A 72,089-nucleotide genomic window follows, 5' to 3' on the forward strand; every position below is an offset into this window, starting at 1 on the left:
TTTCGCGAACAACAGAAACCTTGGCCCGTTTCATCACCGGCCCCCGAGGGGCATCGATACCCCCAACTATCATGTTGATTATATGCTGGGGTTCTACTGGCTCGGCCCTTTGATGAGCCTCCCTTTCCTTGTAGTGACTTTTGGCTCGTTCATTCAGCAGTTATCTGAGATGACCATTCTTCAGTAATCGGGCTACCTCCTCTCTCAGCTGGCGACAATCCTCGGTTCTGTGACCATGGGTTCCATGGTATTCACACACCATGCTCGGGTCCCATTGGCCCGGATTCGACCTTAGAGGTCTCGGCCATCTTACATCCGGGACACGACCGATGGCCGAGATGAGACCCGAGGTACTGACGTTGAAGTTGTACTCCGATATCTTTGGTGAGTCCTTGTTGCCGGCAGAGCTTCCAGAATCGCTCCTGAATGAGAGACCCCGACTGTTCGACAGGCGCTCGGCCCGTTTATTACCCCGACCGGAGAAACGGCTTGGGCTAACCCTAGATTTATCCGGCCTAAAGCTTTGCTTCTCCAAATAGGAGTATGGCCGATACCTTTCCCTCGACGATTCAGCCTTCGTTTCGTAACCCTTCCTTGGCCTCTCAAAACTTTTGTTCACATTTATTGGCCCCGGGGGAAGCTCGAATTGATCATCCTCCACCTGAATCTTCGACTCGTATCGGTTATGGACATCAGCCCATGTCACAGCCTCGTACTCCAACAAGCTTTCCTTTAATTTGAACGAAGCCGTTGAGCTCTGAACATTGAGCCCCTTTGTGAAAGCTTGTGTAGCCCATTCTTCTCGAACCGGGGGGAATTCCATCCATTCCCTTTGGAATCGGTTGACGAATTCACGCAGTAACTCGTCGTCTCTTTGGGTTATACGGAAAATGTCGGCCTTACGGGCCTGCACCTTTTTGGCACCGGCGTGAGCTTTGATGAAGGCATCGGCTAGCATTTCGAAAGAGGTGATCGAATGCTCAGGTAGATGGTCGTACCATGTCAACGCTCCTTTTGACAAAGTTTCCCCGAACTTTTCCAGCAATACCGATTCAATCTCGTCCTCCTCCATATCATTGCCTTTTATGGTGCATGTGTATGAGGTCACGTGTTCATGTGGGTCCGTTGTGCTGTTATACTTCTGGATATCCGGAATTTTAAACCTCTTCGGGATTAATTTCGGGGCCGCACTCGGAGGAAAAGGCCTTTGGACGTACCTCTTCGAATCCGACCCTTTCAGTAAAGGTGGAGCCCTCAGGATTTGATCCACCCAAGAGTTGTATGTTTCGACCCTCTTTTCGGTCGAGTCTACCCGCTTTGCCAAAGTTTCGAGCATTTGTAGAACCTCGGTGGAGGAGCCAGCTCCGGATCCGTTGCTCTCAATAACCCGTGCCTCATCCCTTCTGGGTTTAGCAACACCGCTTATCTTCTTCGGGGTCGTTGTATCCCCTCAGGTTTGCAACTGGGCGATTGTGATCCCTTGTTCGGCAATCGCTGTTCTCTGTTCCTGCAACATTTCAAAGATTAAACGTAAGTCAATATTGTCATTAGGTGTACCCGGTTCTTTCCGGCCCTGTGCCCGGGACAAAGTAACAGAATTGTGGGTATTTAGAGGATCAGTGGCCGGTAAAGTGGCATTCTCCTGGTCCACGGTGTTTTGACGGTTGAGGCCCTCCCTCGAATAAACGGGGTTTAGGGTCAGCATGGTTCGGCAATCCTCGTGGCCTGCTGCCTTCATTTTCGGCCACGATCTCGTTGTTATTGACGTGACCAGATTGCCCACTGTCAGCCAATTAGTCCGTTTTTTCAGAGACGAACAGAAGGTGTTTTTTTATTTAGATGGGTGAGGTAGAGATCAAGATAAAAGACCACTATTATCCTAGCCCCACGGTGGGTGTCAAACTGTTTACCCCGGTTTTGGATAATCAATCAAAATTGTAGGTCAGGTATAGGATATGTGGTTATATCTTGAACTTGTTTGATAGAGAGAAGAAGTATATGAATACGCTATAAAAGAACAACTGATAATCAATGGTTTGCTATAGATTCGTGTATCTACTAATGCATAAGCGTTATTTGACTTAAGAAATGTAAGAAATAAGCACAACAAATGTGGATCGAATCTGATGTTCGAGAGGGAGATTTATATATATTTTGCTATTACAAGAGTTCTTGATATCAAGGAGCCAACCTCTCAAGAGGAGGACAATGTCCCTTATTTATAGTAGCCCCCCATGGGCTTCACACAACATGAATAACAAAATAATAATGAAAAAGCTCCGAGTTGGGTTAGGTTGGGTTAGGTTGGGTTAGGTTGACCGTACGATTTGACACCCGTACGATTGGCAGTTAAACATAGCAGGACGCCATTGACGCGTGGCAACCGCGCAACGGATCTCCCGGACCACCGGCCACGAACAAACGGACATACGGCCTCGAACAACCCGTTCATGAAAGGATCGGACCAAATGATGCCCTTCCTTTGCTTCGGTCCAAGCATTCCCCCGGTTCAGAACGGGGGCCTTCATACACGCTCTTGTTCCGTTCTTCCCTCGTCCTTTGGTCTCACCGGTTTAACATATACCCGATTTTTACCGTATACAGATGTATAAGTGGAGTATTACCACCTATTCCCCGCAACAATAACTCCCTTTTTCAAAAATAAATTAATTGGCTTCACTTTCACCGTTTGGTTCCTTTCAAAGGACTCATTTGTCATGCCGAGATAGAATACCATACTCTAACAAAACCTCAAATTAATTTGTAGACATCAAAATTTTGTGGGACTCTACAAGACGAGTCCAATCTCTGTTAGAGTTTTTGGTGGCTACTCTACCCTAAATCCTAGCCCACGCCTATATAAAGGGACACATATTCTCTTGAAAAGGGATCTCGAATACCCTCATAAACTCATGGGTATTCACAAAGAGATCAAGACATCAAATATTGTCATGAAATACCAAAGTGTTGTATGACGTTCTTGGTGATCAAATATATCTCAAGGAAGTCCAAATCATCCTACGTTCGAGAAATACGCTACTAACAACCCTCGAATTATGGAGAAATATTAGGAGAGAAGAATCAAGGGAATAAATAGATTTGTACCTGCACTGTTTATCAATAAAATATTCCTGTTTCTTTATATTTTGTTTGTGGTTGCAGTTTACATTCCGCATATCAAAATTTGTTACAAACAAATTGGCACGCCCAATAGGACCAATTCTGCCCTTCATCTCTTCTCTCACAAATCAAATCCGCAGTAAAAGATGGAAGCTCCATTGTAATGGATACTTCAAGTCTCGTCTTCGAGTTTCGACAAGACTACACCCCGACAAACCTTGAAGTAAGGGGCATTTGTAGACATCGAAATTTTGTGGGACTCTAGAAGACGAGTCCAATCTCTGTTAGGGTTCTTAGAGGCTACTCTACCCTAAACCCTAGCCCACGCCTATATAAAGGGACACATATTCTCTTGAAAATGCATCTCGAAAATCCCACAAATCCTTGGGATATTTACAAAGAGATCGAGGCATTAAATACTGTGTCAGACATTCGTAGAGATCAAATACATCATAAGGAGATCAATCTACGTTCGAGAAATACGCTACTAACAGCCCTCGAATTATGGAGAAATATTAGGAGAGAAGAATCAAGCGAATAAACAGATTTGTACCCGCATTTTTTATCAATAAAATATTCTTGTTTTTTTATATTTTGTTTGTGATTGCAGTTTACTTTCCGCATATCAAAATTCGTTACAAACACAATCATTGAAAGCTTCTAATACATTTCTATGGACAATATTTGCTAAACGTGAATGAAACTAAATACAGAGAAGTAGGAGTTATTATAGGTATATCTTAGAATGAGGTGATAGAAGAGATAACAAAAACGGATGGCTATTTTTTTTCAACCAAATATCGCAAAAATAACTATATATACCTCATTCACAAACTAGTTAAGAGAACGAATATATACCTTAATTTACTTTTGGCTTCCATAAAAAGAAAAGATGAAATAGAACAAAAAAAAAAGAAAATATAAAAACCACCAGGGATCATGTGAAGGAGATAACATGAGAGATGGGGTGTGCTACACCTTATCTTGTTGATATTTCTTTTTCTTTATATGATTGCATGCTTTCACTGCATCTCTTGACTCTCATTCTCCTCTTAAAAGAAGTTGTAAAATAAGCATTTCTGACCTTTTCATGAAAAGGTTACCTTTGCTTCAAAGTAATCTTACTCTCTACATATATATATGTGTGGGGATATCACTTCTCATATTTAATTTCCATGTGGGCTCCTTCAAAACCCATTTTGACTTACCCACATCAAATTATTTGAAACTAGTTTATCACCTTCTATTCTTTTGTCGCTACAATCATCGAATTAAGTGAAAACAATAATGATTGGTTTTATAATTAATCATTGCTACACAATTGTAACACCAATATAAGCTTTGCGTTTCTGGGGAAATGTAGCTGTCTCTAAATCTCCACATCCGAACAATGTATTCTCCCCTTTAAGCGTCATAAATTACTACTGGCTTATTTGTGCAGAAAGGAAAATAAAGTATGTTATAAAGTACAATTATTAGTTGGCCATTTGAGAGACAAAAACTTGTTAATTTAATTAATTGGATATTTGAGAATCAAAAACTTGTTAATTTAATTAATTTGAAGAGTTATTTTATCTTTAGTTGTGAGTTTTGATTAAATTTTGATATAATCATTAGAGCGGTTTGGCTCTCAACATGCCACAAGAGAGTGAAGTCACTCTCCATATCTTGATAGGAACAGGTTATTCTTCATTATAGTTGATTCTCTCTCACTTGAAGACATCTGAATAATATCTTTCTATTTGCTATGGAGCCCCTTGTCTTCAACAACATAGATGTATGTTTTGTATAGGATTAGAATGACCGCTTCTTGTAGAATATTCTCCAAATTCAATCAACACCTGCTTCAAAAATCCAAGAACCAATCCTTGTTGACTTTGGATTCCAATCTCGGGTCTCCAATTCTTTTCTCCTATTTCAAAGCTAATTCCATATGTTCAATTATCGTAATATTTTCATGTCTTAAACTTGTATTCCTTGTAGAATTTAATTAAGCCTTAATGCCAATTTTTCAAGGATTTATTTTTGCTCCTGGAACAATTTTTTCCTGTTTGGACCAAACACTCTTTAGTTCTTCTGCAAAGGACCTGATTTTTCTAGTATTTGTGTACCAGTTCATTTAGGAGACCTGTTAAGGATCCGATTTGTATAAATTTTTTCATTCTTTTTTATAATTAACTATAAATAACATATTGTTTTTGAATCATCAAAATTTCATAAGATCTTGAATTAATATTTAAATCAAAGCAGCTCAATAAATTCCCTCTTTTTTGATGATGACAGACTCATAGTAGCTTCATAACTCTCCATGTGCACTCTAGCAGCTTCATAGCTCTTTCATGTGCACTCTAGCAGCTTCATAGCTCTTTTATGTGTACTCAGGTGCTTCTTCCGTCTAAGGAACAACTTCTATGTGGAAAATTCCCCATTAGAACCAGCTTCATTGATTCATCTTTCGACTTAGAAAGATGTGATCTCACTTAAGTATGTGTAGGGCCTTACTGTCCATTCATTACAGCCCTTTAGATGGTTAGGTGTAGGGCCTTACTGTCCAAACTATCAGGCCAGTAAAGAGTTGGTCATTTACTCAATTTCACTTATTTTGTGCTATTTTATAGGCCTCTTCAGTGACACTTGGTAAAGAAAAATAAGGGATCTATCTACTCCAAACTATCAAGCCTAGTTCAATTCCTTTAAGCAGAAATAAAATTTTCAGTTTTGTTTCTTTCAATTGTAATTGTCTGAAATCAGTTTCATATTTAACTAATACTTCTAATGATGTAAGCCTATGACACAATCCTTTGAGCTATTTTACTTTCAGTAATATAAGAATTATTTTTTCTATTTCTAATTCATCTTCATTTCATTTTTTTTATTATTTATATTTATGCTCAAGCAACATAAGTTAAACTTCCTTTTTACTCCAACAATATTTCCTCCAGAGATGTTTTTGAACTGGTTCATATAGATACTTATTGCGGTATAATATCTTTATATTATTTGATATTATTTGGTAACATATTTGTAGGGAGATAATTACCATATATTAGTTAGTTTCCTTGTTTCACTAATTACCATCTATTAGTTAGTTTCCTTGTTTCACTAGGATCTTAGTTTCCTTGTTTCACTAGGGTTCAAGATTGTATCCTATATATATTCTCTCTTGGTGAATGAATGGAACAAGTCAAGATTATATAGTTTCTACATGGTATCAGGCCACACGTTTTTTTTTCTTCTCTTCATCGTAAATTTCCATGGCCGGTGACGCCGTACCTCCTCCACCACCACCCAAAATTGAGTCCAATTCTCCCTATTTTCTCAGTCCTCAAGACCGACCCGGGGACTATATCACGCCTACTCATTTCAAGGGCGCATCAAATAACGCTGCCGTCGGTCAGCACTTTACTTCCGATCAATGGAAGGCTATTACGGGATTTTTTGGTAATGCTACAATTCCCGGAAATTGCTTGAATGGTAAGTTTGATGTTTTTTCTTGGATTATTGACACTGGTGCTACTCATCATGTTACCGGTGAGAAATCTTGGTTGTTTGATGTCCATACTGTTGATTGTCCTATTGGTTTGCCTAATGGTGAAAAGGTGCTTGCTTCTTTGGAAGGTTTTGTTCGACTGTCAGATAAAATCACCTTACATCATGTCCTTTATGTGCCTTATTTACGTTGCAACTTACTCTCCGTCCCCCAACTTACTGATAATTTACATACTATTGTCTCTTTTAATTCTTATATGTGTGCTATTCATGACCCACTGAAGGATCTGATTGGAACGGGAGTTAGGAGGGACGGACTATACTATTTTGGCAAACCGGACGTGGTGCAACATGTGTCTACTGTCGTGGCAACGTCCGCATTGGATTGTGGCATCGACGATTGGGGCATCCTTCCGAGAGAGTAGTTAAGTTGCTTCCTCATGTCAGTAGTGATAAGAGTAGTTTAGCAAAGGATTGTGAAGTGTGTTTACGTGCTAAGCATCCTAGAGACAAATTTCCTTTATGTGATAATAATGCATCTAGAATATTTGAGAAAATACATTGTGATTTGTGGGGCCCATATCGCCATGTTTCGTCGTGTGGAGCTCGTTATTTTTTAACAATTGTTGATGATTTTTTCCGAGCTGTTTGGATTTACTTGTTGGTTGATAAAACGGAAGTTTTTCCGATGTTTATGGCTTTTGTTGCTATGGTTGATCGACAATTTAATCAAACAATTAAAGTTGTACAAAGTGATAATGGTACAAATTTAATTGTTTGATCGATTATTTTTCCGCCACTGGTATTTTGTTTCAAACCTCTTGTGTGGGTACTCCGCAACAGAATGGGAGGGTAGAGAGGAAGCATAAACCTGTGTTGAATGTTGCGAGGGCTCTCAGATTTCAGGCCAATTTGCCTATTTTTTTCTAGGGTGAATGTGTTCTTGCTGCATCTCATCTCATAAATCGTACCCCCACACCCAAATTGGAAAATAAAACACCTTTTGAAATTTTATTCAATAAACCTCTTTCTTTTGATGATATTCGTACTTTTGGGTGTTTGTGCTTTGCTCATAATCAAAAAACTCAGAGTGACAAATTTGCTAGTCGGAGCAGAAAGTGTTTGTTTGTGGGATATCCATTTGGTAAGAAGGGGTGGCGGTTGTTTGATCTTGATACAAAGGAATTTTTTGTCTCTCGTGATGTAAAGTTTGTGGAGGATGTGTTTCCTTTTGCTTGTCCGGAAGATGTTAATATTTCGTCTAGTTTTTTTGATGAGGGTGCTGAAATTGATCGTGATTTTATAGTGTACGGGAATGAATTAGGGGGCGAAGTTGATAGTTTGGAGGCTGCCGAGCAGCAGCCGCAAACCACTGCCCAACCAGCGCCTGCTGGCAGCCAGGCTGAGCTGCAGCCAGCGGCCACTGTCCAGCCCGCTGGGAACCCAGCGCCAGCTGGCAGCGAGGGGGGGCAGCAACACCATACCCCAGTCATGAATGTGGAAGGTGGCTTGGGGCGTGGTTTTCGGGAGAAATTTCCCTCTGTTGTGCTTCGTGATTATGTGACACACTCAGTTTTTGCTAATAGTCCATCCCCTATAACTCTTGTTAACAATCAATCCTCAGGTACACCCTATCCTTTGGCACACTATATTAATTGTGATAATTTTTATGTAAATTATCGTAAGTTTCTTGCAGCTATTATTTCGGGTAGGGATCCTAAGACCTTCAAAGAAGCCATGAAACACGAAGGTTGGAGACATTCAATGAAATAAGAGATACGTGCATTGGAAGACAATGGTACATGGACTTTGGAACATCTTCCTCCGGGTAAGAAAGCACTTGGTAATCAGTGGGTGTACAAGATCAAGTTTTTGTTAAATGGAGATGTGGAACGGCTCAAATCGCGCTTGGTTGTGTTGGGAAATCATCAACAAGTGGGGATTGACTACAATGAAACTTTTGCTCCGGTCGCCAAGATGACTACTGTTCGAGCCTTCCTAGCCATTGCAGCATTCAAAAATTGGGAACTTCACCAAATGGATGTTCATAATGCCTTTTTACATGGTGACCTTGATGAGGAGGTGTATATGAAGCTCCCTCCCGGGTTTGAAAGTCCAGATCCTACGTTGGTGTGTCGTTTGCGCAAATCGCTGTATGGGTTGAAACAGGCCCCTAGATGTTGGTTTGCAAAATTGGTGACTGCTTTGAAAGGGTACGGTTTCCTTCAATCTTATTCTGATTATTCTCTTTTTACATTTACTAGAGGGAATATTCAGATTAATATCTTGGTTTATGTTGATGATCTTATTATTTCTGGGAATGATTCCGCTGCACTTGCAACTTTCAAAGCCTATTTGAGTGATTGTTTCAAAATGAAAGACCTTGGGTCTCTCAACTATTTTTTGGGTATTGAAGTAGCTCGTAGTTCATCAAGGTTGTTTTTGTGTCAACACAAGTATACTCTTGATATTATCTCTGAAGCATGATTGTCAGGTGCAAAGCCAAATGGGTTGCCTATTGAGCAAAATCCTAAACTTGGCCTTGCAAATGGAGATTTGTTGTCGGATCCGGAGGTCTACCGTACATTAGTCGGGCGTTTGATTTATTTGGGGGTCACTCGACCAGACTTGGCATATTCTGTTCATATTTTGTCTCAATTCATGCAAGAACCCCGGATTGAACATTGGGAAGCGGCCTTACGAGTGGTCCGTTATTGGAAAGGCACACCAGGACAGGGTATTTTGTTACGTGCCGACAGTGAGTTGACTTTGCAGGGATGGTGTGATTCTGATTGGGCGGCTTTTCCGCTTACTCGTCATTCGTTGACAGGTTGGCTAGTATTTCTAGGTCAATCTCCCATCTCTTGGAAGACAAAGAAGTAGCACACAGTTTCTAGATCTTCTGCAGAGGCTGAATATAGGTCCATGGCTGCGGTCACTTGTGAGTTGAAGTGGCTGAGAGGTCTGTTGTTGAGTTTAGGTATACAACATCCCAAGGCGATCAAATTGTTTTGTGATAGTCAGTCCGCTTTGCACATCGCAAAAAATCTGGTTTTCCATGAACGAACAAAGCACATTGAGGTAGATTGTCACTTTGTTCGTGATGCAATTAATGAAGGTTTGATTTCTCCGTCACACGTTTCAACATATTCACAATTGGCAGACATTTTTACCAAAGCTATCGGCAAAACTAAGTTTGACTTCTTGCTTTCCAAGTTGGGCATTTTTTATTCCCATGCTCCAACTTGAGGGGGGGGGGGGGGGGGGGTATTGCGGTATAATATCTTTATATTATTTGATATTATTTGGTAGCATATTTGTAGGGAGATAATTACCATATATTAGTTAGTTTCCTTGTTTCACTAGGATCTTAGTTTCCTTGTTTCACTAGGGTTCAAGATTGTATCCTATATATATTCTCTTGGTGAATGAATGGAACAAGTCAAGATTGTATAGTTTCTACAATACTTGAGGGCCTACAAAATATCTATACATCAACGTTGTAAATATCTTCTCACGATTATTGATGACTACAGTAAGGGTCCATGAATTGTTTTCCTTAATACAAAGTCAAATGATTTCGTTATACTTATGCAGTTTTTAGCCACGATAGAAAGGCGGTTCGGGAAGAGAGTCAAGATAATAAGTCTAATAATTCCTTAGAAACAATGTTCCGACCTAAGAGTTCCTTTCTTTCAAAGGGATTATACATCAATGTTACATCCCGTATTTTCGTACGTTAGGTTGCGCCATAAGCTAGTCGACATAAGCTCGAAGGACAAGATTATTTTTGACGTTATGAGTATTTATGATATGTTTAACAAGTGATAAGTAAGTGTCGTGAAGGTTAGAGGTTAAATGAAGAATATAAGTTTTATCGATGTAATACCCCGGGCTTTCAGACTATGGCTTGAATCACTCGACGTATGTAAGTAGACGCGAGCCCTGGAGAATTTTGGTCATATTCAAGTATGCAAACAAAGAGCTCGGTGTATAAAAAGATGAAGTTTCAAAATAATATTGTATGTGTGCCGAAAGAGGCTATGGATTAGGACTATATCACATGAGTACGATATTGAATATATGAAGTGTGTTATCAAAAATGATAACTAGTTAAGTAAATTGAGATCAAGAAATTAATTATGTGTGTAATTGACTAAATGTTGAAATAATATTGTATGTGTGCCGAAAGAGGCTATGGATTAGGACTATATCACATGAGTACGATATTGAATATATGAAGTGTGTTATCAAAAATGATAACTAGTTAAGTAAATTGAGATCAAGAAATTAATTATGTGTGTAATTGACTAAATGTTGAATTGTAGTGGAGGTAGAGAATTAATGTGTGACCTCTCCTCCATGTGGCAGTAGCTAACGAAGATGATGGCACTATATTTTCATAGGAGAATGTGATGAGTCAAATGCACTTGAAATGCATAATGACACGTGGAAACAAAAGGGGCTTGTCAATATTTGGACTATCAATTTTCTTTACAAAGTTACATGTTGGAAGAATTAAACATATAGCATAAAACCATTTTGATCATACCAGATCCAAGACTTACAAAAAAGTTCGGCATGACTTGGATAATTAATTAGTTAAATTTCTGGGTTTGAAAAAAAAAAAGCTTCGTCTACAAGGAGCGGTGTGCCGCCGAGGACTTTTCGAGAGGGAACGAAGGGATCACTTTGCTAATTTCAAGAATTTATAAGGGCTTTCCCAAGAGTTATGGAAGCTTTAAGAAAGGCAATAAAACTACAATTTATTATCTACAACTTTCTGCAGGCTTGTATGAGCATCTAAGGTATGTATTTGATAGGAACTTACAAATCGACGATCAGAAGTCAAACATGAATTGTTGTAGTTTACTAGGCTGTATTGAAGTGGCGTGAATGATGTTTCAATGGTTAAAATCGGTGGACTTGATTTGGTTGTTGTTGTTCTTGTTGTTTTGAACTTGAGGGTAGTAGAAGAAATGGGGGAGATGTTGTATGATTCATTATAGAACGAGTTTGTTGTCGCTCAATATACATGATATACCAAGTGTTTCTGTAGCATAATGAGAGTGTTGTCGGTATTATATGTTGAGGCGCTAGACCATCTGCGTCGGTTGGATTGTCAAGCAGACCGACAAAGGTATGTTGTTAAGGCAATTCTTTCTTTGTTTTGGCATGAATCCAACCGAAACGAAACATAAACGAGCATCCCAACATAACGACTCTACTCATGTTAGTTATAGTGTTCATGCCCTTTCCTTCTATTGTAATGTTATTGAATCATATTATCCTAGTTCTTGAGTTCTTATTGAGATTCATGATGAATAGTGGCTACATAACGTTATTCGGAGGTTTACTGACCTTACGTCACTCCAATGCTCTCAGTATAATATATATATATATATATATAATATGAATTCACACCCCGATCGATAATTGAATGGTACGACACCTAGTGTGCGCTATATATATATATATATATATGTATGTATGTATTGCCACCACTGGTCAGTTGGGTACGATATGATGATGATTATGCCCACAGAGGTTGGTACGATATGATATTACACCCACAGAGGCTGGTACATTATATATATATATATATATATATATATATATATATATATATATATATATATATATATATATACTCCCTTCACTTATCTCTTTACATTGATTTTTCATATATGCTCTCCTTGCCTTACATACTCGGTATGTTCATTCGTACTAACGTCCCTTTTATCGAGGAATGCTGCATTTAAGTCCTATAGATCTAGGTAGATAGACAAACGGACCTCCCCAATAGGTTGCCCTGCTCAGTGATTCGTTGGCCTGCTCCATCCCTTCGAGGTTGCCATATGGTGTGGGTATGCAATGGTACATATATATATATATATATATATATTGAGTATGGCGGGGCCCAGTCCTGACGTTATGACACTCATGATACTCTTAGAGGCTTGTAAATGTAAGTCTTGTGTATAGTAGTGTTGTGTGGACTCGTCGACCTATGTTTTGCTGTACAATTTCCATGGTGGTCTCATCGGCCCATAGATCTATATATATATATGCATGCTTATGTCCTGAGTGATGTTCATTGGTGGGCTCTCATTACTATTCTGCTTGCATATGGTGGCCTTGTCGGCCCTTATTGTTATTAGGTTGGATTTTTAAGTACTATAGGTTAGTGCTCGGCAAGTATGGCTCGGATGCCGATCCCGACCCTCTGGTTTGGGGTGTGAAAAAATTGGTATCAGATCAGATCTGTCCTAGGGATGTCTACAAGCCATGTCTAGTAAAGTCTTGTTTATGGGTGTGTAGTGCACCACACTTATATTTTTGTTTTTAAAATGAAAACCACCAAACAAGTTTGGCAGTGCTTTATTAAAATAGAAAGTTTTATGTACAAGAAAGGAAAAAGAAAACAAATAAATAAAAATCAGAAAAACAGAAATAAAAGTGTAAACTACATCCAAAGACTGTATAGAAGCTTGTCTACTGTAGATCCTCTGGCCTTGACATGACGCCATCTCAAACACCTACAAGCTCTCAATAGGTGCTATGGCTCAAAGTCTAATGAATAAAGATTCAGGCTTCCAGGATGGAGTAGGATTCTTCTATTATTTCTTCAGATCCAGCTGTTATCTCCTTGACATTATGTTGCACTTTGTTTTCCATTGTCCCTAATTTCTTAAATGAATATATCTTTAGAAGTATTACAAAAGAATGAGCACGTACACATGCTAATACCACTCTTGTAATCCTGCCAAAACATTTTTATTCAAGTATATGTTGTTACTCATGGCATGTGTAAATCTAGCCTTATTGCTGCTACTGAGCTCCAATGTTGCTGTTAATCTCTAGGGATGTGATGGTCCTTAGCTTGCCTGATTCTCATGTATGGTATATGTGCCTTCTCTATGTTCAGAATTTGCCTTGCTTTCATAGGAAGTGAATTGAAACTATCAAACAGATGAACACCTGCAAAATCAAAAACATAGTTAGTTAAAAAATTAGCCAGGCCATTTCCTTCTCTCAGAACATACTCCACCCTCACTTCCTTATCCCTCCTCAGTCTTGAGGTATCATTTATAATCATTGATATACTCTATGGAGCCTCCCACTGTCCTGTTAAAATCATTTTCATAGTCATAGAGTCTGTTTCCATCACTACTGGTAACAAGCTATGTGCAACACAATACTTGAGACCCTCCTGCAGTGCCATTGCTTCAGCCACCAAATTTGAACCATCTGAGATTCTTCTTGCTGCTGTAAACTGTAAATCACCTGCTGCATTTCTAATACAAAAGGCCACAGAACTTGGTCCAGGATTTCCTCCAGAAGCCCCATCAGAATTACATTTGAACCACCCTTGGCATAGGAAATTCTCATTTTACTATCTTGCTCACAATTCTTGGCCTGTATGCTTCAAAAACTCGTAGGATTTGAGGTATGCATCTTGGTAGGCTGTGCTTCCATGGAAACCTCAGTCTACACATTTGATATATGATCATGTTGATCTCATAAATCACTTTGTTGATGGACATCTTCCTCCCAAGTAGAACTATATTCATCCACCTCCATATCTGCCACATGGTAACCATTGGAATAGCTCTAAATATAGTTCTGAACTTTGAGGGGCAATTTGCTTTCCACCAGACCTAAAGAACTTGCTTGACTTGTTGAAATTGTGTTGTGATGCCAACAACAGTTTTAACATGTGTCCAAACTTTTGTAGCAACATTTCCTGTAACAAACAAATGATCCACAGTTTCATATTGTCTATGATCACAACAATAACATCTTGCCTCAGTATCTATCCCAATCCTTCTTACTACCTTTCCAACTGGTATTTTAAACTTCCACAGCCTCCATAAAAAGAAGGATATCTTAAATGGTACTCCTGATATCCATATGTTCTTAAAGACATCTAATTTGGATGCTTTTCTCTATAGAAGTTCCCATGCAGTACCTACTATGAATTTGCCTGAAGCTGTCATCATCCATCTTGGTCTGTCTCACTCTCTTGTTGGTTCATGAAAGTGCAATTCCTTTAATGTATGATCTACAATGTCCATGGGGAATAATTGCTGCAATCTTCCTATGTTCCAACCATCCTGCAACAATAGTTCTTTTACATCTTGAACACCCTCACCTATCACAAAATCACCAGGAACAATGTGATATAGAGCCCCTAACTTTATCCAGTTGTCAAACCATACATTTGCAGTTCCACTCCTTGGTTCCCACCATATTTCATGTTCTATATTATCTCTAGCCTCTAGCATTACCTTCCACACTTGAGAACCTCCCTTCCACTGCACATTCCGAGGACTGTGCCTTTTGCAGTATTTGATCCACATGTAGTTTCCCATAGAGTATTTGTTGTCCTAAATTTCCACCAAAGTTTTGCACATAAGGCTTTAGATACATCAAACAAAGATCTAAAGCCCACTCGTCCTTCCTCTTTTGGCATACACAAGTTCAACCATGATGACCAATGTCTTCTTCTGCCTTCCTCACTATTGTTCCAAAAGAATCTTGCAAATATTTTATGCAGATCATTGATAACATATTTTGGAGGTTTGATAGCTGACAACAGATGTATTGGCATGCTCATTAAAACATTAGTGATCAAAACAGCTTTTCCTCCAAATGATAGTAATCTTTCTTTCCAAGTCTGCAGCTTATTCTTAACTTTCTTGATCAAATCATTATAATCAGCTTTCCTCTTTCTTGAGTGTGTAACAGGACAAACCAAGTATGTAAAAGGAAAAATGCCTCTTGAAAAACCAGTAATGTTTTCCACTTACTGTATCAACACATTAGACACTTTACTGTAGACATAGAAAGAGCTCTTGCCTTTGTTGATAAGTTGGCCTGATGCCTGCTCATAGTCATGTAATACCTCCATAATCAGCTCCAAAGACCTAGGATCAGCAAATGTAAAAATTATTGTGTCATCTGCATATGCCAGATGATTCAGATTTGCACTCCATTTGGGCATTCCATAGCTTCTAAAATCATTGTTCTCAAATACAGAGTTCAATGCTATAGATAAAACTTCAGCAGATAAGATGAACAAAGCAGGAGAGAGTGGATCTCCTTGTTTTACACCCCTAGTGGAGTGGAAGAAACCAGAAGCTTGGCCATTAAGAAGTATGGAATACTAGTTATTTGCTATCAACCTCCATATCATGTGTATGAAAACTTCTGCAAATCCCATCTTCCTTAAAACTTTGATTAAGTAATTCCATGACACTATATCATATGCTTTTGCCATGTCAAGCTTAAGCACTACATTAGCTAGTTTTCCCCTTAGTCTAATGTCAGTTACAACTTCTTGAGTTTGAAGGACATTTTCAATGATACATTTTCCCTTAACAAAACCAGATTGGTTAGGAGATATCAGAGATGGTAAAAGACCTTCAAGCTTATCCTAAACCATTCTAGAAATAACCTTGTTGATAAAGTTACTGAGACTGATTGGTCTTATATCAACAAAAGTCTCAATGTTATTCTTCTTTGGTAATAGTACCAGGTTGGTGTGTGTTATTTATTTGGGAAGAGTCTGCCCATCAAAGAAAGCTTTGACAACATTGTATACATCAGCACCTACAATGTCCCAACACACCTGATAAAATATACCAATCATAACATCTGGACCACTAGCACTACTGTAGATAATTCAAAAACTGCCTTCTTTACCTCCTCCAAGGTTGGCATGCTTGCTAGGAACATGTTGTAGCAAATCAAAGTCTAATGGATCAACATCTTGAGAAAACTACTGCTGATAAATCTACAAGCTTCTTCTGCCAAAAGTGAATCCCCTTCTATCTATACCCCTTGCTGATTCTAAATTCTTTTGATATGCAACCTTTTTCTCCTACCATTCACAATACTATGGAAATACCTTGTATTCTTGTCTCATTTAGCAAAACTTGTCATATGTGACTTTTGTCTCTAAAATCTTCCTCATAGTGAACATACTTCTTCAATTCTGATTGTGCTTGTTGTAGCACCATCCTATTCATAGGAGAAGGATCCTCTTCAAATAATTGTTCTTTATTCTCACAACCTCTTCCCTTACTGCTAACTGCTTGAAAATATCACCAAAAGTTGCCTTACTCCATGCAGATAATGCAGTTTTCAGGTTCTTCAACTTTAACTTAAAGTTGATAAAATCATCACCTTGAAAATCCGTACTCCATGCTTGATTAACCACCTCTAAGAATGATTCATGTACTGTCCAGAACTTTAGAAATCTCAAAGGCTTCCTTATGTGATGTGAGATTTCCCCACAAGTAAGTAATAAAGGGGCATGGTCTGAGCCAGTTCTGGATAAATGTTCCACTTCCATATGTTCAAACCAATCCTGCAATTTGGAATTTGCAATCATTCTATCCAACCTCTTAAAAATACAATCACTACCAGCCCTCCCATTCCACCAAGTAAACAGACCCCTTGTAATTGATGTCAAATAGCTCACATGAGTTAATGCAAAATCTTCATATTCATCTGGAAAGACAGGTAAACCACCAATCTTCTCATCTTCATTCATAATAACATTGAAGTCACCCCTTACTAGCCAAGCCAAGTCCATGTGATCAACTAAATTATATATACTATCCCATAAACTGATTCTTTCCAGATGATCACACTTTGCATATACCATTATTACCATCAGTGACTTATTCTGCTCTTGGAAAAATAGCTTTACAGTTATTTGTTGTTCTAAATCCTGCATGATCTCCACATCCACATTATCATTGACAAAGAACCATATTTTACCGTTGCAATTGTAATTGGCATATCTCATGCCTAACTTCCTTCTAAATCTCTGAATAAAGTGTTGAAAAGGCTCCATTAAAGCTATAATGGAAAATTTATGATGTATGTGCAGCATTTGGACTCTGTGAAAAGCTTGTTGTGTGTTCACATACCTGATATTCCAAAAGAGTGTCTTCATCATCATTTTAAAATATGCTTACAACTTCTCTTTGGTACTACTCTGATAGGAATATTATCTGTAATTACTTATTTCTTTCCCTTCTTGTTATCTTTCTGCCTAGATTTTGGAGAGATGCCAACTTCTTTTACCAAATTTCCAAGAACCTGCTCCACTGAATCCTCTTCTTTATTTTCTTTGAATCTACTTCTGCCCTCATCATGTTCCTCCTCAGCTCCAATATTAATATTATAAGAGTTCACATCATGCAAATCCTTCAAAGGAGATTGTTTTCTTTGGTTGACCAGTTGCTGCACATTGTCCTTTTCCACTTGTATAACTGCCAACTCATTCATCACCTCCCTCTCAAGAGGAAATGAACCAATGCCATTGTCATTAATTGAGATACTCAAGTTTCCATCCTTCATATTATTACCAGAAGATAACTTAACCTCCTGATGTTGAGCCTGAGACACAATTGGAGTACTTAATATATGATCTTCTTAACTCTCTGCAACCACCAAATCTACCTTGGCATTTGCAAACCTGTCAGCACCATCAGTATGCTTTCCTTCCTCACATGAGGCTAAATCCTGTAAAGCATCAATGTTCTCCCCTAGCTTCATCTTCTTATGTGCATCATCACCATCTTGAACCCTTTCATCAGTTTGAATATCTTCCATCATAAATTCTGAGACAAGTCCATCCTTGGTAACAATATGGCTTGTAGATTTATCCACTGCATTTTATTTTGTAAGGTCCTTACACCTTTCAAATCTGCCCTCTAAATATTTGTCAGCAACATCTACCTCAACAACAATGGCAACTTCATCAACCCTTTCTCCCACACTTTTATGCTCATCCTTTGTTGTCTCAGCTGATTGTTCTACATTTAGATCCATTTTTCCTTCTATATCTTTGAAGTTATCTTCCCTATCATTGACTGCCACACAAGATGTCACTATTGTGGATTCCAAACTCTCAACATGCTCCACCATACCTTTCTTACCAGATGATTCAGTAGCTTCTTCATTGTCATTTACTATCTCCTTGACTAACACATTAGTATCATCTGCACCCTTGTCCTCTTCATCATTATTGACTTCTTCTTCTGTGATTTTCTCTAGCACATCAAAATTGTTGTCTGTTGAAACTCCATCTTCAGGTGCAAGAACATTCTTTTTCCTAGCATCAACAATATCCTTACTTATCCTGTTACCTTTGTCATTAATTCCAGGATAAGTAACCACTTTCCCACTCGATAGAACCTTAGGCACATATGTCTGCACAGGATATCTCTATCCTTGATATCTCTTCTTCCTTGATTAGAGGTTGTAGCCACGTTTGACACATCCTCTTTCTCTTGCTCCTTCTCCCCTTCCTTTGCATTCTCCTTTGTGTCTGCCACCAATTCAGGATGCAAGACACAACATTCCTCATTTGTATGGCCTCGCAACATGCATTCTGTGCAATACTTTGGTAAATGATCATACTGAATTCTCACTTTCACCGCCCTAATCTCCTTAGTTCTGCTCATCTTTAATTTCCATCATAACAAACTTAGGAAGATTAGATAACAAATCTAGTTGAACCTTAAGCCTTACACAGTTAGGTCTAGTTTTTTTTTTATGGTGGCCATGTCAAGCAATAAGGGTTTTCCAACTGCAGATGCCAAAGTAAACAAGGATTCTTTGACAAAATATGTGGGAAGCAGATTTGGAAAAGAAATCCAGGCCATGGCTATTGAAGTTTCTTCCTCAACCTTAAAATTAGAATCATAAATTAAGGGCCACATTTGATACGTAAAACCATCCTTGGATTTCAGCCAAAAAGCACTCTTTGAAGATATAGTAATGAAATCCTCCATTAGAGAACATCTTATCAAGGTACCTAATTTTTGACCTCCAGTAATATATTTTAATCACTCAGAGTCCCCGGGTAATAAATAAATGAGCTGAGCATTTCTGAAGCCTTAAATGATTTTTTATGAATTGTCCAGGTCAATATTTCTTTCCCTTAAATTAATAAAAGAGACTTTCATGCATCATAAATTTATTTAGAAATTAATGAGTATTTTCATGATATTTTATAAGACTTTGTTAAATTTAATTTAATAAAGAGGAAGAAGAAGAAGGGTTTTCATTTAGTTAATTATTTAAAATTATCAAATTTTTTGCAAATAATTCATTCTCTTTTAATATTTGAAAGTTTGAGTAATTTAAATAATTTACGTAATTAACCATTTAACCCTTCAAATTTCTGATTTTTATATAATCTGCAGGATTTATCAAAAATAGGCATAATTTCCCATAAATGTTTCAATTAGGTTAATTAATTAATTAAGTGGTAATTACTGCAAAATTGATCCCTTTTTATAAATATATTTTGTCTTGGCCATAATTAAATTAGCCAGCTCATGATTTACAGAAATTAGAGTTATTTTGCAAAATAAGTCTATTAATGTTTTATTTCAAATAACTAGTTTAATTTAATTTCAAAATTGCTAATTATATAATTTAATGTTTTATATGAAATAATTATGCTGGTTCATTAATTAAGGCCATTTTAGGCCCATAAATAATTTGACCGACTCTTCTTTGATTATTTTAATAAAATAATTACTGCCTAATTTTTCCCACAATTAAAACTTTTTCCAATTTTAATGTTTTCTCTAATCACTTGCTTTATGTATTAGATATACATATGTGTTGACACTTAATTTTGTCCCTCCTTTATTTCAATTCATTTTCTTGAGCTTCTAAATTATTAATAAACTAAATATCTTATTCTTCACTGTTACTTTATTACTATTGCTACTAGTATATTATTATTATTATTATTTTTTTCTCCAGATTTTGTTTGATTGATGTGATCCATTACAGTTATTGATCTCCAAATAATAGTTGAATGCCCCATACAACAATATGCTCTCCCAAAAACAACAACATACCCAATGTAATCCCACAGGTTACTAGTATATTATTATTGTTAAGTGTTGTTACTTTATTAATACCTCGTACATTGCTACTTACTTATTACATATTAATCATAAAACTGACCTAGATAATACTTCTACTTTATTATTACATTACCTATATATTTATAGTTTCTCTATTATTAGTAAATTTATAAGATTAAATTATAGCTTATTACTATTAATTACCAATTGCATGATTAATCCATATATTTCCCAAGTTATTGATATAAAGAAGCTCAAAGAATGAATGAGGATAAGAGGAAAGGGACCAATTAATTTGATCCAAAGCAGCCAAATATGAAGCCCATTCCGTCGGGCCCAATCTACAGCCAACTTGGCAATTCATACGGCCCAACTCATAATATCTTTTATCCCTTTTCCCTAAAACTAGTTTCTATCTCTAACAGTCACACACCCCTACTTGTCCCTATTTTCTATTCTACACAAAATTCCAACCTCACTCAACCATGGCAGACCATCACCATGCTATTTGGTGCAAGTATTATCTCTTTCTACCTTTGTCTGGGCGTATTTTAATGTCTTTATCTTGTTTCATGTTTGAATAGTACATCAAATCTCAAAGCCAGAGTCTCGGTCTCTCCATTTCGGGCAAGATCTGAATCAAATCATGTGAAAGAAATTTCAACGTTCGTATTTCAAGCTCTATCTTAACCGAATTTGAAATCGAAAGTGAAATCCCGCCTAAATCACAAACCCTAGTTTTCTACTCCTATAAATACATCTTTAACTCTTCAGCCAAAAGGGGAACGATGGAAAACTCTCTCATTTAAGCTATTTTCTACTGTTTTTTTCAAAGAAAACTTTAGCATTTTGTTGTCCCTCATCTCTGTTCGTTTCTGTTTTGTCAAAGGAGAGTAGATCTGAGACCTCAAATCCCTTGTTCATTGCACCACAAAAAGGTTAGATCTTAACCTGATTTTATTTTCACCAGGTTACTATATTTTTGGTGTGTTAGCAGTCATGTATTTATGTTATGCTAAATAGGACGTTAAAAGGGTATATTCATTTAGTTTTCTGCGTTTTAAGAGAAAATATGTTCCAGATTTTTCTTTTTTATTTAGTGCCTATATTAGTTAAGTTTGAGTCTTTAATGCTTCTAAGAAACATGTCATATTAAGATTATTCTCCATATCTTGTTGTACTGAAATGAGCCGTAAGATTATGTTGAAGTTATATGACTTAAATCTCTCTTTGTGTTGGTTTATGTTTATTATTTCGCACGATAAAACTCGCGCCAATGTTCTTTCTCCATTAATCAAATCTCTGATAGCATGTTAAAACAATGTGTAAAAGTCCTTTTTTTTCCTTCAAAAAGAAGCTTGAGTTATGATTTTTCTTAATGAAATCTATTGACTGTGGATACCTTCGCCCTAGTTGATATCATAAGTATATTTAGTATGTTACAAATACATGATTCCGAATAGGAAGATTGTTTTATCATATCTTAAGGTTTATTTTAGTTGTGTTGAATCTGTGACAAATCATATAATTCTAGTACTTTTTTAAAATTATGTACATAGTTATGTTTCAAGATATTTGTAAGTGTGCTGGGAGTTCTATAAATAAGCTACAAATATATGCAAGTTCAATGATTTGTTTAAACCTTCGTATGTAAAGCCGATATGTTTTTTTTTTGTATTTCTTTATCTGTTAGCTTTGTTACATAAATCAGAATTGAGTTTTTCTATTTTTCTAATTCCCATTCCCTTCTTTTCTTTTGACATGTACACCGAAGCCGAAGAATTTCACTTGAGACTCAACGACGCCGACATCGCGAGGAGTCTTAATACAGGACTCCATGTATTTGCTAAGTCAGGAATCTGCATGTACGGTCTTCAATCACTCTTATCTCTCGCTCTCTCTCGAAACTCATACAAACAAAAACCCGAAGAGAAGCGAGAGGAAATGAAAAACATTCGGCTATACTTTTCCTTTAGTTACTTATTATGGATATTACACTTAATTCCTTTTTTTAGTTGTTACCATGAATGATTGTTTGTTTTGGTGATTTGTTTAAAGTTTGAAGCATTCTGAAGTTAGTTGATCTTGATCTAGACACATATGAAAACATCTAATTATTAATCAAGTCATTTGTCACATAGCATCATCACACCTGATTTTACAAAGTATTTACTCATTCTATCATATGGAACATAGTATTTAGATATAAAGTTTTTAAATCCATATCTAATCTGGACTGGGAATGGATGTTTCTAAAATAACGAGGTTTAAAGTTTCACTTCTATAATCCTGAGGTTTTCAAAAAGAAATATCTTACACTTTTTTTTCTATGCCAAAAAGGAGCTACAAGCTAAAAGTTTGAAACTTTTGAAAGCATTATTTGGTTTCTTTACCTAAAAATATTTTCTTTCCTTTTAAGTTTTGATGTGAATCATTTTTGGTCAGATTCACTATTTCTCACTTTCCAAGTTCAAACACTACCTCTTTTATTCTTTAGTCTATTTTAATCAATTTTCTACGAGAGCATAAAAAAGAGTAGCCATTTAACTTTCAAAAAATGAACAGGATAACTTCTTAAGTTAATGTATTATTTTGTCTTTATTCGTATCCTTAATACCCTTTTTGTTTTTTTAATAATAAATGACACCCACGATAATCATTTTTTACTAGCCTTAATTAAATAATTAAGTACGGACAGTTAACCATTTTTAATTGATCTTACAGGGTTCCTAATACCTTCCCTTTAGATTAATTGAACCTTTACCTAGAATCTCATAAGTTTAGTAGACTATAAATAGAGTTAACTTTAAACAATGATTTTAATTAACTTTAGGTATCCTAATTCACCATAATAATTAAGTGGCGACTCCTTAAACTTTAATTAATCCCAAAATTACCGGAATGTTGTAAACCAGTTTGACCTTGGTTAAAATGGGGTATAACAATATGTATACACCATGTGTGTGTGTATATATATATATATATATACACACACACAAGGCCCCATTTAATTTAAGTTCGTATTTGGACCAAGTACAGCCCAATCCAGGTTGTGACCCGGCCCAAATCCCTTTTAATTCAAATTATCAGCATACCCAACCCCACCCCTCATTTTCATTTTTTATTTTTCAACACTCGCCCCCTTATCCCGCTTCTCTCTCTCTCTCTCTCTCTTTCTTAATACTTCCACAAAACCCTAGCAGCCGCCTCAAATCTCTTCACCTCTCTCATGCCAAAAATGGCATGGTTGCAGACCTGGGCTGACATGCATAGTAGTTGCGTGCCTATGGTGGTGAAAGTGATAAAGTTTACTCAATTTTTGTACTCACTCTTACCCGAATATGGTAAAAACTTAACTTTACTATGTTGTTTCCATTTTTTTTTTGTCAAAATCGTTTTTATTTGCTGCTTTTAAGATTATTTTCACTGGTATTTTGCTATTGGTCCATATTCATTGGGCCAGATCGACCCAAGAGGGCCAGATCTGACCATGTATTTGCTCATTTCTGATCTAGATAGTTGATTTGTTGGCTAATCTGTTAGATTGTAAGGAAAAGGATTTTGTCCCACACTAAGTCTTTTTTGGGAGAGAAAAAAATTCAAAAAATTGGAAAAATAGCAAGTAAAATATATATAGAGAAGAATTTTAGAAAAAGGATGTGAAAAACTTAGATTTTTCAAAAAGACTTCCTAGTAAAAGAATTTTGAAAACCTAAACTAAGGAGTTGGTTTTTTTAGTCGAAATATTTGGTCCTTATTGCTTTCTTTCTTCGTATGTGGCTGAGTTTGCTGATTTGGAAGCACAGAGGCTCTCAAATCCATTCTTCTCTTGGCTGCGCATTTAAAAGGTAAATCTTGATTTACTTTATTTCATTTTTGTATTTGGCACTTAATATTCTGCCTAGTTTGAATATATTTGTAGGTTGATTATGCTTATATATCCATGTCTTGTTGGGTTCTGTGCTTAATGTGTGATCCATTTGGTAAAAATATAATAAGAATAGATGAAAATGTCATGGTGAAGTCATTTAAAAAGAAGGAACTGTTGAATTGTTCTGGTCTTTTCTATTCATATGGTCTTGAGACTTATAGAGTTGTAAGTGAGGTTTGTGCATGTCCTTTTTTCCTTTCCCTTTCCTTTTCTCTTGAATGTTGCTGGTTTGCTGAGAATGATCTTAAGTGGATTAAATGTGATAAGTTCAGCTTAGCTTTAAAAAGAAAAAAAAAAGGATAAGGGAGGTGAAACAGTCGATGTGTAATACAGTTGAAAATGGTTAAATTGCTGGTAGTGTGTGCTTGTGATTACAATTAAATATCCCTATTTTTACTAGTCAGTCATGAATTATCCTATTTGTGAAGTGAAGTCTGTTGGCAAAAAATCTTAACTAGGTTGTTAGAATTTGATCAATTATTTCTGGATGTAGCTTCTGATGTGCTGACCTTTTAGCCATAAAAATTACTTAAAATAAAATATTACAGCAAGATAATTATTTTTACTTCGAGTACTAAAATTTGTGGCAATAATTGGCTTAATAGATATAGTTACTTGTCATGACAGAAATTTATTGTTATGATAAAATTTCATAGCTAATAATTAGTATTATTTAGCACGAATTGAATTTTGTTGTAGCAATACTAATCTTTTAGCCAAATTAAATAATTTTATTCCCTACACTTGTAGTTACCATAAAAATAATATGAATACAATCATAATAAACACATTAAATTAAATGGCTGCAGAAATATACTTGTAGCTTAGAATTTTCAATGTTTCTATTAGCTTTTTCATTCACCATTCTTCAGAAGTTACATATATAATACATGCACATTTTGTTACCATTTTCAAAAAATTATACCTTCACATTACACAAGGAAGAAAATAATACATTGTCTTTTTAAATGAAAAGATGTTAATACATGGCAAAATGAATTACAACAATCACCAAAAATCAATGTCATTACCAAAATTATCACCATATATACCTGCACATTACATAAGGAAGCACAAAATACATTGTTAAAATGACAAAATGCCAACACGCGATGACATGAATAACTAGCCTCACCAAAAATCAATATCATTATCAAGACTCAAACGTCATTCAATTGCAACAAACAGATAATGTCAGACTGGCTATTACTTTAGTCTATTGATCTGACAAAAAAATCTACAGAGTTTCCCCTGTAACTGAATAATCCATGAACATACACCCGGTAGAAAATAACATTTCAACTCAATCCAATCAAAATTATCAACTCAACATTACTGAATATTAACTCATATTCAATCAGAATAACTCAATATAATAAAGAAATAAACATCATCCCTCAAGAAATAAGTTAACTTGTTAACATCAATTTAGTATAAGCCATATCCATATAAGATTTTTAAATGTTCACAATAACAAATCTTCATCATCGGGTTCAGGCTCCGATTCGATGTCGTCAATAATATCATCAGCTAAAGCAACATCAGTGCTGATAACATCAAGATCATTTCTTCCCCAGTTTATAAAGTCTTCATCTTCCTCAAATGTACACAAGAAATCATTACAAGCATTTTGTTGAAAAGTATCTTCACCTACAGTAGCTCCAGTAAAATAAGTAGAATGACCACTCAAGACAATTGACCAATTTGGATGAAGATTATCCTTGACATAAAAAACTTGTTCTGCTTGAGATGCAAGCACAAATGGTTCATTTGTTGCTAGTTTTCGCTTAGTATTGACACTAACAACGCCATGTTTATCTATCTTCACTCCTCTTCCTATGTGATCAACGTCCCACCAGTCACATTTAAACAAAACAACCCGCTTACTTTTGAAGTATTGAAGTTGTCACGACCCAGCAAGGGGCCGCGACGGGTACCCGGGGCTAACCACCGAGCATCGCTCGCTCTGTCGCTCATTTTACTCATTTAATGCTCTTTTTATCATCTTTATACTCATAGCGGAGGAAAATCATATTTTGTATGGAAACATAAAATACTTTCATGTACATGTGCCCTTAGGCTATCAAAATAATATAGATATGTATACAGTAGTGATCTCGTGAGACCATCTAACCCGCATTGCGTATCTACGAGCCTCTACTGGAGTGCTGAACATAGGGACGGGACAAGACCCCGTAGTGCCCAAAAAAATACATATACCTGGCTATATATATACACAAAAGAATAATCATAAGCACCTCCGGGACAATGGAGGGCTCCCAATCAGCTGACAGCTACTACGGATCTGGATCGAGCTCTCCTCCCTGTCTACTCATGGGCATGAACACAGCGTCCAAAGAAAATGGACGTCAATACGAATATTGTACTGAGTATGAGAGGCATAAACAATGATGTAAGACAATGATATAAAGAAGATACTCATATGGAACATCAGAATCTAACTGCCAAGTATAAGAAAACAAAAAATGTTGTCTTACTCATGCTCATCATCATATCATATCATATATGCATCATGTATAAAATGCCTGTCCATATCGGATCGGTGTGATAATCATAACATGAGCCTGCGTCCAGGCCTCCCGCGTCCGGGGTAACATCTCATGCCGCCCACTAGTGGTGTCTGCCCATGCCATTTGGCCATGGTGTATCATATAGCTGCCCGCCTTGGCGGTGACTGCTAGGTCAAATAGGCGCGGTGTAATAGTAATATCATCATATGCTCATCACAATGTGCTTAGCTTATCATAATACATACATAAGGCTCAAGATCAGCCATACTCTAGCGGGGTGACGTAAGGTCGTGATCCCCCGATTGCATTATGGAACAATCATTGGCATCCTGTCTCACCTCGAAGGAATTAGCATATGAGGTGAGTGTAAGCGATAAATAACGTCATTAGACTTTCTATACTTTAAATCATTACCTTGTGTAGCTAACTACAGACATAGGCTCGTGGATAAGAAAGTAGTTACACTATAGGATTCATGCCATTAGAAAGAAGGGACTAGCCTCACATACCTTTCTCGTTTAAGCAATCTAGCGTTCGTTTATTCTCTTTCAATGTCACGCCTCTACCTTCAAAAGACGATTCGTACTAACGTTAGTTAATCAACTATAGAACGCACTACTATTTCTAGAGACAATTGGGCAGCACTTCCTTTGTTTATACTACTTTTACCATATTTCATATCAACTTCCAACACCCACAACAACAATTACAATATAGCAATCAACAATCTTCATTCATATACAATGACCACGATCCACCATTTCTCTTCATTTTTCCCACATTTATGGTTTTGGGTTCGCTATCATATTTTCTCATGTATCACACTTTTCTCATGGCCTACATGTCATTTATAACGTATTCATACTCACAACACACTAACATTCATGATTCAATTCAACTACCATTCACTCATGACACTATTCACTCATTTATGACCCATTTGCTATGCTTTTCTACAATTCGGGTATCTTAACCTTCCAATACCTTAAACAACATGAAATGGTCATGAAACTTACCTTAGATGATAGTTGAACAAGATTTGAATGAATTTACTCCTCTAGCACCAAAACCCTACTTCACTCCTTTTGGGTTTTCTTGAGAAGGATGAACTTTAGTGTGATTCTCACACTTGATTTCGGGGGTCTCATGTAATTGATCACCAATCTCCCTTTAGTTCTAGTAATTGAAGAGTAGAGAGTATTCTAGGAGTTTCTAGAGAGGAATATCGTGAAGATGAAATGATTTGAATGAGCTTGGGTCTCTTTTTAATGACTTAAAATCTATTCCGGAATGAACAGTGACTGAGGTGTACAGTGGTCGTAAAACCCACTTTACGGGTCGTATTATGGTTTATGGTCCGTCCTTCGCGACCGTATTTAAGCATATCAAAACCAGAAAGGCATGTTGGAGATCATGGCAATTTACGACTCAGTTTATGGGCCGTATTTCGATTTACGATCCGTATTCCAAGTCGTTTTTAACCATTTGAAGCATTTGACAGAAAGTTGAAATTTTTGAAAGGTTGGAGGACGATACCAGTTTACGGTCCGTAAATCACTTTACGGGCCGTATTCCACTTTACGACCAACTGGGTCAAAGTGCAAACCTGCAACTTTTCATTGTACGTTCGCGGGGAAATTTCCGAGGTGTAACAGAAGTTCTACTATTTCAGTTAGAACACCATAGTAATTAATATTTTGACCATTCGCTGCTCCTCTTACTAAAACGCCACTATTTTGCTTCACCCTATTTTCCTCAAGTAGTTTAGTGTGAAACCTGAAACGATTTATTTCATAACCCTTGAATCTTTGAACTCCATTAAAAGGACCTCTAGCCACAGAATACAATTCACAACTTGCAAGTGAATTCCCTTCTCTACGCATTTGTACAATCTATACAAAAAATAAATGAATAAATAAGTATTACAAATTGAATTCGGCACCTATTCTTTGAGTGTTTAGTAGCTGGAGCTATCTGGAAGAAATTCATGGCATGGGTATCCGAAGAAGTTTATGGGGATGGAGGGAAGAGCTGCAATGGGCTGAAAGGCATCACATGGGAAGGAACAAAGCTAGTCAACTTTATAGAGTCTCACTAGCAGTTGCAACTTACTATGTATGGCAAGAGAGGATTGGTCGATTTTTCGGAAGCAACAGAGAGCAATTGAAAGCATGGTAAGAAGGATTATTTAGGAAATCTCTCATTTAAATGTCAAACTAGCTACTTATGTCCATCACTTTGATGTATATCCTAGTTGACTAAGTAGATCAGCTGAAAGAGTAGAAAGACCTTGGGTCCTGAGGTTTCATATGTTGCACTAAGTTCAGGACTTTGTCCAGAAAGGTATTTACCAAAAAAAAAAAAAAAATGAATTCAAAGTAACAATAAAAACTTACTCGATTGGAAAACCAATCATCGAAGTTCATGTCCCGATTATTCTGCTCATGGATTTATTAGTTACTTTGATTTATTGGCTGATTTAAAAAAGAATTGTAACTTCGATGTTTTTGAGGGAGATAAGTTCTTTTATCTGAGAGGTGATAGAGTTGTTAGTGATTACGAAGGGTTAGTCGAATATCGTGATGATTCAGATGTTAGGAACATGCTAGTTAGTTATAAAAGGCATAAGGAGAAGTCTATTGAGATTTATGCGCTATCAAAAGATTGTGATATTTTTATGAGTGCCGAAGAAAATAGTTCTAGAGAAAATGCATCAGAAGAGGTAAATGAAGCAGTTGTGGAAGAGCTCGAATTAGCAAATTCAACAGGAACCTTTTATTTTTTATTGATTTTTTTTTGCTTCTATCAATATTTTTACTTGACGTTATCTATATAATCTTCAATTTTAGCCTCAAACGCTGTGAAAAGAAAAAATAGAGGGCCTACCCGATGCATAAAAATAATCAACTTACAGGAGGGTGAAAAATTGCCTGTAGAACTTGATGATGATGATCAAGCTATTGGCAAGAATGCAACTCAATTTACTTGGTTTTTGGGGCAAACAGTTAGAAATCGAATTTGTTGCCCCTTAAAAGTAAGTGGTTGGAAAGAGATTGAGGAAGAAAAGATCGACCATATGTGGGACATCATCTTGGTAAGAAATAAAATTTATATTTCTTCTTTAATTTTTTATGGTTGATAGTTGTTAGAACATGCCCCTTATTAGTTGCCATGTTCGTTGTTGTTGAATGTTTTACTGATTCAACAATGAAAATGGTATTTTCTATATCCTCATGTGTGGTGAGAAGTAGAATTGCAAAAACAACGTTCATCCATGTTATCCAAAGTGAGTATCTTTCGGGCATATTTGATGCATTCGTCAACATGCTGTGATGGATCTTCAGCAACTATGAAATGAATATACAGTAAGATGAATAGATTGGCAGCAACCAATGAGGAAAAAAAGTGAAATATAGATGATTTGAATTTTCTCCATGGGTTACTATTTACTCCCTCTGTCCCTAAATACCTGTCATGTTTCATTTCTCGAGAGCCAACCATGAATGTTGACCAACATTTTAACATAGCAACTGTTCTTCAAGATAACTATTCTGCCTGCTTTAGTCTATATGGTGTTCCCAGAGATTACTAAAATTGTATTTTTTTTTTTATAGGAAAAATTTAATTTCGATGTTTCTGAGGGAAGAAAAGGCGCAATTCTTGGTCAGATGAGTGACATCTACAGAGGTTATAGGCACAAGATTAAAAGCAGGTATTTCGATTCGAAGGCAACTTATCAACTTCGCTTGCGAAACAAACCTAAACTTGTTAACGCTGATGAATGGAAATATTTGGTCAACCTTTGGAGTGATGCTGACTTTCAGGTATTTGAATTAATTAGTTTACTGTTTTTTAAATTATTTTGTGGTATAGAAACTAATATTAATTATTGTTTGTTTATCAACTTTTGTTCAGAAAAAAAGCATGCAAAACAAGACGAATAGATCGAAACGTTCATTGCCTCCATATATTGGAGCTAAAAGCTATGCGAGACTTAGACACGAAATGGTACACATATAATATTTAAAACAAAGTTAGAAAAATCATATTTCATTATCGAAATTTAACTAATGATAATGATTATTATTTTCACAGGCGGAGAAAAAAGATGGAAAAACTCCTTCTCGTGTTGAAGTTTTCATGGAATCTTGCAAGAGAAAAACAGGAAAACAAGTTGATGCTTTTCAACAAGATGCTATTGTAATTTCAACGTGTTGGCTTTCCTCTTTATCTCCTTAAAATATATATTTGCATAGATGTTTGATTGACTTTTTTTTATTGTAGGATCAATTTGTCCAATTTAAAAAGCAGCAAGAAAAAGGAGAAAATTCTTTAAAGGGAAAATACATAAACCCCCCCCCCCCCCCCCAACGTATAGCCAGATTAATTATGATGCACCCAACCTTTGCGGGCGACCTATTACCCCCCGGCCTTATTTTTTCTGTATTTTTGTACTTTTTTTCGGCTGACATGGCACAAAAAAATTTAATACCCAGTTGCACATGGGAGAGTGTTGCACACTCTCCCCCACATCGGCGCTACATCAGTGCCACCTCGATGCCACGTCACTAAACCCTTCTTCTTCTTCTTCTTCTTCTTCTTCTTCTTCTTCTTCTTCTTCTTCTTCTTCTTCTTCATTCCACCCACCATTAATTTTATCCTCTTCACCACTAACCCCCAACTTTAATTCACAGAGCAATTATTATTTTCCAGACACAGTGCTAGTCCAAGAAATCATATGACATGCCGAAGTTATACAAATACAAAGACAAGATTGACAACAAAGAAATTAAACAAAACTTCAAAGTAAAAATGCTCTATAAGATGTGCACTTTAATGTTCCCTATTAGTTCAATCAATGCATAAACCACAACATAGTACTGCTTAAAAGCGTTAATTGCATCAAATTCACAGCAGCTTTCCCATCAGATTTTACTTGCAAACCAATTTTGACTAACAAATCACCAACATACAAAAATTTCAGATTCAAAATTGGTAACCCAACCCCAACCCATTTCTTGGTTAAATACCTGGTTGATTCTCTCGGATTCTCCGAAAAAGAAGCAATGTTGGCATCTTCCAAAGTAACTTCATGTAAAACCTTAAAGAATCCTGATTTAGTCATCGATTTCTTGAAACAAACTGGTTTAGACAGGACCCAGATGAAAAACATGGTTTCTACTGTACCCAAATTGCTATTCTCTGATGTTTCCAAGACCTTAAAACCCAAATTCCAGTACCTTATGGATCTCAGGCTATCTGGGTCCGACCTGGTGAATGTAATTGCTAAAGATTCACAAATTATAGAAAGAGGTTTAGATACTCAAATGAGACCTACCATTGATTTGCTTAGGAGAACTTTGGGTAGTGATGATAATATAGTAAAGGCTATAAATAGATTTCCTTGGTTGCTTACTTTTGGTGGTCAGCATATTATGGAGACTAATCTATTGTTGTTGAAAAACTCTGGTGTTCCTGATGTGAGAATAAAAAAACTATTGCTTAGAATTCCTAGATGTATTGCACAAAAGCCTCAGTGGTTTAAGGGTTTGTTGCATAGGGTAGAGAACGAATTTCGAGGACAAAATTAATGGTGGGTGGAATGATGAAGAAGAAGAAGAAGGAAGAGGAGGGTTTAGTGACGTGGCGCCGATGTGGCGAAGAGTGTGCAACACTCTCCCCTGTGCAACTAGGTATTAAATTTTTTTGTGCCATGTCAGCCGAAAAAAAGTACAAAAATACAGAAAAAATAAGGCCAGGGGGATAATAGATCGCCCGCAAAGGTTGGGTGCGTCATAATTAATCTGGCTATACGTTGGCGGGGGGTGGTTTATGTATTTTCCCTTCTTTAAATGATGATGATATCTTCGAAAAAGTACTTGGGGCAGGAAAAAATGGACATCTTCGTGCATATGGCCCAGGAAAAAATATTAGTGAATATTTCGCGGGTAGACCAACGAAGGTACAACTCATAAAGCAATTAGAATCAACAAGAAAAGAATTGAACGAGCGTGTGGAAGAAGTTAAAAGGGAAGCTAAGGAGAAAATAAGGGAAGCCAAGGAGCAAATTGAAGAAATGAAGAAAGAAACGGATAATAGGATAGCAAAGTTGGAGAAACAATGGGCAGCAAAATTTCAAATGTTGGTTGCAGCTCAAGGCCGACAATCAAATGATGCAAATCTAACCGTAAGTAGCTTATTTTTATATTTTAATATTACTAATCCAATAAATATGTGATCTCTTTATAAAATATTCATATTAAGAAATAAAGCTTAATTTTTAAACGAATACTTTATTGTATCATTTTTTTTATTTGTTTTCTTAATTGTTATTGCAGCTTGTGGAGTAGTATGGAAGCATCAAAATCGATGGGGACATGAAGAATTATTTTTTCTCTTGCAAAAGTATATTGATATGTTTGAATAAAGTGATGTTTCACTATTTTGGATGACATTGTTGAACCTTTGTTACATCTTTTTTCTAGTATATTGCATTTATTACACGATTGAAGATATATTGCTACGATATTGTCTATAAATTTCATGTTGAAAATGAATTCTCAGCTACATTATATGGCTAACAATGTCATGGCAAATATTTCAATTAGTAGCTATGAAATTTTTGGATTCGTAGCTAAACGTACATATAATTGCCACGCAACTGAGAATATGGATGCACATTTTTATTTCCGTAGCAAACCAAAAAAATCTTTTGCTACAATTTTGGCTCTCGTGACAAAATGTATACACTTTTAGCTATGAACTTTTGAGTTCGTAGCTAGACATATTGTTACACCTCGGAAATTTCTCCGTGAACGTACAACGAGTAGACCAACGAAGTGTATGAGTGTGCGATGTTTTACTAAGTAGGGAATGACTAATTATGAATTTTGGAAAGGAGAAAGTTACAGATTTGCACTTCGACCCTGTGGGTCGTAAAATAGAATACGACCCGTAAAGTGTTTTACGGACCGTAAACTGCCATCGTCCTTAAACATTCCAAAGACTTCAACTTTCTGCCAAATGACGAAATGGTTAAATACGACTCAGAATACGGACCGTAAATCAAGATACGGCCCGTAAACTGCGACCGTAAACCACCATGACTCCAGCAAATCTTTCTGTTTCTGATATGCTTAAATATGGTCGTGAAGGACGGACCGTAAACCAGAATACGGCCCGTAAACTGAGTTTACGGCCACTGTGCATCCCGACTACTGTTCATAAAAATCAGATTTTGTGATTAATAAAAGGGACCCTTTTCATTCATTTTCATTTCATTTCTCATCTACACAACTCAAGAGAACTCTAGAACCTTCCAAACATTTCATCCACAAGAATTTAAGGAAAATTAGTGATTAACAACACTAAAACCATGAAATCAAGAGTATGAAACTCATCAAAGTTCATCTACACCAAGAAATTGCAAAGAAAGTGAAATAGGGTTTTTGGCATAGAAGAGTATTGCTACTCAAGGCTCATTCCTACCACATCTAAGGTAAGTTTTATGACTTTCTCATGATGATTGAAGTATGTATACGTTGAAACACTTGGATTATAGAATAGTGTAGTAAATGGGTCATAAAATGTGAATAGTGCTATAGTTGAATGATAGTTGGATTGAATTATGAATGTTGATGAGTTGGGAGTATAAATATGTTATAAATGACGTGTAGACCATAAGATAGGTGTGATGTATGAGAAAATGTGATGATGAGCTAAAAACCATAAATGTGGAGAAATTGGAGAAAAATGGCGGAATGCGGTAAATGTAGATAAATGACGATTGTTGATACGATGTTGTGAGTGTTGTTGTGAATGTTTGGTAGTTGAAATTAAACATGGGAAAAGTAGTAGAAACAAAGGAAAATCTTCCCAATTTGAAAATAGTTACGCGTTCTTATAGTCGATTAACTGACGTTGATGCGAATTCTCTTGAAGGTAAAGACGCGAATATTGATGAGGAACGATCAAGCGGTAGAATAACTAAAGGAAAAGGTATGTAAGGCTAGTCCTTTCTTTCCAAGGCATGAATCCTATGATATGATATTATTTTCATACATTTCCATGACTTTCTTATATTCCGGAACCAAGAGCCTATGTTCATGGATGGCCACGTGAGATAAGGATAAGAGACATGTTATGAGCACGATAACGGAGATGATAAGCTTAAGGCTAAAGATTCTAGAGTTCATGGTATAATGTTTAAACAAGCTAAAGACATTAACTACGATCTATTGGTAATGCTTGATGTATACACTCACCTTATATACCAATCCCTTCAAGGTGAAGCGGAATACTTATGAATGCTCCATAATGAAAGCAGGGGCTCTCGACCTTACGTCACCCCGACATTGTTATAGATTGTTCATAAGCCTCAATGCATGTCCTATGACCAATGTTTCGAGAAACTACGAGTCTATGTTCATAAAGGATTTCATATGAGATAAAGGTAAGAGATACGCTATAGAAATGATAATGGAAATGATGAGCTCAAGCCCAAAGATTATAAAGACTATCATACGACATTTATACGAAATTCATGCTACGAATATGATGTGATTTTCATAGATTGTCTTTAAATTTAAATGTGTGCATTAATGAAAGGTTACGATAAGCTTATAAGATGTATGTGATGGCTATGATAATGATGAGATATATTGATCCTTGTATGATGCATGTGATATGGTCGAGCCACTACGTGGCCGAATATGGAAGATATGTATGTGATATTGTCGAGACACTACGTGGCCGAATACAGATACTGTCGAGCCACCACGTGGCCGAATACGGATATTGTCGAGCCCTACGTGGCCGAATACGGATAATGTTTTATGTGTATGAGAAGCTACGACACTACGATGATGAATTATATGACATGATAATGTGTACGCTATGATGGTTCATGTATGACGATTATGTATATGTGATATATGTATGAAATGTATTCATTCTTAAAGGTCGCACAGGTTTTGCCTTCACCTCATGACTTATGATTTCTCTATTATGTTTGTTTCATTCATGCCTTACATACTCAGTACAATATTCATACTGACGTCCGTTTTCTTTGGACGCTGTGTTCATGCCCACAGGTAGACAGGGAGACGGCGCAGACCTTTAGGAGCTATCAGCAGATTTGCAGAAGCACTCCATTATTCCAGAGGTGCTAATCGGGTTTATACTTTTGTGTGTATATATATGTATAAATATTTTGGGCACGACGGGGTCTTGTCCCGTCCATATGTCTAGTACTCTAGTAGAGGCTCGTAGATACGTATGTGTGGGTTATATGGTCTCACAAGGTCACTACTGTATATATGTAGATATGTGTACATTATCTTTTGATAGCCAAACGGCTCATGTATATGAAAGTATTTATGTTATTTAATGAAAATGATTTTCTTATGATCATGAGATTATGAACGAAAAAGGGAGCTTAATGAGTATGATGAGTAGTAGAACGAGCGGTGCTCGGTGGTCAGCCCCGGGTACCCGTCACGGCCCCTAGCTGGGTCGTGACACATATACTCCTAACATTGCTACAAATTTACAATTTTCGTAGCAAATGAAGGCTCTTTTTAGCTATAATGCTATTTATTTCATAGCTAAAGGTACGACTTCATAGCTACAATATGATAATATTTGTGGCAAATAATTTAACTCATAGCTATGAATTGTTTAGTTCATAACTAAATATGACTGCTATTGCCACGAAACTAAGCTATAGAAATAGCCATCAAATTTGAGTTTGGTGGCAAACAAATTAAATCTTTTGCTACAATATAATACCTTGTGGCTACAATATGAAGACAACTACAAAATTTGTTTGTCGTGGCAAAAGATTAAAGTTGCTTGCTATGAGTATATTTTCCGTGGCAGGAATTTTCTATCTTCGCAGCTACAACACAAAAAAACTTGTAGCAATTACTACAAGTGCTTAGCCACGGACCATGTAAAGTTTGTAACTAACTTTTAGCTATGCTACATTTTGCTACGAATGCTACGGAACAAACAAATGTGGCAAAAGTGTTTAGCCACGGAAAATTTCATCTTTAGCTACAGCGTATTCTGTAGCAATAGATGCTTTGTGTTGTAGTGCCCATTTGTTTAACTTCCATAACAGGGGAGGGTTTTCCATGGTAAGTCAGCCATAAAGCCCATTGGACCTGGATCCAGCCAAACATCAAAAGCCTACAAATATCCGAGCCTTTAAGATAGAGGATCAAAGTTGTTCAAGCTTAATATGTGACTTTATGTGTTATGTGCGCTTTAAATATCAATTTGTGATATCTTGTTTTTATACTGTATGACTAGTAACTAACATTGTCTACCGTTGAGTTATTCTTATCTTATAGAATGAGGCCGATTAGCATAGCACTGAAAGCTGGCATACTTTACGAGATCCAAAGCCGTGTTAGCATCCCTCGCAGAGAAAGGCAAAGAGAAGATGACTGGTACTCCCAAGAGCGGAAATGATCTCGCTCTTCGCGACGTGGATACCCAAGATCCGCAAGAGGTATCATCCCAGGAAGATGTAATCACGACGCTACTAACCGCCGTTATGGCTCTACAAGAAAAGGTGGCGTGGAATGAGGCAACAAATGCGGGCAAAGATGCCTTGACAGAGGAAAGAAGGCCTCCTCCTCCATTCCTTTCCCTGAGCTCACCTATGCCCGATCACTTCCCCATATACCCACCAGGAACCATCCCACCTTCACTAAGCTCCACCAACACGAATCATATTGGAACTTATTACCTCACTCATCCCCCAGCAAAATACATCCAAGTCCCAAGGACCACTCACTCACTCAGTTCCTTCTTACCAGGTTCCTCATCCTGTTCTCGTTAATATAGCAGGCCAGTTACGTGCTCCGGCTCTACCGACTGGGAAAACCGCCACTGCCCCGCTTAACCATACCACCCACCAGGCCTCATTCCTCACTCCTAACATCCCCAGCGAATGCTCTCCTGGGCACAAGGAACTAGACCATTATGAAGAAATGGAAAGGGCCTGGAGAGCCGAAAAGGATAAGCGGGAAAGAGATATAGAGAAAAAAGATGGAGGAATTACTGGAGAAGTCCAACAGGTCTGCAAGAAAGGCTACAGGACTAAGATATGATGACCTGTGCATGCACCCAGAATTAGACTTGCCAGAGGGGTTCAAAATCCCGAAATTTGAAATGTTAAATGGAGCAGGTAATCCTAAGGCACACTTCAATCCTACTGTGACCAATTGGTTGGAGTAAAGAAAAACAAACCTCTGATCATGCGACTATTCAGTCATAGCCTGGCTGGAGAAGCCGCTGAATGGTTCACAACTCAAGATATGCGTCAATGGCATATTTGGGAAGACATGGAAGAATCCTTCATGGAAAGGTTTCATTTCAACGTCGAAACAGTGCCAGACCACTATTATCTTGAAAAGGTCAAACAGAAATTGACGGAAAACTACAGAGAGTTTGCCAGCAGGTGGAGGGCTGAGGCGACCCGTATGCATCCTCCAATGTGTGAAGGGGAGCTAGTCTCTGTGTTCATCCGATCCCAAGAACCTAATTTCTACGACAAAATGCTATCCATGGCCGGAAGACTATTTGCTGAATTGGTCAAAATGGGAGAGGCTATAGAAGATGGACTCAAATCTGGGAAAATAGTTAGCTTCTTCCACAAGGCATCTAGGCAAGCTGCTGCAGGAATCTTCCACAAGAAGAAAGAGGACGTGGCCAGCGTATCCCACACCGCAAATCCAAGCCCAAAAGAACCACAATCCACCTACATAGCTACACCCCTCATAAATTATCCAACGCCTGTGTACTATGCAAAACCCAACTTTACCACCACTGTATCAGCTTACACGGCTCTGCCCGGTGTCCTTGTGTCTACTCCCACCTACCAAGCACCACCCCAACAGAATTATCGCCCAAATAACACACCACAAGCCTATCAAACCCCATAAAACAATCAATATCAGCTGCCACCCCCAACATACAATGCTTCACATCCTGCTTTCCAGAGGAGACCAGTAAGGAAATTCACCATGCTCCTCGAGCCTAGGGCTCGACTCTTCGAAAGGTTATTAACCGCGGGTTTGATTCAGAAAGTTCCAGCGAAACCAGCACAACCGGGAGATAGATTTTATCGGCCTGGTCAGACCTGAGCCTATCATTCAGGAGGAAATGGGCATAACACCGAAGACTGTATAAACCTCAAGCACAAAATCCAAGATCTGATTGAAAAGAGAGAAATCATCTTGGAAACCGCATCTCCCAATGTGAGCACAAACCCTTGCCTAACCATGGAAACAACGGAGTCCACATGATTAAAAAGAATGAGGACTGGGAAGCTTACAGGGCATTAATCCCCAAAGCAATCGAATCCTTGGAACACACAGGGGCTTCCCACACACTCTAGGAGTGCCCGAATTTCAAGGTTCTGGTCCCAACACTGGAAGCCGCGAGAAGGACATCAAGATTCCGCAATTTTCTCCATCCTTCTATGTAAATAACCCAATATTGGTTCGCAGTCGACAACATCTTCACCATCTAGAGTAACGATGAGTCAAAGCCTTGACTCCAGCACCTGTGATGGCTCAGGTGGCACATCCAGAAGCTCTCACAAAGCCAATCACTACACAAGCAGCCATGGCCCAAGGCATGACCCGTTCTGGAAGATGTTACACACCTGAGGAATTAGCTCAGAATGCTACAAGAAAGGAAAACACCCAAAAGAGAGCGATAACTGAAGGAGAAGCTAAGGATTTCTGGCGGCGCATGCAGCTGAATTATTACTCCATTGTTGAACACTTGAAGAAAACACCCGCGCAAATATTGGTGCTATCATTGCTAGCTAGCTCCCCATCACACAGGCAGGCTCTCATAAGAGTATTGGACGAAGCACACGTACCAGTCGGTACAAGCAGTGACGACCTGGCTGGACTAGTGATACGCTCAAATTACACCTTTTAATAACGTAAAGCAGACGATTTCAAATATAGTAACCCAGCGAGGTTGGGGTCGAATTCCATATAGAATATGGTGTGAAAAGTTTACTAATTAAGTATTATACTAATCTTGCGGTCCTAGTGTATTCCAGAAAAAGGGTTTTATAGGAGTTTTGGTTTGTGGACTAATTTAAAGTGACTAAAAATTTAAAGTTGTAAATATATGGGTAAAAAGAACCAAGGTTGTCTCCCCGTCAGATAAAGTGTATGATCATGGGTATCGATCTTGATATACTTCTAATGGATCGTTTGTATGAATGCACTTAACCTCTATGTGAATCTAGACTTTTTTCCAATAACAAAAGATTATATCTTTCTATGCTTTTTCCAAAGATAAGAAAGTATGCATGAAGAACGGTTAATTATGCCAAGTAAATTCCTCCTATTCTTAAGTGAATTTATTAAACAAGATTTAAAGCCTTGAGTTCTTGTTATTTGTTCTTACCGAACCCTAGTTATTTTTCCAAATAAACTAAAGTTTATGGTGTCAGCTAATATTTGCAACCACTAACTATATGATGAAAACGAAGAACAAATAAACCTTAACAATCCATTATGCATATATAAATCACAATCTCCAATCACAAAACACCCATCCTTGGGTTCACAACCTTAGTAAAGATGTTTAGCTACTCATGGCAATAAGAAAACAATAAAAGATTGAAGATTGCATAATTGAATTTTGTATTGAACTTACGAATAAAACTTGAAAGTAAACGAATGTATTGTTTGGAAATCTTCAATTGTACTAAAAACCCAAAAATAATTACTATAAGTCTAAAACTCTAGATATCTGAATAATAAAACCTAAACATGTATTTATACAAGTTAAACTCGAAATAATTAATCCCAATTGTGTTCCAAGTCGGCTTGCAACTTCACGGGTCATCGTGGTGCTTCGACGATCGTTGATATGTTGACGAGCATGACGACGATCTGATGACAGACTTTCACTTCGCAGGACTTCAACCGTCATTGCACTTCGACGATTGTCGATCATGTCGACGGTGCAACTCGACGATCTGATGACACTTTACGCTTTGCAGGAGGTGTGTGGATGAGGCAATTCGATGGACCGTTAAACATGTTGACGACCCGTCCATCTTCTAGCTCTGTAGGTCGTCGAGCTTTCTAAGCTGCAACAACTCTTCTTGCAAATTCTACGATCCAAAATGACGTACCGTCGACATTTCAACAGTCTGTACTTAGTGCACTCCAGTACAGAACACTGATTTTCCTTGTTTTCTCTTGCCGAGAATTTTAATTTAGAAATACCTGCACAACACACAAAACACATCAAACTAACACAAACTTGATCGAAAACAAGTAAAACTTAGAGTTAAAAAGCATTAGATGTGCCAAAATTCTCGGCACATCAACACCCCCAACTTAAAGTCTTTGCTTGTCCTCAAGCAAGTCAACTAATAGACTCAATCTACAAATGTCTCGATATTACAAAGTAAAACTGTCTACAGTGGTTATGGCAATTAACTTCCAGCATATCATGTGTATCACAATGACTCTCCCTCCAATACAGAAAAAACCGATCAAGGACTCGTTGCAACTAACAATGAGGCTTCAATTTAATAACATGTAGTTATCATAGAAACCATAGCACATACGAATCAAGACTTATGGGAAACTAGTCACTTAACAAATTCTCATGCCCTCACAAAGACCAAAAAATGTCCCAACATATATGTACACATAGAATGGGTTAGAAGACTAAGGAGAAGAGAAACACTCATAATCACAAAGAAATTCTCTAGCTAAGCATGCAAATACCATAGGCTTGCCCTTATATTCAGTGCCCTCGACTTTGGACAGTTCGGCTGTGATCACACTAGGACTTTTTCAAGGTTGTGATGTTGACTCGTGGACGGGTAGGATGTATATTTGGATAATTGTGACTCACCCTCCTTGAACACTACACCTTATTCTTTTCTTTTTACCTTTTTCGCCCTTTGTTTTCTTCCCTTTTTCTAGTTCATTGCCTCGGTGTGGTTTTATTGCTATCCTACTTTTATATTTTTTTTCTTTGTATTTTGTTATTTTTCTATTTTTTTTTCTGCACTTACCACACCGATGTCTTTTAACTAGGCAATTCACTTCTACCCCACTTTAGGCTTACGCCTCATGTTCCCCTTATTCCACCTATCACCCCCAACATAGGCTTTTAGCCTCAATCTTATCATTTTAGTGCCAAATAGGGACCGGGTGCAAAGAGAGGGATATTCAGGACCGGTATCGGCTTGTTACGACTAGTCAAAGAACAATTTTAAGGCTCAAAAATGGCTAACAAGGGATATTCAGCTACATGTAGGCTTAACTTTAAGCTAAAAATGGGTTCCTAACACAAACAAGGCCTAAGATCATTTCACAGCTTCGCTTATCTTAAGAATGCAGGCACGACTAACCAGACAAGTTCTAGATTACACACAAAACTAGAGAATATATATACAAGACCTCTTAACACATGACATTAGAATTGTCAACACACTAGTCTCCCCGCTAAAATTTCGCACACAAGGTAGCTCAATAATCTAAATGTCACACAAAGAAGCATGCATGTCAATTAAACAACCAAGTCCAAGTTTTCAAAAATTTCAGAGGAGAGTACTTTTTCTCAAATCAGAACAAGACAACCCTATTTTATCTAAACATGACCTAAACATTCCAGGTTCAACAGAAAATAAACCCCTCAGGAAAAGAACCATGGCAAAGAAATTCCGAGGGGGTCCTATACACATATATACAATAAAAATAAATCAAATACTCCCACCCCCAACTAAAAAAAAATCTGCAATGTCCCCAATGCAGTAAAAGTAAAACAAGGGAGTAAGAATACCTGTGGCGCACTAGGCGCGCTGCTCATCTCGCGACTCATCGGTCCGCGACGCATCACGTGGCGCAACCGCACCAACAACAGTCTCCGTAGTAACATCAATAGTAGTACCAGTAGGCACTGTTACCAGAGTAGGAAGGGTTGGTGGCAATGTCTCTCCAATGGGCGCACTGCTCGAGGTGGCTCCCGCGGACCCAAAAGGAAAATTCTCCATAAGCGATATCTGCATGGCCTCTGCCATGTGCTGCTCCTGTAGACCCAAACCCCTCGGGCGAGTGCTCTCTCTCACCTCCTCTAGCTCCTCTTCCTCATCAAGGATCACTCTCTTTATCTTTCGCCAATTGTCCGCAGCGGTAGGCGCAACTTACTGCACCGCTGGAAACTCCTCCTCAATCTCTGTCGCAACAGATTGTAGGGCTGCTACTAGGCTCGAGTCACAAGCCTTTAACAACAATATATCATCCTTAAGCTACTCTAACTCTACCCTCAAAGCATCAGTGAAAGTGGTCGGGCGGGACATCTCTAATGCTTTCAATCTCATCTTAAAGCCATCCAACCGAGCTGACAGTGTCGACCTCACAGGCTCTATGATAACACCCACTCTCTCTCTCACACAAAATCATCGAGCTGGGCCACTATAACCTTCGACTGACGATCCGCAGTAGCCGCCTGTTTTGAAATTTTTCTGAAGTTTTCCATCGAGAAAGCATAAGGATCAACACTTGCTGTACCCTGGGGCTGCGCTGCTGGACCTGCTGGCTGTGGAGCTGGTCTTGGGGGCTGTGACGCCAAAGTCTGTGGCTCAGTAACAACAGTCTGAGTCTCAACTGAAGCATCAACAGTATCAGTAGCTGGAGTCTCATGATCTGCAGTCTGGACAGTCACAGTAATAGGGGTAGTAGTGGCGGGCAACTCCACCGTAGAGTCACCCGCAGCCCCTGGATGAATCAGCTCCTGAGGCATGGGCACCCCTCTAAGTGCAACTGGGAACCCATCCTCTTCTCCCTGGCCATCTCTGACGGCCTCTTTCTTGCTATTCTCCACAGAGTAGGTCGATGAATCTATAATCCGGTGGTCGATGTCAGGTATGAAATGAACACGTGACCTCAGAATCTGCTCTGTAATCAGGAATGGATATATCCGTGAAGTGTTAGGCTAGGAAGCCCTCAACTGAATCTCAGCACTCACCAATGCCCCAAAATCGATCATGTATCTCGACATCAATGCAACAACAATATCCTGCCTGTCGGCCGTAAGTCATTATCGACCTGAGTGAGGAGTAGCCGCAATTGCACCATGCTGCACCAAAATTTCCCTCCAAGGTCAACCAACTCTTCAATATCTTTTTTACCAAGTTAGTACACTCGGCCCTCTTGCTCGGACGACCTACCGATGTAGCTACCCAGTCTCTGACAGACTGTTCCTTGCGTCTATGCAGCTTGTCTTCCAACTCAATCATCTGTCTTGGGGCGGTATAATTGTAGCTAGTTGATATTTTTTCGATTCGTATTTGCACTTGCCTCATTTAAAAGGAAAGTGTCCAGGGGAAGTAGGGTTGTCAATCGTATCGGAAAAAAGGAAAAATATACCTCTACGTGATGGTGCTCTAGATTGTTTTTAGTGTTGCCACCTAATTTTTAGGAAATTAGGAAAAACCCATTCGAAAAGGACTCATTTACAACGGCTAAATTTTAAAAGAAACCTAATCTAACCAAAGTATGGGTAAGGGTTCTGGCGATCCATCGGGGAAGGTGTTAGGCACCCCGGTATTAAAGATCCGTAAAATACGGTTGACCTACGGGTTCTAACGTTATGCCTTTGTAGATATGAATTGTTTGTAGTGAAAAAAGAAAAAAAATTATTTTAACTTAGATTTTCGCAACAAAAGAGTTTAGCCATTCATAGAAAATACGTCACATTTCAAGAAAATAATGTGGTAAAGTTTTGCCCAAACTTAGGTGTTTGAGTGTCAGACTAGAAAACTTAAGCTAATACCTGAAGGCTCTTAACCTAAGTAGGACATAAGTCCACCCAAAATAGTTTTGAAAAAAAATATTTATTAAAGTGTAGAAAATAGTTTTTTAGGAAAATAGTTTTAGGCATACCATTATAGTCCGTATATTAATCGTATTTCATATTATTTAGATTTTTTAGTCGTTTTAGTCCAATATTAGTCCAAGCTCATTTTGAGTCCATTTGTCCAAATTGTCCATAGGTACGGTCCCAATTTGTCTCAATGTCAAAAAATTGCCAAGTCCTTTTGTCCAAAAATTATATTTTTAGTTTGAGAAAATGTCCATTTTTCGCCCACACATCCGTTTCTATCTGAAAATCAATTTTCACACGTCAATTATTATAAAAAATTACTTTTGTTACTTGGAAATGATTTTTAGCAACTCTAAACTTGTTACAATTATTAAAGGGTTCCAATAAGCACATAATAACAAATAAATAATGTGAAGTAGAAAGTTGGGCCTACCAAGCCCAACAGAGAAATAAAATAACGCAATTGACTTAATCCGCTCCAAGTTATAATCCAATGCATATGCTCGTCCATGGTTGAGGTTGACTCGATCTAAATGGAAAGTTAGCGAGGCCCACCAACGTGTTTGGGTGGACAAAAAATGCAAACGGGTATGCAAGACATTAGGATACTTTCACAAATCAAACCAATACAAAGTTAAAGCCTACAATAGTTATTACATAGCCAAAAAATAAATTTCAACACTATTGGGCCAAGCCCATACATTACAAATAGCAACAGCAGGTAATGAGATAGCCTAGATTTGAGACGGGCCCAAAACAATAGTGCTAATAGGTTAGGTACAAAACAAGTAACATGCCCGAGTAATAGGCCCAAAAACTACACCCCTTTAAACTTAAGTTTTTTATTTTTTATTTTATTTCTAAGTGTCAAAAGCTGCAGATATATATGATATGCAACTAGTATATCCTTTAATTTTCTCTTCAAATTTTCTAGGTGTCGAAACTGTGGTATGCATGATATACTATTAATATACCTACTAAGACAAAGAGCAAAACCTTCATGAAGGGCATACCCTTTATCCCCTTAATGGAAAGGTAAGTCAACACTTCTTGTGTACCCTCAAATATACCTAATATGTATACCTATTGTCAATTAATCCTTACTTCAAGAAGAACCAAAACTGTGCCCAAAATACTTCAACAATTCCTTTTTAGCTAATCCAAAACTTCTATTTGATTTTAAAAGACACAGAAGAGTCCAAGGAACCAACAGAGACGAATCAGTGATCCAACAACACTTAGAGGAAACTAATGCAACACACCTATTCTCAAATCAAAAACCTTACTACTAATCACAGAACAACCAAAGTCCAACAAAATCCAAACAATACAAGGATAGGTAATGCAAGGCACAGAAGTGTCAAAATGACTCAGAAGTAGCAACTAAGAGAGCATGACAAACTTCAAGGTGGCCAATCAAGTAACAAAAATGATGGAAGGATAAGGAACAAAGGGGTGTCAGCTAAACCAAAGAAATAAGCAAAGAAAGGGAATGGATACCAAACCATCTTCCAATTTCAAGGAATCCAAGTAGGTGAGATTAGGTAAGAGGATTAAGTTTACAGAAGTGTATTTTTGAAGCTACTCCATGATTTAACTAGTGTCAAGTTCATTTTTAGTCTTTAATCACCAAAACAAGATAGCACAGAGCAATCATAAGCATAGGAATCAGTTTCAGTCTAGTTTTTTAGCCTATGACATGATTAAATGCCTAAATGATTCAAACAGTAGGCTCAGGTGATTCCAGATTCCCCAGTTTCATTAGTTAAGGTCAACACAAGTTCAAGTTCAGAATTATTTTCAAGCAAAGGTTCAACCACAAGTCACAAGGTGTTTCTAACAACATCAGGTCATATAGGGACATTGGCAAAGTCCTCAATGGTAGTAATCTAACTCAGTTTTACTCCCAGAATCACACAAATGAGCCAAAGGCACAAGTAGAGATCAAGTAAGTACTTATAGTAATCAGAACTGGTCACAACCAAAAGGAAAGAGGAGCATGATACTATTCCTAGTTGCAAGTAGGTCAGTTATTGTCTTAATCAAAAGGAGTTTAAAGAAGGAACACTTAAAGTTAAATTATATGATCTAGTTAGGGAGGTATAGTGTTTATGGTACTCATCCTAGGTCCCAAGTGGTATATTAAGTCATGGTACTACTCAAACAACAAGCAAAGATAGGGCATAATCATATAAGCCATAGATTTGATCAAGCAAATGGCAAAGAAAAAGACAACAACACAGATACTAAATTTAACCCTTTCAAGCAGTTTTAGGCTTAGTTTTAACCCTCCTATGCCCATCTTCTATGTGAAATACTATGTACCAAAGTTCCAAGAAACTATGACCAAGAACCAACTTGAAAGAGCACAAGTTATAAGAAAGAACAGACTACAGGATATTCTAGGTAAATAACAGGTAAAAAGGGAAGACAAGTCACACAGTAGTCTAAAAAAAACTAGTTTAGACCTCTTATAGTTAATTTTAAAACAAGAAATTAAGCCTCCAACCTCCCTGCATTGCTACCTCTTTTATATAGGTTAATAGAATAGGCATTGACAAAACACAGTGTTCAAAATGACACTTAGATTCCTCATAAATCAATAAGACTAGGAACAAGTGACATAAAACACCTAAAACATTCTATTATGCCTAGGTTCTCATTTTAAAAAACAACATATCTCACTAATAGTTTCTAGAATTTCAAATAGGTTTCATAATCTAATAAATCAAGTCCAAAATTCACTCAACCCTTTGAAAAGCACCTAACAGGACCAAAGAAAGACAAGACAATGTCCAAACAAAGCAGAAACAATTCCATAGGTCATTCAAGTTCATCACCTTGAAGTTTTTAAATAGCCTCATAACCACACAAGGGATCAAAGGTACAATTTTTTTTTTTTAAACATTCATGTAATCACTAGGGAAGTTGTTCATTTGAGGATCCAAAACAACTTTTCAAGTCATTTAAATATCTTCCAATTAATCAATTTTGATGAGTAGAAGTCTGAGAAGTTATTACTTTTTCTTAAAATTCCTTTTAACACTAGAAGGAGCCAACGGTATAGGTTTTCAAAACTAATCATTTCAAATTCAGACAAATCACATGGAGAACAGTAATACCTATTCATCCTTCAAATATTTTAGTTCAAACAGTTACAAAATGAAGAGGATATAAACCGGAAACTAGTGAATCATTTTTAAAGACCCTATCAGATTTTGAAAGTTCATCTTTTAGACATAAAAACCAAGTCAAACAAGCACTCACAAACACACCTAACTCACAAATGGCATGTCAAGTTTATTAGCCAAATTAGTGAGCTAAACCAGCAAAACAAGATCAAAAACCTCAAAAATTCAATGACACAGTAACATGGGATCAAAACAGACCCCTTTCTCATCTAGAAAGAAAAAAGAGAAAAGATTTTTTCCTTTTGAAGACAGAAATCCCTTAAATAACACCATGATGGACTAATGAACCTCTCAATACCTTGGACAGACTCAAAAGCACCTCAATATCTCAAGAAATGCAATGTAACCGTAACAAAGAACACAAAACTAGTTCCATTTCCTATGTTAAACCACAAATATCACATTATAGTACTAAGAATCATGTAACAACCTCATTATTCCAAAACATATATTTAATAAGCAGGTTTACAATCAAGAAAGCAATAGGATTATCCAAACCAACTTTAAACACACTTAATAAGCAGTTTCATAAGCAAAAAGCAATAACATGATCCAAACTAACTTTAAACACACTTAATAAGCAGTTTAATAAGAAACAAGCAATAACATGATCTTAACAAACTTTAAATACACATCATAGGCAAAAAAATAGAGTAAATAGGTTAAAATGAGGTATTACCTCTTTGTAGGGCAACCAAAAGATCAAAATGGGGATTGAGTCTTCAGATTTCAAACGCCAACAACCAAGCACCCTTAAACAACCCTTAACTCTTAAATTTTTCCAAAAAATAGTAGTTTTTTTTATATGGTCTTGTAGTATATTGATATGATTATAGTGTATATTAAGTTTTATTATATTTTTATAGGTATTTGGGGGGTAGTATATTAATATATGTAAAGCTAATGTAGAAACTTAGTGAGAATTTCAACCTTAGCCATGGGAGAGAATAAAATTTGGGATCCTTTTTTAGTCATGAACACTAGATATTTAGAGGACAATAGTGAGAACCCTAAAGACCAAAAAAGAAAGTTCTAGGTGCTCCCCCAATAGATTTCCCCCCCCCCCCCCCCCAATTCCAAAAATATCACAAATAATTTCGAAATCGGATAGGACAAAGGAAATTTTCAAAAATTGTACCAATTCGTACTATTTCAATCTCAATTTCCGATAAATCCCCTAATATAACTAAGAATCCAACTAATTATACCCAAAAAAATCAGAAAAATCTAGGGTAGTACGCCTTGTCACAAATAAAACAAATTCACCTCATCCTAACGGTATAATAGTACCAAAATCGTACAAAACAAGATAAAACCCCCAAAGCATAGTACTCAAACTATGGGAAATTGCCATAGGTCTCTCATTTAGTATACATAGCGCACAAATTGGCTAAGGGCTCGAGGCCCTGCCCATGGAAACTATGCACAATGAAAAAACCCGAGAAATATCCCAAAACAAATCAATTCGAGACCAACAAATTAAAAAAATACATGAAATTGAACCTGACAATCTTGATAAGTCACGACTGGGCATGAGAGCCCCATCAAATCTAGTCAAAAATGTCTATAAATCCACGTGAAACACCACCAGGGGCGGTAAAACCCTAGCCTTAAAAAAATCGCCATTGACGAAGAGAGAGAGACGGGTAAAACAAATGATAATGTGGGTGGGGGGGGGGGGGGGGTTAAAGTTTATTTTATTAAACTTTCCCTCCCCTTTTTAATAACCCCCCCCCCCCCCCCAAACGTTTTTAAAGCATTTAAATTAACCCCCTTCTCCCAATTTAAATTAAATAAAGACTAACTATTATAAATACACAAAAAATGGTTATTTAGGTTAATTAAAATTTAAAACCCGTAAATTTAAAATATTAGCTTCAAAACAAGCCCAATATTGATATAGTTCCGGGGAATATTTAAAACAAAATGTGAAAAAACGCGTTTAAAATGAGCCGTAATTCATACGTTGTCTTATTAACAATTTTTTGAGTTAAGCGGAGCGAGATGTTTATTTCCTCTTGAATTATATTTATGAAAGTAACTAACTCGTAACTTTCTTGCAATTGTCAATTTTTATAGAATAATAATTAAATGTCAATTTTTGCAATTTTCTCGGGATTTTAAAATTTTAATTTTTTGAGGGTGCATGCTTGCTCCGTCTTTGACTTGGGAATTTTGAAAATTAAAATAAGCGTCTTATGCGGTGAAAATTAGGTGTCAACAATTGCCCCTTCGGAGTTCGAGGATGGCAAGGCCATCCTTGAGCTACGAATTTTTGACAAATCTAATTTTTACCGAATAATAGAAATTATAGCTCTCTTTGCGCAAAACTTTGAAAGTATGGATGGACCCCAATTTCTGGGCTTCCTGCATATCTCAGGATACATGAGAATTTAGGCTGTTTGTAGTTCTGACTCTGTGAGGACTATAAGTAAGGAATTTTCGTTAAACTACCTCGAGGTGTCTTGAGATAATTATAGGAATATGGACGATCCTCGAAACTTGAGTAGCCTACATATCCCTGGCTTTGGGAATCAGGCCAACTGTAGTTCGACTCGATCGCCCGAAAAGGAATATCCCTTTATGTGGGAATCCCTTTGGCTATTCCGATCAAAAAATTCGAACCGGAGGCGGTTTTGGAAGGATTTATCAGTGTTGATGCTTGAAGTGATCTCCAATCCCAGGTGTATAAAGCTTGACTCTCGTACACGGTTTCTGACCGATTTTCCTAGAAAAGTTCCACGTATGCTCCATATGTTTTGAATCTGGCCTTTGCTTCCATCTTCGGTAGGTTCTAGCTTGTTTCCAAATGCTGAGTCCTGCGTGTTAGTCTTTTTGAAAATCTTGATTTTAATGTAGTCATACCTGAGTGGCATTTTTCCATCTTGTTGACATTGAAGTCATCCTCCGATATTATGTCCATCTTTTACCAAAATCCTGTCCGTCTTCTTTCTTTTCCCTTGTAAGTGTGTGTTTTTTGTGTATTTTTTGAAAAAGTAATCTACTCTAGATAATAATCACGATACTTTGACCGGCTCTTTTTCGTTATTTTCAGATTTTTTCATTGTTCAATGATAACTTCCGTTGGGATCTGGGTCGGGCTATACCGCACTTTTGCGAAACCTACATACCCTAATCCGGCTGTCGTTTTCGTAAGCCAGATGCTACTAATGAAAATCATGTTTTCAAGTGCGGGGTAATTTTTGTTTCTTATGACATCCGCCTCCCCTGAAAATTTAGACTCACATCATTTTCACATACTGCGATGACTGTCGCAACTCTGGTGTCGACTGCATCGTTATCCTCACACGAAGTTTGCGGTGTACCAGTTCGGGACTACATCACTTATAATAAAAAAATTCCCAAATGTACACTGCACATCAGAGTGCATTATCATATTCCTTTCATGATGACTACTAACCTCTGTGTCCAGAATTACAACATTTAGTCAGAATATTCAAGTTAACTACTACATACTCAAGTGCAGAGCCTTTTCTCATGACTACCACTATCCCTGAACTAGGATTACGTTAACTTGAAATAAATTGCAGTAGCGACCGCAAATCTTGATGTAGGAATCACATTCGTATTTCAAATAAATCTTGATGAAGGAATCACATTCGTATTTCAACGATTGTGGACATCAATCTCGGAATTATGCTACCTAGTTTTGCCTATATATATGGATGACGACTCAGCCCCTTCGGCACGTAGTCGTTTAATCCATATCATGATCTTGAGGAATGAAACTTACCTTGGTGTCAAGACTAACCCTTCCTTTTTCTGACTCTGGGGAAGAATACCCGCCGTCGACAGGGTTCACATCTTCCGAAAAGACTAGACTCGATTGTGAATACGACATTTCTATGCTGATATCAACGCGCCGTCTTCAAATTTAAATTTTTAAGACGTCTCATCAGTCAATGTATCAAGGCAAGCCATGTGATGTCTAGGCCGGGGTCTCAATACCTTGATACAATATTGTTTAGTGGAGACCAGGCTTTTGATAAACCGTGATTATATACTTCAGCAGCCTTAATTTTTTTTTTGTAAAAATCTTTGTGCTCTGCAAAATGAACAAACTTATCAGTGTAAAGCCAACTTTTCTTAGGGAGGACTTCATTACCCATTTGTATACTCTTCTGCGCCGCTATTCTTTGAAGCTTCTTCTTCACTTGGCTTGTTGTCGTTATCCTGTTTTAAACATCTTAGCAAACAAGTCAGTGTAAAACATCCATGCATGTTTGTTCCTACATCCACAAAAAAATTTGTCAGTTTCCTATATGGTCGACCGCTCTCCCTAAGCAGGGACTTCTTCCGTTCACACTTCGGCAGGACAGGATGCTCATTTTCCTAAAAATCTTTTATTTTTTCTAGCAGAGCTGAATAGTTTTTGGGCGATGATTTTGGAAAATATATATATTTTTGAAACACATCTAAGTAATCCCAAATCCGGGGTTCTTTGTACAAAACATTCTTGTTGAGAAAGAAACCACTCGCCAGCTTCCTGATAGTTTTCTTATGATGGATGGTGATTCTTTCGGGATATTTTCCTTTTTCCAGGAACATTTTAATATCACTATACCAAGGTTTTCCATCAGTCTCTGCCTCTACAAAAGCACAGTGAGCCAGTCGATCTCTTATTTCAACTTTGACAGGATCAATGTATCTACTGTCGGGGTGCCGAATCATGGATGCTATTGTTGCTAATGCATCAGCAAATTCGTTCTGGGTTCTTGGTATGTGTTTGAACTTGACCTCTCGGAAACAATCTGCTAATCTTTGCACAAGTCCAACATACAGTATGATCCTCTCATTTTTGGCGGCCTATTCCCCTCGAACCTGATGAATTAACAGATCCGAGTCGCCAATTACTTGAAAATCTCTCACATCTATGTCGAGGGTTAAATGTAGACCCAAGATACATGCCTCATATTCAGCCATGTTGTTGGTGCAACTGAAGTTCAACCTGGGCCACTGGATAATAGTTTCTTGAGTCTGAAACCAAACGGCTCCGATTCCTGATCCTTTAAAGTTGACTGCCCCATCAAAGTATACTCTCCAGCCTAATTCATCTTCATTTTCTTTGCCCTCAATTGTCATTACTTCTTCATCTAGGAAGTAAGTCCACAAAGGTACGGGATTGTTATCTATCGGGCTTCCTGCCAATAGATCTGCCAATTCTTGCCCTTTAAATGCTTTATGTACGATGTATTGAATGTCGAACTCACTTAATAGCATTTTCCATTTGGCTAACTTCCCTATCGGCATAGGCTGGCGAAAGATGTACCTTAGGGTGTCCATTATTGAAATCAGATGAGTCGTGTATGCAGCTATATAATGTCTTAATTTCTGAGACACCCATGACAGAGCACAATACGTCTTTTCCACCAAGAAATATCTGGATTCACAGGGCGTGAACTTCTTACTGATGTAATAGAAGGCTCTCTCTTTCTTGCATGTTTTGTCATTTTGTGCCAACATGCACCTAAAAGCATTTTTTTATACTGGAATGTACAACAACAGAGGACTTCCCGGCCTTGGCGGGACCAAAACGGGTGGATTTGACAAGTATCTTTTGATTGTGTCGATGTCTTTCTGACAGTCCTCCGTCCATTTAGCTGGAGCATCTTTCTTGAGGAGTTTGAGAATTGGTTCTATAATTACTGTGGACTGAGCGATAAAGCGTCCAATGTAATTCAACCTTCGTAGGAAGCTCATGACCTCTTTCTTTGTTCTTAGTAGTGGGAGTTCCTGAATTGCTTTCATCTTTGTGGGATCCAACTCAATACCGTGACGACTGACTATGAATCCTAGTAATTTTCCGGCAGGCACTCCAAATGTGAATTTTGCAGGATTCAACTTCAAATTGTAATTGCGGAGACTATCGAAGAATTTTCTCAAATATTCAAGGTGGTCCTCACCCACTCGAAATTTGACGACGACGTCATCCACATATACCTCAATCTCTCTATGCATCATATCATGAAAAATGGCGGTCATCTCCCTCATGTGAGTAGCATCGGCATTCTTGAGCCCAAAAGGAATTACCTGGTAATGATATACTCCCTATGGTGTGATGAATGCCATCTTTTGAGCATCTTCTTCATCCATCACTATCTAATGATAGCCCGCGTAGCAATCCATAATAGATTTCACCTCATGCTTGGGGCAGTTGTCAATGTTTGGGAGTAGGAAATTATCCTTCGGGCTAGCGCAGTTAAGATCACGATAGTACACATAGATCCTTATTTTTCCACCTTTCTTTAGTACCAGGACTATGTTTTCTAACCATGTAGGGTATGGTGTCACCTCCATAATCCCCGACTGGATCTATTTTTCTACCTCTTCTTTAATTCGGATACTGATATCAGGTTTAGGTTGCCTGATTTTCTGTTTTACCTGGGAAAATCCTTCAAGAATCGACAACTTATGGGCAACAACGTTCGTACTCAAACCGGGCATATTGGCGTATGACCAAGCGAAAACATCTTCATACTCTTTCAACAAGCTCCGATACCTTTCTTTCTCGATTTTTGTCAGATGTACACTTATTCTGGTTTCTCGAACCAACTCCTTATTTCCTAGATTAAATGCCGCTATTTCCTTTAGGATTGGCGTTGGTTTGTTCTTGTATTCTTCTTCGACATCTATCAACCCCTCTGGTTCAGTTATCTCTTCTTTTTGATCGTTGTCTTGTTCGTCGTAGTTTTTACTTGTTTTATAATATGTCATGACATTATTTGTGGCCTTTGTATTATTACTGTAAAACAAAATAACACCATTATCAATTGGGAAAAAGCAATTTTAATTACGTATTTATATATCTATATGGGTAAAGTAAAGCAATTTTGTCTTATTATAAACTTTGAGGCATTTTCATTGAAATTTAAAATAGCGATACAAACTATGGTCCTGACTTGGAATGGATCATCGAGCCATTTACATTTATTAAATAACACGTAATAAGAAACATGAAAAGGCGACAAGCCGGGCCTCAAAGCCGACTTTCGTCGGTTTTTCTAAAAATGAGCATTCTTTCTACCGCAGAATGAACAACGGGGTAGAAGTCCATCCACTTGTTGTTTCCCCTAGCTTAGCTCGACGAATCTCCAATGCTTCGAAGCATTCTTCAATGATGGCTGCACATTCTTCTTCCCAAAACAACGTCCTTAAACCCTCTTCTGGATCTTTGCTGTTGTGACTCAATGAGCCTGCTGTGAAAGATTGGTATGGATAAGGGAACGAATTTCTCATTTCAACGGGACCTCTTGGTCCATATTTTGCTTCTTTCTCTTTTGTCTCACATGGCTCGTATCGAACCCCAAATCAATATTTCCCTTTTTTTATACTCACAGGTTCTTTGATTTATTGTAACTTCTTCCCCAGACCTTTCCCGGGCTCAAACCCCCTTCTTATCATAGTCGTGGAAACCATTTTGTAGATCGGTGGCATAGAGATATCTTTAACATCTCCCCTATGATCTACCATAGCTAATACAACAGTGTGAAATTAGCATCAACTGGTGACTCCTCTATAATTGGTACATAATTTTATGGATAGTTATGAATACTTCCTTTACCATGAATCATGACTTCTTGATCATCCCATATGAATTTGAGAGACTGGTGTAACGAAAATGCACGACTCCAGCGGCGTGCAAACATGGTCGTCCCAATATAAGTTGTAGCTTGTTTTGATATCCATGATGGTGAACTCCAACGCGAACTCTGTGGGACCTATTTGCATGTGTAGGTCTATTTATCCAATTGGGTCGCTAGTTGCGCTATCATAAGTTTTTACATTTGTTCGACTCTGGCGGATTTTGCCGACATCATACCCGAGTTGTTTCAATGTCGTCACAGGGCATACATTCAACCTAGCCCTCTATCAATCAGAACTTGAGGGATATTCTTGTCACGACATTTGGCTGTTATATGAAAGGCCTTATTGTGGGTCTTACCCTCTCTTGGCAATTCATCATCAGAAAATGATAGCCTATGCGCTCGTACAACATACCCTACAATCTTGGTCAATGTTTCGCTTGTAGTGCCGGCGGGCACTTGGACCTCATGCAAAGCTTTCATTAAGGCTAAGCGATATTGAGATGAACTAAGTAGTAATGACATTACTAATATCCTAGCGGGGGTCTTGTGCAGGTGCTCAACAATCGAATAATCCTTGACTAGGATTTGCCTCCAAAAGTTTTCAGCTTCGCCTTCAGTGGTTGGCTTTCTCTGAGGATTTTCGCGATGTGGTGCTTCAAGACTAGGCTCTTCTGGAGCATAACATCTTCCAAACCTGGTCATACCCCGGACCACAGCGGCTATCTCTTTTCCTCTATTGACCATCGTTAGGTGCGGTGGTTTGATCACAAAAGGGTGCATTCTCAACTGGCCCTGATGCTTTGAGCACGAGAAACTCATTCTAAATTCGAGCGATTGTTGAGGGATATTTTAGCATGAAAGGCTCTTTCTTGGGTACAGCAGATGACTGGAACGTCTCAGATTTCCTTGTCAAAAGGCCTACCACTTCTTTTCGCTCTTGTAAGGACAGCGAAGCGACGGTGCTTTGCAACCCTTCCATATCTGGATGAATTATCGCAGGGCTTTTTTCCCATTCATCGCCTCTTTATATCACATGAATTTGGTTCCCTCCATGCTTCGGGAGAGGATTTGTGTCCACATTCAGAGGTGTTGGTTCTAGGATAAGCTCATGATTGTCAATCATATCTTGTAGTTTGTGCCTTAGGTTTATGCAATATTCGGTGGTATGGCCAACTTGGTTAGAATGATAGGTGCAAGTGAAATCTAGCCTGTACCATCGATCCGTGGGATTTACAGGTTTTGGTGGAATAGCATTCATTCGCCCGACGTCTCTTAGTTTGGCAAACAAACTAGCCCTTGATTCCGTTAAAGGAGTGAATACTCCATAGGTTTCCTTTGGGGTGCCTGATGTGCCATGAAATTATGGCACATCTAATGCTTTTTTACTCTAAGTTTTACTTGTTTTCAAGTAAGTTTGTGTTAGTTTGATGTGTTTTATGTGTTGTGCAGGTATTTCAAAGTTAGAATGCTCGGCAAGCGAAAAATGAGGAAATTAAGTGATATGTACTGATATGCATTAAGGACGGACCGTCAACATGCTTGACGGTCCGTCGAGTTGCCTCGTCGATCAACTTCCTGCAGAGTGAAAAAGTCATCAGACCATCAACTTGCACTGTCGACATAATCGACGGCCCGACGAAGTGCCTTGACGATGGAATTCCTGCGAATTGAAAAGTTGTCATCAGATCGTCGTCATGCACGTCGACATATCGATGACCGTCGAAGCGCAATGACGAACCGTCAAAGTGCAAGCCGAGCTGTAATAGGACTGGATTGATTATTCCGAGTTTAACTTGTATAAATACCTGTTTAGGTTTTATTTTTCAAACATCTGGAGTTTTAGACTTGTAGTAATTACTTTTGAGTTGTTATTACTTTTGAAGATTATCCAAACAAATACATTCGTTACTTTCAAGTTTTATTCGTAAGTTTAATACAAAATTTGATTATGCAATCTTCAATCTTTTATTGTTTTCTTGTTTCCACGAGTAGCTAAACACCTTTACTAAGGTTGTGAACCCAAGGATGGGTGTTTTGTGATTGGGGATCCTGAATGATATACACATAATGGATTGTTAGGGTTTATTTGTTCTTCATTTTCATCATATAGTTAGTGGTTGCAAACATTAGCTAACGCCATAAACTTTAGTTTATTTGGGAAAATAACAAGGGTTAGGTAAGAACAAATAACAGGAACTCAAGGCTTTAAACCTTGTTTAATAAATTCAGATAGGAATAAGAGGAATTTACTTGGCATAATTAACCGCTCTTCATGCATACTTTCTCATCTTTGGAAAAAGCATAGAATGAAATAACCTTTTCTTATTGGGAAATAGTCTAGATTCACATAGAGGTTAAGTGCATCCATACAAATGATCCATTAGAAATATATCAAGATCGATACCCATGATCATACACTTTATCTGATGGGGACACAACCTTGGTTGTTTTTACCTATATATTTACAACTTTAAATTTTTGGTCACTTTAAATTAGTCCACAAATCAAAACAACTATAAAACCCTTTTTCTGGAATACACCAGGACCGCAGGATTAGTGTAATACATGATGTGTTGGTGCAAGTGGGTAAGGTCATGTTGCCTGCTGATTTCGTTATTCTGGATTGTGTGGTTGATAGAGATATTCCCATCATCTTTGGAAGACCCTTCCTTGCTACGGGTAGACCACTTATGGACTCTCAAAAGAATGAAATCATGTTCCGAGTAAATGATGAAGAAGTGACTTTCCAAGCAAGTAAGGGGATGAAGTTGCCAAGTGCTTATGATAGTATTTCGGTTAGTGATTCGTTTGATGGGATTGATGATGCTGTTGAACATGCTATTGGTTGGACCATAGCAGACATTCGGGGTATTCCTTCTGGTATTTGTGAGCTTAAAATTCAGCTAGAGGAGGACAGCAAGCCTAGTGTTGAACATCATCGGAGATTGAGCCAGAACATGTAAGAGGTCATGAAAAAAGAGATAATAGAGTGGTTAGATGCTGGTGTAGTGTATCCGATTGCAGACAGTAAGTGGGTGAGTCCTGTTCAATGTGTTCCCAAGAAAGGAGGTATCACTATGGTGCCTAATGCAAAGAATGAGCTGATTCCTAATCGTACAGTTACTGGATGGCGTATTTGCATGGACTATAGGAAGCTAAATACTGCCACTTGTAAAGACCACTTTCCCATACCGTTCACAGATCAGATGCTGGACAGGCTGGCTGGGAGGTCTTACTATTGCTGCTTAGATGGATACTCTGGCTACAATCAGATCAACATTGCCTTAGAAGATCAAGAGAACACGACTTTTACTTGTCCTTATGGGACGTTTGCGTTCAACCGAATGCCCTTTGGGTTGTGCAATGCACCAGCCACTTTTCAGAGGTGCATGATGTCGATCTTTTCTGACATGGTAGAAGACTTGTTAGAAGTATTCATGGATGATTTCTCTATTGTGGGTGATTTGTTTGATGATTGTCTTGGCCATCTAGGTCAAGTGCTGAGAAGATGTGAGGAGACAAATCTCATGCTAAATTGGGAGAAGTGCCACTTTATGGTGAAGAAAGGGATCATCCTCAATCAGAGAATCTCTAAAAAGGGAATTGAGGTCGATCAAGCAAAGACAGATGTGATTGCAAAACTTCCTCCACCCATCTCAGTCAAAGGTGTCCGAAGTTTCTTGGGACATGCTAGGTTCTACAGGCGCTTCATCAAAGATTTCTCCAAAATTGCTAACCCGATGTGCAAGCTTCTTGAAAAAGAGGCTAAGTTTGATTTTGATGAAAAGTTTCGAAAGGCATTTGATGAATTAAAGGAGCGCCTCACTACTGCTCCTTTTATTGTTACTTGTGATTGGTCCTTGCCTTTTGAGTTGATGTGTGATGCTAGTGGTTTCGCGATAGGTGTTGTGCTCGGCCAGAGGAAAAATAAAATTATGCACCCGATCTACTATGCTAATAGGACGCTTAATGCAGCGCAGATGAACTACACGGTGACTGAGCAAGGGCTGATTGCTATAGTATATGCTTTTGAGAAGTTTTGATCCTATCTGTTGGGGTCCAAGGTCGTGGTGTACACTGACCATGCTGCGTTGAGGTATCTGATAGGAAAGAAGGAAGCTAAGCCGTGACTGATTCATTGGGTCCTTTTGTTATAAGAGTTTGATTTCGAGGTAAAAGATCGAAAGGGGTCCGAAAATCAGGTTGCTGACCATCTCTTTAGGCTTGAGGAAACTGGGCTGCCAGTAGAAGAACTTGATATTGAAGATGCATTTCCAGATGAGAAAGTGTTGGCGGTATCTATGCAAGTGGCACCTTGTTTTGCGGATTTTGTTAATTATTTGGTGACTTGTATCATTCCTAACGAGATCAAATCTTATCAGAAAAAGAAGTTTTTGCAGGATGTTCGTCAGTACTATTGGGATGAACCATACTTATTCAGAACTTACGCTGATAGCATTATTCGGCGTTGTGTTCTAGAGAGTGAGGTGTTGGAGATTTTGAAAGCTTGCCACGACTCTCCAGTTGGGGGACATCATAGTGGTACGAGGATTGTTGCAAAGGTTCTCGAATGTGGTTACTATTGGCCTACTCTCTTTCATGATGCTAATTTGATGGTGCGTTCTTGTGATGAGTGCCAACGGTAGGGGAATATTGGTAGGAGACAAGAGATGACTATGAACTTCGTAATGGAAGTTAAGGTGTTCGATGTTTAGGGGATTGATTTTATGGGGCCCCTTTGTAAGCTCTAGAAGTATTAAGTACATCTTGGTAGCTGTTGATTATGTTTCTAAATGGGTAGAAGCGGTGGCTTTACCTAATAACGAAGCCAAGAGTGTCATAGGATTCTTGAAAAAGAATATATTTACTCGTTTTGGTACCCCAAGGGCGATAATCAGTGATGGTGGTTCTCACTTTTGCAATAAAGCCTTTACGGGATTGATGGAGAAGTATGGAGTCAAGCATAGGGTGGCAACCCGATATCATCCTCAGACAAGTGGGCAAGTGGAAATCTCTAATCGGGAGATAAAGAGTATTTTAGCGAAAACGGTGAATGCAAACAGAACTGATTGGGCCCGCAAGCTCGATGATGCTCTATGGGCTTACTAGATTGCCTTCAAGACCCCGATTGGGACTTCTCCTTTCAAGCTAGTTTTTAGTAAAGCATATCACCTGTCAGTTGAACTCAAACATAAGGCCGTGTGGGCTTTGAAGAAATTGAACATGAATTGGGAAGAAGCGACCAAACTCAAGTTGGTTTAGCTCAACGAGATGGATGAGTTCTGCTATCAAGTCTATGAAAGTGCAGCATTATACAAAGAAAGGATGGAGTAGTATCATGACAAGAAGATCCTGAAGCAGGAATTCTACAAGGGTGATCCTATCCTGCTATTTAATTTTAGATATAAGCTGCTACCGGGCAAATTGAAATCACGGTGATCAGGTCCCTTTGAAGTGATAAGTGTCTCACCCTATGGAGCAATTGAATTGAAGTCCAAAGATGGTACTCGGACATTTAAGGTGAATGGGCAGAGGGTGAAGCACTATCATGGTATAATTTCGGGGGATAGAATTGTTGACCGATATCGGTTGAAGCACCTTGGAACGAATGCTGACTTGGCGAGTGCTGCAACGTTAAATCAAGCGCTTATTGGGAGGCAACCCAAGTTTAAAATTCTGTAATTTTGTTTCCGTAAGTTTTAGTTTTTTTATTAAAATTATTTAACGTATGTTGAGTGCACAGGAACTAAAACTCAAAAAACCAGCAAAAGTAACACCAGAGCACAAAGACGGTAGACAGAGTTGGAAATCTGAGAGTTAGCAACTGCTACTCTGCAGGTAAGTAAATCGACGAGCATGTCGATGGACCGTCGACACGTCGACGACACCGTCGAAATGCTCGTTAACAGGTCAGTACCTTTTTTTTTAAGTTGTATTTACGCTTTTACGAGTCGTCGATATGTCGACATGTCGATGACTCGCCCAAAAAATCAGAAAAAATAAAAATAAAAAAATGAACTGAGTAGGCGCGATTTTAAAAGAGTAATAACGGGCAGAGGTCTATTCATCTTCAAACACCCCATTATCACCTTTCACTCTCCCTCAAACTCTCCTATCTCCTTAATTCCCTGCATAACTCCCCACTAGCTCCTCCACACTCCTTCACCGATTAAAACTCCGAAAACCCTCCATTCTCATCTCCACTTAAATCTACAACCCTCTGCCCTAGTTTCACGAAAATTTTCTAAGTTTTCTTCAAGTTTCTCTCTAAATCAGGTATGTTGCATGATTTTTGGCCCTCTCTTGGATTTAGTTTAGTTATTTGCTCGAAAATTGCTAATGAGTATGCCTAGGGTTCCTTAATTAATTGCAAAATATGATTATGGGGCCTAAACTATCTTTGATTGTAGTGAAATAAGTTGGGGGTGTGTTAACTTGGATGAATGTGTGATATCTGTGATGTAGATTGCTAAGGGTCGAAATTATGACTTAGGGTTTGTACTTGTTGAATGAAATCCATGCTTAAATTTGCAAAATTGTGAAAGTGTTGGTTGGGGGAAGGGAATTTGGTATGACTGTTGTTAGTAGGACTCGTGGGGATGAGAATATCATACCTCCATTGAGTCGGCAAGCATTTTGATCAACTTGTTGGTTCATTATGCCCGCCAATAGTCCGTAAATGAGGAATTCTGTTAAGCATGAAATTTGAGGGGTGAAGTCTGAGTAACTCCAACGGGTTGGAGGGTATTTCGATTAAAAATCTTGGTTTGATATCGTTATACCCACCAAATAAAACCCAGATAATTACCCAAAGTCAAAAAGGTCAAAGATGATGGTGAAGTCTGAGTAACCCGAAGCCCCAAAACCCCAAATGTCCAAAATAATTAAATTTTGGTTCTCTGATTGATTGGAGTTAAAAACGCAAAATCGAACAAAAATTTGCAGACTTACAGTTGCTGCTGCCAGGGTTGTAAACGTGTCGATGGCTCCATCAACGGTTCGACGGACTGTCTTTGTACAAAGACGGTACTGTAGAGCTGTTCGGCGGTCTGCAGACTCCAACATCAAAGAACTGAGTTTTTTTTTCTGAACATTCATTGTGTTTGATTTCATTCGTGTAGATTGACTATATTTTGGTTTTTGATGATTACAAGTATGGCGCCACCCAAGTTGACAATTGCTCGAGGGGGTGGCTTGAGGCAAACTCGAAGAACAACGGGTCAAAGGAGGCCCAGTGGCGATCCCACACTTATAGATGAAGCCTCGGATGATGAGCCCAAGGTTGTGCCCGAAAGGAAGAATAGGGTTGTCGTTCCCCCTTGGAACAGGCAGGTCACTGTACCGGCTCCTACACCACCCAGTTCCTTCTAGTCTGATGAGGAGGGATCATCTTCATCTGGGTCCGGTGATGGATCCGAAGAGGAAGGTTCGGAGGCTGCCTCTGGAGAGGCCTCACATGCTTCGCAGCCATAGTCTCACGAGGATGCTGCTCAGTCCTCCCAAGCACCTTTTAGATCCCAGACCCATCAGAGCTCACAGCCTGGAGATGATGATGATGCGGCTAGGGCTCGGGAAATCAGAAGCAAGAGGCTTGAGGACTGCTTTTCTGTTGAGGGTGCTAGGGAGCTATATGAGTATGGCATTGAACTATAAGGTGACGACACCCAACATGAAATATATGCTGCCTGGGGATTATTGTCCGATTTTGGTCCATGAGATATATGCTGCATATGGGGCCTTGATCAAGAAAGTCAGAAAGAGGCGCCAGAAACTGCGGGAGTTAGAACCGCTGAGTGAGGTTCAGATCAGAGGGGTGAGTGTTTATATATCTACCCAGGCTATCAACAAAGTACAATTCGGCAATAATTACACCGCCTCGAGGCAGACAATTGAATTGGAAGACAAGCTGCTGAGACACAAGGAACAGTCCGTCAGGGACTGGGTAGCTCTAGTGGTAGGTCACCCGAGCAAGAGGGCCGAGTGTAATAACTTTGCAAATTGGTTAGTAAAGAGGTGGTTGACTTTGGAGGGCAAGTTTTGGTAGAACGTAGTGCATTTGCGGCTTCTCCTAACTCAGGCCGATAATGCACTTACGGCTGACATGCAGTGGTTGTTGCTGCATTGATGTCTAGATACCCGATTAATTTCAGGGCATTGGCGACTACTAAGATTCAGTTGAAGGCTTCCCCACGCAACATTTCACTGATATATCCATGCCTGATTACAGAGCTTGTTCGGAGGTCACAAGTGCATTTTATTCCTGATATCGACCACCAGATCATAGCTTCGTCAGTTTATTCTGCAAAAAAGAGCAAGAAAAAAGCCATCGATGATGGCCAAGGGGAAGAGGATGGGTTCCCAGTGGAACTTGGAGGGGTATCCCTACCTCAGGAGCTGATTCATCCAGGGGCCGCGGGTGACTCTACATAGGAGTGACCCGCCACTACTGCCCCTATTACTGAGACTGTCCAAACTGCAGATTCTGAGATTCCAACTAACTATACTGGTGATGATTCCATTGGGACTCAGACTACTGTTCCTGAGCCACAGACTTCGACTCTACAGCTCCCGAGGCCAGCCCCACAGCCAGCGAGTCCCGCTGCATTTCCCCAGCACACAGCCAGAGTTGATTCTTATAAGTTCTCGATGGAGAATTTCAAAAAAATTGCAAAACAGGCAGCAACAACAGATCAATAGTCAAAGGTTATAGTGTCCCAGCTTGATGATTTTGTAAGACAGTGAGTGGGTGAGATTGTAGAGCCTGTGAGGTCGACAATGTCAGCTCGGCTGGATGGTTTTGTGATTAGATTGACAGCATTGGAGATGGACCACCTGACCACTTCCACTGATGTTTTGAGGGCAGAGTTGGAGTAGTTTAAGGTTGATGTTTTGTCTTTGAAGGCTCGTGACCCGAGCCTAGTAGCACCACTATCTGTTGCGGCGGAGAATGAGGAAGAGGTGGTAGAGGAGGTGAGAGAGAGTACTCAGCCGAGGGGTTCGAGTCTAGAGGAGCAACACATGACAGAGGCCATTCAGAGATCTCTTGTGGAGAATCTCCCCTTTTGGACCACAGGAGCCACTTTGAACAGCGCTCCAGTTGGCATACCATTGCCACCGCCCCTTTCTACTCCAGTGCCAGCAGCTAGTGGTGCTACTATTGATGCTGCTACAGATGTTGCTGCGGATGCAGCCATTGATACTACTGCTTATGCGGTTGCACCAGTTGATGCCTCGCAGACCGATGAGTAGCTAGAGGAGCAGAACGCCTAGTGCGCCACAGGTATTCCTACTCATTTGTTTTACTTTTACTGCATTGGGGACATTGCAGACTTTTTCAGTTGAGGGTGAGAGTAATGTATTTGTGTATGTTGTATATATGTATTTAGGACCCTCTCGGATTTTCTTTGCCATGGTTCTTTTCCTGAGTGGTTGATTTTTTGTTGAACCTGGAACATTTAGGTTGTGTAGTAATGTTGACTTATGTGGTAGTGGTTTGATTATCTTAGGGTTGTCTTGTTTTGATTTGAGAAAAATGTACTCCCCTCCAAATTTTCTGAAATCTTGGACTTGGTTGTTTAATTGACATGCTTGCTTCTTTGTGTAATATTTAGGTTATTGAGTTACCTTGTGTGCCGAATTATAGTGGGCAGACTAGCGTGTTTACAATTCTAATGCCACGTATTGTGAGGTTTTGTAGATATATTCTCTAGTTGTGTATGTAATCTAGAACTTCCCTGGTTAGCGTGCCTACATTCTGAAGATAAGTGAAGCAGTGAAATGATCTTAGGCCTTGTTTGTATTAGGAACCCCTTTTTAGCCTAAATATAAGCCTACCCATAGATTAATATCCCTTGTTAGCCATTTTGAGCCTTAAAACCTATTCTTTGACTAGCCGTATGTTACACCTCGGAATATTTTCCGTTCATGCACAGTGAATAGACTGACGAAGGGCGTGAAGTATACGATGTTTCAATAAGTAAGAAATAGCATTGGATGATCCTAATTGAGATTTCGAAGGCATACGAGGTAATAGAAGAAAGTTTGCCAAGAAAGGCAAGGCATACGTTATGTATCGGAAAGGATTTATGAGTAACGAATTAATGATGACTTAATGATGTTTTGGAAAAGAGCTATAACGTCCCTTATATTGTTAATGAGGTGTTAAACAAGTGTTAAGAAGGTTCCATAAGGATTGGAGATCAAACGAGTCAACGAGAACGACATCAGAATAGCTGGGCATTATACGCCCCAACATACTGGCCGTATAAATTATACTAGCCGTATGTTAGGCCGTATATTTTGCCCAGATTGGCAGCATTCACTAGACCGAATCTACGGCTAGACATACGGTCAGTATATTTATACAAACCATATGTTGGTCCGTAGAAACAAGACGGGACAGATTGTGTATTATTAATAAGGGGATCAAGTTCATTCCATTTCATTTCCCCTTCACTCCCCTTCTCTCTAGGACTCTCTAAAACATTTCTCCACACTTCACCTACAAGAATCCAAGACAGAGTAAGGATCAACTTCATCAAACTAAGGAAATCAAGTGTAAGAAACCCATTGAAGTTCATCCAAGCCAAGAAATTCCAATGGAAGTGAACTAGGGTTTTGGTGTAAGAGGAGTATCTCCACTTAAGGCTTATTCCTACACTATCTAAGGTAAGTTTTATGATCTTTCCATGTTGTTTAAGGTAATGAGAGGTTGAAAGACTTAGATTACGAAAGGAGATAGAAAATGGGTCACAAAGATGAGAATAATGAGATTTTGAGTAGTAGTTTGGAATGGGTCATGAATATTGATATGTTGTGATTGTAAGTATGCTATAAGTGACATTTAGAACATGGGATAAGTATTATATGTGAGAAAACGCAATAGTGAACTATGACCATGATTCTGGAGGAATGGAAGTGAAATTGTGAAATGTGGATAATGTAGATGAATGATGATTGTTGCTTATAATATTGTGAATGTTGTAATGGATGTTTTGGAGTTGATATGTAATATGAGGAAAGTTGTATAAACAAAGGAAATGCTGCCCAATTTTCTCTAGCATTAGTAAGCACGTTCATGTAATTGATTAGCTAATGTTGATGCAAATTCCCTTGAAGGTAGAGATGTGAGCGTTGAAGGAGAATGATCAATCGATAGAATAGCTAAGAAAAAAGGTATGTAAGGCTAGTCCCTTCTTTCTAAGGCATGACTCCATGGCATGAATTCTCCTATATTTCCATGACTGTCCTACACTCCGGAAATTATGAGTCTATGATTATAAAGAGCTTTCATAAGATAAAGAAAAGAGATACGATGCGAGTATGATAATGATAACCATGAGTTGATCCTAAAAGTTCTAAAGTTCATGATATGCTAATCCCATAAAGTTCTTGCTATGAATACGATATGATGTTTCTGCAATCTAATGGCCCTATTTACGATCCCTTGAGGTTGCTCGTTGTGTTACACTCACCTTAAAATGTTAGTTCCTTCAAGGTGAGATATGATGAATATGATCACTCCGTAATGTAATCGGGGGTTCTCGATCTTATGTCACCCCGATATTGTTATAGATTGTCTATAAGCTCTAATGCATGTCTTATGACCAATGTTCCAAAAAATTACGAGTCTATGTTCATAGGGGGTTTCATATGAGATAAAGGTAAGCGATATGCCATAGATACGACAAAGGTAATTATGAGCCTAAGTTTAGAGATTATAAAGCCTATCATACGATATTTTTATGAAGTTCATGCTACGAATATGATATGATTTTCATAGATTGTCTTTAAATTCAAATGCATGCTCTATGAAAAGTTATGATAAGCTTATGAGATGTATGTGATGGTAAAAGATTTTCATAGTGATGGCAATGATGATGATGAGATATACCGAGCCTTGTTATGGCCGGGTACAGAAGACATGTATGTGATACTGTCGAGCCACTACGTGGCCGAATACGGATAATGTTTAATGTGTATGAGCAGATACGGTACTATGATATGTATATGTATGTGCATTCCGTGACCCTTAAGAAAAGGTAAAGTAAGCATGACAAACATCTCAAAAAGGTATTTGATCTTTTATTTTATGCTGCCCTTCACGTTTACTTATGTTACTATTCATGCCTTACATACTCAGTACAATGTTCGTACTGACGTCCGTTTTCTTTGGACGCTGTGTTCATGCCCACAGGTAGGCAGGGAGGTGATCCAGACTCGTAGGAGCTATTAGCTGACTTGAGAGCACTCCATTGTTTCGGAGGTGCCATTGATTTATTCTTTTGTGTATATAGATGTTTTGGGCATGACGGGGTCCTGTCCCGTCCATATGTCTAGTACTCTAGTAGAGGCTCGTAGATACGTATGTGTGGGTAGTATGGTCTTACGATGTCCTTCTTGTATGTATATTATTTTGATAGCCGAAGGGCTTATGTATATAAAGGTAATTATGTTCAAAGTGAAAAATGGTTTTCCTATGATTTGAGTATAAAATTAATGAATCAACGCTTGATGTGTACGATGGGTAATGGTACGAGCGGTGCTCGGTGGTTGGCCCCGGGTACCCGTCATGGCACTTGTCGGGTGGTGACACCGTAATAAGCCGATACCCATTCTGAATATTCCTCTTTGGCACTAAAATAATAAGATTGAGGCTAAAAGCCTAAGTTGAGGGTGATAGGTGGAATAAGGGGAACACGAGGTGTAAGCCTAAAGTGGGATATAAGTGAATTACCTAGTTAAAAGACATCGGTGTGGTAAGTGTAGAGAAAAAAAAAGAAAAAAAAGCAAAAGAAGAAACAAATATATATAGAAGTAGAATAGCAATAACAGCACACCGAGGCAATAAAACGAAAAAAGGGAAGAAAACAAAAGGCGAAAAGGGTAAAAGAAAAGAATAAGATGTAGTGTTCAAGGAGGGTGAGTCACAGTTATCCAAATATCCGTCCTACCCATCCCCGAGCGTACATTACAACCCTAAAAAATGTCCTAGTGTGATCACAGCCAACCTGTCCAAAGTCGAGGGCACTGAAAATAAGGGTTTGGGACAATATCTGTTAGGGTTTCTTGGAGGGCGTTCTCTCTAAACCCTAGCTCACACATCTTTATGGGAAATATGGGACAAAACAAAGCGTGAACCAGACGAAAAAAAATTACCTTGCACTTTGATGCTTGCAAGTCGGACTCAAGCTTCTATTAAAGAGAGCCAAAAATAAATAAATTGTGCTCTATGAATGAAAAAGACGCAGCTATTTATAGAGGTCATAGAGGCTACTATTAAAGAGTTAGTATTGGCATAGGGTTTGGGAATCATTGTCCAATACCAATTAGGTATCCTAAATTCTATTGGGGAGCTAAAGGCGGTAAAGTTTCATACTCACAAGAAAATTCAAGAGTAAGTCGTGTACTATCCTATTCACTCAAGGATACTAGTACTGTGATGCAAGGAAAAGTCAACCCTCTTCTTAATTAATCTAACACGGATTAATTCATCCACAAAGTAAATTGAAGTGGACGTTTAATTCAAGACAAGATATGTTTATTTGATGTGGTAGTCTGAATCCGAGTGAGCTACGTAAAAGTTGGCAATATTCAAGTGGAAAACAAACTGTGAACAGCTGACGAAGCGGAAGCATAACGGTTATCTATTTCCGATAAAAAAGGTTGCAGTCTCCTAAAGGGATTAGCTTGGTACGTAAGTGTATGTGGCGGTAGTATAATTGGACTTCAAAAGGTAGAAGTCTGTTACTAATTTTCCTGTAAAGTCACGTGCAATTGGAGAATTGAAATAAATCTCAAGCTAGCAAATGTGGATCATTATCCATGCAGGTTACTTGGTTGATTTATAGTAATTAAATAATATATCGTCCAAGGATTGTTATAAGTTGAATTTTATAATTGGGTATCTGATTCCCCCTCAATTTGGACAATTGAAATTAGAAATTCTCTATACACTAACTGATTACAGAAAAAAAATGATATATATATTCCTTCAAGAAAATAATGAGCATTGAGAATTGTTTTACGGTTACTACAAGTCATATCTTCAATATCAACAAGTTTATACTTCGACAAGTCTTGAAGCATTGGGCATTTGTAGTGGTACAAATTTATTAAAATTAAATCGGTATAATAATTTGGATTATATTAAATTCAAGGTATATTCGTAAAAATAAATTATGGGCTAATGTAATTGGATTAATTGTTTAAGTCCAATAAATATGGATTTAATTAAAGAATGACCTAATGCATTGGGCTATAAATGACGAGCCCATTTTTGCTAAGCCCAAGATGTCATCTAATCCTAGAGGCCCAAATCAGCGCCACGTGTCAAATAACTTGGCACACCAAGTCAAATAAATGAGCCTATAGCGTCATGCCACGTGTCAAAAAGATGCAGCATGCCTAGTCAAATCAAAGGCCAATGAAAATGCGCCACGTGTACAAGTGACATGTTCCAGCCAATCAGATATCGACATGTCAGCTTAAATCTTATTGGTCGAAAGAAGCCTGTCCTTATCACAACTCCTCCATCCTACAACTATAAATAGGGGTCTCATAATTCAGAAAGGGGGACAGAAATTCTAACAAGAAGCAAGAGAGAGCTCGTGAATCAAACGCTGCGGATTTCTCTACAAGCTAAAAGCATTGAAGGATTCAAGTATTTCTCTAGAAGTTCTAGAGATCCATACGAAGATTCAAGATCAAGCTCAAAAGCCCTTGAATTCAAGTCCAAGTCAAGATCAAATCCATCAAGTTCAAGACCAAGCTCAAAAGCCCTTGAATTTATTGTTGAAAAGACGAATCAGAGGACTCATAGAGATTGTAACACTCATATTTTGAAATCAAATACAAAGATTGTTGCGATATTTTCCTGTCTTGATTATTATTTTCTCGACGCAAATTTTATTGTCTACAAATTCTGGCATGCCCAGTGGGACCAAATCTACCCTTCATCTCTTCTCTCACAAATCAGGCCTAATCTCCAACAATGGGGGCAATCTATAGGGGAAAATCTCATGTTCTCTATCCAAGCGGTTCTCCATTAAAGTCATAAGGGAGGGAGACGTGTTACACCTCGGAAAATTTCCCGTTGGTACGCAAGTAAACGAACTAGTGATGTGTGCGAGGAGTGCGAGTGTATAATGTTTCATGAGCAATGTGCGTATATGGATGAGAATGATTAGAACGAAAAGTCGAGAAATGTGAAAAGTTGAAAGTTGGCAAAACTGCCCAGTGGTCGTAAAGTGCAAAATAAAGACCATAAAATGGAATACGGTCCGTAAACTGGCAGTCGTAAATTGGCATGCAAAAACTTCAACTTTCAGCCAGTCGAGTAAATGGTTAAAAACGACCTGGTGGACAGACCGTAAAGTGATTTACGGCCCGTAAACCATGGTCGTAAATCACCATGCATGCAGCCAAAGTTTCTGGTTCTGCTTAGGGTTAAAGACGACCACGAGGGACGGTCCGTAAACTGGAATACGGACCGTAAACCTCCATGGACGACCACTGTTCACCTCAGCACAGATTTTCAATTCATTAAATATGAGGACCAAGACTTATTTTATTTCATTTCTACATTACACCACTTCTCTCTAAAACCTCTCTCTACATTTATTATACAAGTTTTCAAGGATATTTGAGGATCAACAACATAAAACAAGGTGAATCAAGAGTAAGAGCATCATCAAAGATCATCTAGGTCAAGAAATCCAAATGGAGAAAATCTAGGGTTTTGCTAAAAATTGAGTATTATTAACCAAAGCTTGTTCCTACAACTTCTAAGGTAAGATTCATGATTTTTACATGATGTTTAAGGTATTGAAGAGTTGAAATACATGGATTGTAGAAAATATGGTCAAGTAGGTCATGAATGATGAATAGTGACATTTTGAGGAATAGTTTGAATTGAATCATGAATGTTGTTGTGTTGTGATATGAGTGTATTATAAATAGCACTAAGATCATGAACTAGACACTTTAGACGAATGGACGAAGTTGGATGTTATGACCATGAATATGGGTGAATTAGAGGCAAATTAAGGAATCTAGATAATGTGGATAATGTGAATGACTAATGGCCATTGTTATGATATTAATGAAGGTATAGACGCTAGCATTGGGAGGAAGCGTGAAAAGGTATGTAAGGCTAACCCTTCTTTCATAAGGCATGGTTCCTTGGCCAAACTCTTAAATCCTCTATATGAGTATGTTGTATTCAAACGATTGACACTCTGAGCTCATAAGCTCACGATCCTCGATATGTGCTACGATTGTACTACACACCCCATATGACGAGTAAGCATAAGATATAGACGTAGAGAAAATGATGATGATAGTGATGACGATGATAATAATAATGATGCTAAAGGTGCCTACGGGCTATTATACTTACATGTGCCTAAGAAGGGCTATAATGA

General features: G+C 38.1%; 1 protein-coding gene across 6 annotated transcripts; it reads left to right on the forward strand.

Annotated features, from left to right (window-relative positions):
* Positions 1-20,948: 20,948 nt before the first annotated feature.
* On the forward strand, positions 20,949-33,517 carry LOC132631180 (uncharacterized). 6 transcript variants are annotated; one of them, XR_009578819.1, is made up of 10 exons: positions 20,949-21,454; positions 22,291-23,860; positions 24,323-24,364; positions 28,940-29,152; positions 29,893-30,072; positions 30,593-30,802; positions 30,894-30,986; positions 31,074-31,178; positions 31,263-33,165; positions 33,317-33,514. XR_009578819.1 is itself a non-coding variant. In XM_060346779.1 (7 exons), exons 2-7 carry the CDS (start codon positions 23,746-23,748, stop codon positions 31,215-31,217), a joined length of 849 nt encoding a protein of 282 aa, XP_060202762.1. In that variant the 5' UTR covers positions 20,949-21,454; positions 22,291-23,745; the 3' UTR covers positions 31,218-31,315. The 6 variants fall into 6 exon arrangements, 1 of the variants encoding a protein (XP_060202762.1); XR_009578817.1 differs by lacking the exon at positions 28,940-29,152 and having other exon boundaries at positions 29,828-30,072; positions 33,317-33,513; XR_009578818.1 differs by lacking the exon at positions 28,940-29,152 and having other exon boundaries at positions 29,915-30,072; positions 33,317-33,513.
* The last annotated feature ends 38,572 nt before the right edge of the window (positions 33,518-72,089 follow it).

Source organism: Lycium barbarum, chromosome 3 (genome assembly GCF_019175385.1).
Source record: "Lycium barbarum isolate Lr01 chromosome 3, ASM1917538v2, whole genome shotgun sequence".
Lineage (NCBI taxonomy): Eukaryota > Viridiplantae > Streptophyta > Magnoliopsida > Solanales > Solanaceae > Lycium > Lycium barbarum.

Bases quoted from the DNA above. Each gene is read 5' to 3' on its own strand.
- LOC132631180 (XM_060346779.1), top strand. From the start codon at position 23,746: ATGCCAAAAATGGCATGGTTGCAGACCTGGGCTGACATGCATAGTAGT. The intron at 23,861-24,322 runs GTAAAAACTTAA...TTGGAAGCACAG, and splicing joins CTCACTCTTACCCGAATATG to AGGCTCTCAAATCCATTCTT. The intron at 30,073-30,592 runs GTAAGAAATAAA...TTTTTTTTATAG, and splicing joins ATATGTGGGACATCATCTTG to GAAAAATTTAATTTCGATGT.